The following is a 72,089-nucleotide window of genomic DNA, read 5'->3' on the forward strand; positions in this document are numbered from 1 at the left end:
TAGAAAAAAACAGCAAACAAAACCAGAAAGAGGCAAAAAGGATAGAAAGATAAAAGAAGAAATAATGAAATAGAAAAAATACAGTCAAGAAAATCAATGAAACCAAAGTTGGTTTTTCTTTAATGAGTCAATAAGATTGATAAATCCCTAGCCAAATTTATCCCCCCAAAATAACCAATATTGAGAATGAAAGAGAGGTGGACATCACTACTTATCCTACTGATATTACAGGAAAAATGAGGAAATATTGTGAATAAATTTATGCCAATACATTCAACACTTTAGATGATAAGGTCAAATTCCTTGACTGACACAAAGTACACTAAATAAGAAACAGAAAATTTGAATATAACTGTATCTATTAAAGAAATTGAATTTGTAGTTTAAAAAAGAAACTTCTCATAAAGATAGAATTTGGAAAAAAAATCCTAAACCTCTCCAAACTTTCTGAGTATACACATTAAAAACATCCTTCATGATTCATGTTAAACCATGCAAAAGATATACATTAACACAACAGATAAAAATTTTTGCATTGCAAATTAATAAGAAAAGCAGTGAACATAAAAATAGTTATCTAAGAGGAATAAAATCCAGGCTAGCCTTAGGCTTGTCATCTGCAATACTAAATATTAGGATTATATGAAACAACTTACACAGAATTTAAAAAAGAAAATAGCTCGTGGCTTAAGAATTTCATGTACAGCTCTGGCTCAGGTTCCTCATTACACCCCAATACCCATTGTTTCCTTCCACTACAGTGTATTAGATGGCAAAAATAGCTGAAAGTATTCACCCCCCCTACAGTCTTGCCCTTCACCCTGTAACTTTGTAGGGCCCTCCCACTCTTACTCTGGGGTCACCATGTGACTTGGGATTTTCCAGCATTGTCCAAAGAACTCAGAACTATGTCTACACAGAGTCATGTCCAAAAGGATTGTGGATATAGATTTTGGGTTCATGGGATGAATTCAAGATAAATAGGATACTACAATATTTTTGAAATAGCTATAAGGCAAAAGCATCAGCAATTTGGACTGAAAGGAACTGAGCCTATTACAAATATAAAAACACTCTCGTACTCCCAACTTTCTAAGAGCAGGAAGTAGACTTAGAAATCTACTCACATGCCCAAGGGAGTAATTTCTTCTAAAGTAGCCAAGGAGGGTGATAAAGAAAGGAGGATGATAAAGAAAGGAGGCTATATCAGCCAGTATAACCAAGAGCAATAGAGCACAACAGACTGGGAGGTCAATCTCAGGGAGCAGAACTAGAGGCTAATTGATAATGTTATGGTTAAAACAAAAAAGACAGTCACACATTCATTACATGGTGTGATTATGCATTTTGGCAATAAGTAACAAGACCTTTAAAAATGGTTATACCCTTTTATCCAATAATTTCATTTTTTAATATGTATCCAAAGGTAATAATCAGCTGAACTGAATTACATGCAAGATTTTGAAACAAGATGAGTCCTATAATATGAAAATGTTTAAACTACAAATCATCTATATAATGAAATATTCATTTAAAACATCTTTTAAATGGTAAAATGCTCAAAATCCAATATTAAATGATAAAAGCAAAATAGTATATGAGATATGAGCTTAACTTTCTACAAAGAACATCATAGTAAAGAAGTTCAAAAGACCAGAGAAGAATATTTTTTATGTAGCAGCATTGAGTTGGTGATCTTTACCATGTTTATTTGTATAAGTATCTATCAGAATGATCACAACACTTGTGATGTGCTACATTTATTTGCTTAAAATCCTATGCTTTGATATGCCGGGGACAATGAATTTAAAAAAAATTATATTTTAACCACTTTATGGTGTGAATATCTAGAAAAAAATAATTTCATATGTATCAAATATATAATATGCTAAGAAACAATTTTAGTTCAGCTAGGATTTAACCCATTATTCTTAATCTCCTTGTTAAAAGGTTTTTAATTGTTTTTAAGAGTTATCATTAAAAGGATGGAGAGATCCACTGGAAAAAATGGAGCTGTGGTTTACTCCAGTGTCAGATAATGGGAAGAAAATGAACAAAGTCTCCTGTATATGGAAAAGGAGCTCTATATACTAACTTCTCTGTAATCATATTTCATAATCATTAAAAATTCAAAATTTTTACATTAAAAATTGAAATAGAGATGCAGATTTTTAAAAAACTAATTCAAAGAGGGACTGATTTTGCTTTAAGATTAAGATGAAAAGAGCAACAACAACAAAACAGTGATATATTGAAAGAAAAAGAATTGAGTAAAAATTGAAAGAAGCTTAAAGTTCTAGCAATGGTAAACACAAGATAGATAAAGTTTTTAAAAAGCTGGGAAAAAATAAGATGAGCAGCACAAGGAAATTTTATAAAAGAGAAAGCGTTGAAGGTTTGAGATACATAGCTTAAAACATGAATTGCAAGCTAAAAGTAAAAGGATACTTTTTAACTAAAAAACGAATTGCACTCCCTCTTTCGAGAACACTGGATTCACAACTAACTGCTGAACAATCATCAACAGGAAGACACTAGAGCTCACCAAAAAAGATACCCCACATGCAAAGACAAAGGAGAAGTAGCAATGAGGTGGTAGGAGGGGCTCTATCACAATAAAATCAAATCCCATAACTGCTTCGGAGGTGACTCATAAACTGGAGAACACATACCACAGAAGTCCACCCACTGGATTGAAGGTTCTGAGCCACACGTCAGGCTTCCCAACCTGGGGGTCTGGCAACGGGAGGAGGAATTTCTAGAGAATCCGACTTTGAAGGCTAGAAGGATTTGATTGCAGGATTTCAGCAGGACTGGGGGAAACAGAGACTCCACTCTTGGAGGGCATACACAAAGTAGTGTGCACATTGGAACCCAGGGGAAGGAGCAATGACCCCATAGGACACTGAACCAGACCTACCTGCTAGTGTTGGAGGGTCTCCTGCAGAGGCGGGGATCAGCTGTGGCTCACCAAGGGACAAGGACAATGGCAGCAGAAGTTCTGGGAAGTACTGCTTGGCGTGAGCCCTCCCAGAGTCTGCCATTAGCCCCACCAAAGAGTCCGGGTAGGCTCCAGTGTTGGGTCGCCTGAGGCCAAACAACCAACAGGGAGGGAACACAGCTGCACCCACCAGCAGAAAATCAGACTAAAGTTTTACTGAGGTCTGTCCACCAGATCAGCAGCCAGTTCTATCCATCACAATTCCCTCCCATCAGAAAACTTCCACAAGCCTCTTAGATAGCCTCATCCACCAGAGGGCAGACAGCAGAAACAAGAAGAATACAATCCTGCAGCCTGTGGGAAAAAACCACATTCACAGAGAGATAGACAAGATGAAAAGGCAGAGGGCTATGTACCGGATGAAGGAACAAGATAAAACCCCAGAAAAAAAACTAAATGAAATGGAGATAGGCCATCTTCCAGAAAAAGAATTCAGAATAATGATAGTGAAGAGGATCCAGGACCTCAGAAAAAGAATGGAGGCAAAGATCGAGACGATGCAAGAAATGTTTAACAAAGATCTAGAAGAATTAAAGAACAAACAGAGATGAACAATAAAATAACTGAAATGAAAAATACACTAGAAGGCATCAATAGCAGAATAACTGAGGCAGAAGAACGGATAAGTGACCTGGAAGCAGAATGGCAGAATTCACTGCTGCGGAACAGAATTAAAGAAAAAAGAATGAAAAGAAATGAAGGCAGCATAAGAGACCTCTGGGACAACATTAAACGCAACAACATTCTCATTATAGGGGTCCCAGAAGGAGAAGAGAGAGAGAAAGGACCAGAGAAAATATCTGAAGAGATTAGAGTTGAAAACTTCCCTAACATGGGAAAGGAAATAGCCACCCAAGTCCAGGAAGCATGGAGAGTCCCATACAGGATAAACCCAAGGAGAAACACGCCGAGACACATAGTAATCAAAGTGGCAAAAATTAAAGACAAAGAAAAATTATTGAAAGCAGCAAGGGAAAAATGACAAATTACATACAAGGGAACTCCCATAAGGTTAACAGCTGATTTCTCAGCAGAAACTCTACAAGCTAGAAGGGAGTGTCATGATGTACTTAAAGTGATGAAAAGGAAGAACCTACAGCCAAGATTACTCTACCCAACAAGGATCTCATTCAGATTCTATGGAGAAATCAAAAGCTTTACAGACAAGCAAAAGCTAAGAGAATTCAGCACCAGCAAACCAGCTCTACAACAAATGCTACAGAAACTTCTCTAAGTGGGAAACACAAGATAAGAAAAGGACCTACAAAAACAAACCCAAAACAATTAAGAAAATGGTCATAGGAACATACATATCGATAATTACCTTAAACGTGAATGGATTAAATGCTCCAACCAAAAGACATAGGCTGAAAAGATACAAAAACAAGACCCATATATATGCTGTCTACAAGAGACCCACTTCAGACCTAGGGACACATACAGACTGAAAGTGAGGGGATGGAAAAAGGTATTCCATGTAAATGGATATCAAAAGAAAGCTGGAGTGGCTATACTCATATCAGATAAAATAGAATTTAAAATAAAGAATGTTACAAGAGACAAGGAAGGACACTACATAATGATCAAGGGATCAACCCAAGAAGAAGATATAACAATTATAAATATATATGCACCCAACATAGGAGCACCTGAATACATAAGGCAACTGCTAATAGCTATAAAAGAGAAAATCAACAGTTACACAATAATAGTGGGGGACTTTAACACCTCACTTACACCAATGAACAGATCATCCAAAATGAAAATAAATAAAGAAACAGAAGCTTTAAATGACACAATAGACCAGACAGATTTAATTGATATTTATAGGACATTCCATCCAAAAACAGCAGATTACACGTTCTTCTCAAGTGCGCACAGAACATTCTCCAGGATGGATCACATCTGGGGTCACAAATCAAGCCTCAGTAAATTTAAGAAAATTGAAATCATATCAAGCATCTTTTCTGACCACAACGCTATGAGATTAGAAATGAATTACAGGGAAAAACACGTAAAAAAGACAAACACATGGAGGGTAAACAATACGTTACTAAATAACCAAGAGATCATGGAAGAAATCAAAGAGGAAATCAAAAAATACCTAGAGACAAATGACAATGAAAACACGATGATCCAAAACCTATGGGATGCAGCAAAAGCAGTTCTAAGAGGGAAGTTTATAACTATACAAGCCTACCTCAAGAAACAAGAAAAATCTCAAAGAAATAATCTAACCTTACGCTTAAAGGAACTAGAGAAAGAAAAACAAACAAAACCCAAAGTTAGCAGAAAGAAAGAAATCATAAAGATCAGAGCAGAAATAAATTAAATACAAACAAAGAAAACAATAGCAAAGATCAATAAAACTAAAAGCTCATTCTTGGAGAAGATAAACCAAATTGATAAACCATTAGCCAGACTCATCAAGAAAAAGAGGGAGAGGACTCAAATCAATAAAACTAGAAATGGAAAAGGAGAAGTTACAACAGAACCGCAGAAATACAAAGCATCCTAAGAGACTACTACAAGCAACTCTATGCCTATAAAATGGACAACCTGAAGAAATGGACAAATTCTTAGAAAGGTATAACCTGCCAAGACTGAACCAGGAAGAAACAGAAAATATGAACAGACTATTCACAAGTAATGAAATTGAAACTGTGATTAAAAATCCTGTAGCAAACAAAAGTCCAGGACCAGATGGCTTCACAGGTGAATTCTAGCAAACATTTAGAGAAGAGCTAACACCCATCCTTCTCAAACTCTTCCAAAAAATTGCAGAGGAAGGAACACTCCCAAACTCATTCTATGAGGCCACCATCACCCTGATAGCAAAACCAGACAAAGATACTACAAAAAAAGAAAATTACAGACCAATATCACTGATGAATATAGATGCAAAAATCCTCAACAAAATACTAGCAAACAGAATCTAACCATACATTAAAAGGATAATGGACCATGGTCAAGTGGGATTTATCCCAGAGATTCAAGGATTCTTCAATATACACAAATCAATCAATGTTATACACCATATTAACAAATTGAAGAATACAAACCATATGGTCATCTCAATAGATGCAGGAAAAGCTTTTAACAAAATTCAACACCTATTTATGATAAAAACTCTCCGGAAAGTGGGCATAGAGGGAACCTACTTCAACATAATAAAGGCCATATACGACAAACCCACAGCAAACATCTTTCTCAATCGTGAAAAACTGAAAGCATTTCCTCTAAGATCAGGAACAAGACAAGGATGTCCACTCTCACCACTGTTATTCAACATAGTTTTGGAAGTCCTAGCCACAGCAATCAGAGAAGAAAAAGAAATAAAATGAATACAATTTGGAAAAGAAGAAGTAAAATTGTCACTGTTTGCAGATGACATTATACTATACATAGAGAATCCTAAAGATGCTACCAGAAAACTACTAGAGCTAATCAATGAATTTGGTAAAGTGGCAGGATACAAAATTAATGCACAGAAATCTCTTGCATTCCTATACACTAATGATGAAAAATCTGAAAGAGAAATTAAGGAAACACCCCCATTTACCATTGCAAAAAAAAGAATTAAATACCTAGGAATAAACCTACCTAGGGAGACAAAAGACCTGTTTCCAGAAAACTCTAAGACACTGATGAAAAAAATTAAAGATGATACCAACAGATGGAGAGATATACCATGTTCTTGGATTGGAAGAATCAATATTGTCAAAATGACTATACTACCCAAAGCAATCTACAGATTCAATGCAATCCCTATCAAATGTCCAATGGCATTTTGTACAGAACTAGAACAAAAAATCTTAAAATTTTATGGATACAGAAAAGACCCCGAATAGACAACGCAGTCTTGAGGGAAAGAAACGGAGCTGGAGGAATCAGACTCCCTGACTTCAGACTATACTACAAAGCTGCAGTAATCAAGACAATATGATACTGGCTCAAAAACAGAAATACAGATCAATGAAACAGGATAGAAAGGCCAGAGATAAACCCACACAACTATGGTCAACTAATCTATGACAAAGGAGGCGAGGATATACAATGGAGAAAAGACAGTCTCTTCAATAAGTGGTACTGGGAAACTGGACAGCTCCATGGAAAAGAATGAAATTAGAACACTCCCTAACACCATACACAAAAATAAACTCAAAATGGGTTAGAGACCTAAATATAAGACTGGACACTATAAAACTCTTAGGGGAAAACATAGGAAGAACACTCTTTGACATAAATCACAGCAAGACCTTTTTTGATCCACCTCCTAGAGTAATGGAAATAAAAACAAAAATAAACAAATGGGACCTAAGGAAACTTCAAAGCTTTTGCACAGCAAAGGAAATCATAAACACTATGAAAAGACAACCCTCAGAATGGGAGAAAATATTTGCAAATGAATCATTGGACAAAGGATTAATGTCCAAAATATATAAACAGCTCATGCAGCTCAATATTAAAAAAAAAAAAAGAAACAACCCAATCCAAATATGGGCAGAAGACCTAAATAGACATTTCTCCAAAGAAGACATACAGATGGCCAAGAAGTACATGAAAAGCTGCTCAACGTCACTAATTATTAGAGAAATGCAAATCAAAACTACAATGAGGTATTAACTCACACCAGTTAGAATGGACATCATCTGAAAATGTACAAACAACAAATGCTAGAGAGGGTGTGGAGAAAAGGGAACCCTCTTGCACTGTTGGTGGGAATGTAAATTGTTACAGCCACTATGGAGAACAGTATGGAGTTTCCTTAAAGAAGTAAAAGTAGAATTACCATATGACCCAGCAATCCCACTACTGGTCATATACCCTGAGAAAACCGTAATTCAAAAAGCATATGCACCCCAATGTTCATTGCAGCACTATTTACAATAGCCAGGTCATGGAAGTAACCTAAATGCCCATCAACAGACAGATGGATAACGAAGATGCGGTACATATATGCAATGGAATATTACTCAGCCATAAAAAGGAACGAAATTGGGTCATTTGTAGAGATGTAGATGTATCTAGAGACTGTCATACAGAGTGAAGTAAGTCAGAAAGAGAAAAACAAATAGCGTATATTATTGCATATATGTGGAACCTAGAAAATGGTACAGATGAACCGTTTTGCAGAGCAGAAACTGAGGGACAGAAGTAGAGAAAAATTGTATGGACTCCAAGGGGGGAAAGCGGCAAGGGGTGGGGGTTGTGGTGTGATGAATTGGGAGATTGGGATTGACATGTATACACTGATGTGTATCAAATGGATGACTAATAAGAAAAATAAATAAAGTAAATAAAGTAATTAAAACAAACAAACAAACAGAAAAAGAATTGCAGAAATCATTTTCAAAGAAAAGTAAATGTAACATCTTAACTTGGTTAGATGTTGGGCAAGAGATAGTACTCTAACATGAGAAAATATCAAATTTTTGGTTAAATCCTGCACTTTGCTTGGTCAAAAGTCTCTCCTTCAAGCTAAGCAGCAACTTTTTGAGTAAGGTCTCCAGGAACATTAAACCATCGAGACTTTCCTCACTTCACTTTTGATACCCTGAGCTTTCTCATGGGCATTGAAACATGATTTAGTTTCTCCTATCATCATCCCCAGACCACACGCCAAATTTCAATTAACTGTGCATCTCTTTACTCCTCTTCACCATCAGCCTTCATAACAGAGTTGTCAACAGTTGGAATTTTCACTTCCTTGATCCACCAAAATCTAACTACTTTTGCCTCCATTGATCCACAGAATTTATATTTGTTAAGTTTGCCAAGAAATAAAACATTAATAAATCCAATGGACAGTTTTGGTTTTCCTTCATTTAACTCTTAACAACTTTCAACCTAATTAAAAATCTCAATTTTAAAATATTCTCATCTCTTGGTTCAACCTCCAGGCTTCTTTCTATCTCTCCCTAAGATAATATTTTATCACCTTTGTTCTGCTTTCTCTTACTCCAGTAAATGTTGGAATTGCTCAACTCGTTTCTTTTCTGAATCTATATTCTTTCCCTGAGTGATACCCTCCACTCCTTTCGTTTGAATTATGATGTGTATGTCTATGAATCACAAATACATCATCCCCAGTCTACTCCTCATATCTGTGCTCCTAAACTGTGAGAACAATTATCTTCAGTTGAATGTACCTATAATACCAAAACATAGTATTTCTATAATTAAACTCAAGATCTCCCCTCTCCCAATTTGCCCCTCATCCAGTTTATCCTCTCAGTTTATGGCCTACATGCATGCCAAGGTTTAATAGAAATCATGTTGCCCAAGCTTGTTTGCTCACTTATCTTTCCAATTACTCATGAATTCTTTTCAATTTTTCATTGGAAAATGTTCTTGAATCTATCCACTTATTTGCATCTCTATTCCACAACCTTCATCCCAACCATCTCTCCTAGCCTCTGAATTTATCTCCTAATGACTTACATCTAGTTCGTTCCTCACAGGAAGGTCAAAATTACCTTTACACTTAAAAAAAAAATAATAGATGAATTTCTAGGAAGTCTTCTAGGTGTTCTAGGGTAGAATATAATGACTTCACTTTGGGCAACATTTGAAACTTTTAACATGGTTTAAGATGCCCTTCGTAGCTGCTTATCAGTTAAGGCTGTATTTTACTACTCTCTCCTCATACTCTTGTTCTTGAGACATCACAAGCATTTCCATTTCTTAAAGTCACTGTGGTAGGCACAGTAATTCACTTGTCCACATCTTAACCCCAGAAACCTGTGAATATGTTATCTTACATGGTAAAAATTACTTCACAAATGTGACTAAGTTAAGGGTCTTGAGATGGGGAGGTAAGCCCACATTATCCCAGTGGGCCCAATGTAATCCTTGTAAGTAAAAGAGGGAAGCAGGAGAGTCGGAGGAGAGTTTGGGGTGATGTGATTGCTGACTTGGAGGCACCCACAAGCCAAGAAATACAGGCAAATTCTAGAAGTGTCAAAAGGCAAAGAAACGGATTTTTCTCAGTCTCCAAAAGGAACATAGTCCTGTCAACGCCCTGATTTTAGCCTAGTGAGACTGATTTTGCACTTTTGACCGCCAGAACTGCTACATAATAAATCTGTGTTAAATCAGTAAGTTTGTGGAATCTGTTATAGAAGCAGTAGGTAACTAACACACTCACCATGTTCTTTTTGGCCTCAAATTCTTTACATACACAATATGACCCTTACCTAGAAATTTCTGCTTCTTTTTACCTGGCTAATTTTTGGTTTTTCTTTTTACCTCAGATTAAATATCATTTCCTATGGAAAACGTTCTCTGCTTCTCACCTACAAACATTAGGTGCCTGTATTAGTTTTCTATTTAAGCCACTTAATGGCTTAAAACAAGACACATTTATTATCTTACCTGTTCTGAAGGTCAGAAGTCCAAAATCATTTTCACTGGGCTAAAATCAAGATGTCGGCAGGGCTTGGTTCTGCTAGAGACTCTAGGGAAAAATCTGTTTTCTTGCATTTTCCAGTTTCTAAAAGCCACCTACATACTTGGCTCATGGCTCCTTCCTCCCTTTATTTCAACCGCTTGCTTCCATGGTCACATCTCCTACTAGTAACTCTGGTCTCCTCCTCTTAAAAGGGCCCTTATGATTACATCACACATAGCATAATAATCCAGGATAATCTCCCTGTCTCAAGATTCTGAACTTAATCACATCTACAAAGCCTACTTTGCCATAAAAAGTAATATCCATAGGTTCTGGGGATTAGGATGTGGACATATTTAAGTGGCCATTATCCATGCTATCATAGTCCCCATTGTACACTCCATACATACCCTGTATTTTCATAATCAAAAACTTTTTGTAAGTCTTTGCAGAATCAAAATTATTTATTTGTAATAACTTGTATTTGTAATATTTACTTTTCCTTCTTGGCTGTATTCTTTACAAGTGCATTGAAAAAAATAAAAATGTCCACTGTTATATGCCAGACATATTTTGACAACTATGTCTTCTATATTTTGAAGTCTTGACAATATTCTCAAATGGCAAAAATAAACACTTTTAAGTATATTTTATGAAACCTGTACCTCTAGATGACCCTTGCAGATTTGTGCCTACCTTTTGAAGCTAGTCTCTGAGAGAAAGCAAGTATTTAGGTAGAGTCATGTCATATCTAAACATGATGAAGAGAAGGTGCAAGTTACCATGGATTGTTTTAAGTTAGGGGTGATTTTTAGTTCACTGAGGGAGGCTAAAGTGAGACCTGGATTGCAAAATTAGACATTATCTTTTACTTCATAGAAGTTGATGGGAGTAAAGTTAAAGGCTAGAGCCCAGAATTAGGACAGGACATCAGAGGATGCTCTAGAATAGTGCTTTTCAAGCTATACTTAATGAAGGACTAGTTTTATCCTTTTTAAATTAATAATCTGTCATGGTTAGATAGCTTTATAAAATTTAACAATAAATTACTAGCAAAAATAAAATGAAAAAATACATATACACAAGAAAAGACCAAATTTCACAGACATAGGGAAAAAGAGTTACCAGAACTACACATGTTGTTTACTGAATGTTCAAAAATGCTATGTAAGGAATCACTATTACACTCCCACATTTCTGGAATTTCAAACTATAGATTACTGAAAAGTTATGAGTGAAAGGGCTATTTTCCACGTTAAATCTCTTTACAAACATTTTGATGAATACTATGCATGTCAATTCTTAAAGATTTATTGTGACAAATGAGCTTGCTTCTTGCTTGTTAGTTTATCTAATCTAGGTGAGATTGATGACAATGGTACTTGCTTGGGATAATGCATATCTACATGGTATTTATATTTTGTTTTGATAATATGGGTAGAGAAGCCAGTCTCAGAGAAGTTTGTTGAATTGAATGAAAAATCAAATTTAAAGTGATTTCAGTCAGTCTCAGAATGTTCAGTTTTAACTTTTATCCAAAATGAAGCAAATTGTGCTGCTTTTCAAAATTCAGTTTTAATTACTCATCAATAGCAATTCCAACAACATATTCTATATAATTATGATTAAATTTAAATTATTTTATGATTAAAGTAAGGAATCCCATATTCATAGATTTTTCATATGTGAAACTTATCTTCTTGAAAAACTCAAATCAAAATTTTCTGTAGAATTCTTGTTTTTCAGTGATAACTTTCCTCAGATATGTAACATGAACATGCCCTACCTAACTGATAATTATTCTTAAATTAAGAAACACGTTACAGAATCTGTGGAAATGGTTCTTCTAGATTTCTAACTTTTGTTTCTGTTCTTTGATCTTATCTGCCTTTGAAAGCCATGTTGTATTGGGTCATTTGCATGCAAAAATTTAAAATATTATAAAGGCTGAATATATGCAATATGAAAACTAGTGGCCCAATTTATAGCTTTAAAAAGTTGGGACCAAACTTATCGTTATCTTGTAGAAATACTAAGTGTTCAGTAATTAAAACATTTTGAACAGAACTTTTGATTCCTGTTTATGATCAGGTCCATATTATCACATAATAATAATCACAACTTTAATGTTTCAGCCTATGTAATTAATAAATATTACTATGTCACTAGGCACATTTTTTTTTCACAGCAAGTCTTTCTCCGTGAAGCAAGAAGTGTATCAATTTATACTCTGGCACAATCTCACTCTTTAATCTATATAACTACTTCAGAAGGTTTTCTGATATCACAGCTATTTCTTCAGAACACACTTCTACCAAACTTAGACTCCAAACCACATTTTCAAACTATGTAATCTTTTATATTTTTATAAAGTATAAATTTTGTTGTGTTTCCAGCAATGAAGCTAAACAATTTATTCTTCCTTCCCATCACTACTATGTTCAAATCATAGATACATTTTTTAAATTGTCATGTTAGCTGTATCTGGGCATTTGCCAAGTTGCAATGAAAAATACTTTGAAAGCTTTGTTTTCTGAGATGGTCCTTCTTATCTCTAGCCTGTTCTGGAATACATGACATGGTATCAGAGCAAAGTGGTATTTTCACTACTTTCTCTGCTACAAATTCACCACTATTTTTAAGCCAATATAATATCATGGCAATTGTATCTTTTTAGTCTTGGCTGTTACTTTATTAGAATCCTGCAAAGCATTAATGCTCATAGGTAAACTATGAAACATCTGTTTCTAACAGCCTTTAATTCAATGCTTTTTCCTTCAAATATTTTTTGTTTTGAAATTGTTTCTTCATGATTTCTTCATAAATTTTGCTTGGATTTTGATGGTTTTCTTGCTTCATTAGCCATGTTATGACCCCACAAATAAGATACTATTCTTTATATTCCTCCATTAATTATGGCTACAAAACTGAACTTGGCACACAAGAGATCATGCTTCTAGGTAAAATTAGTAGTACATATTTGGGATTTCTTCAGAGTTGCTTCCATTGCCATCATTTGGTTTACAACCAACAGAGTTCATCTTTCTTTGGGCTCTGTGCTCCTGAAACAGCAACAGTTAAGAAATCTCCCCACCCAATTGTGTTCTGGGAAATGGCTTACTGCAAAGAGCCAACCTTCCGTACCACAGGAATTAGACAAGATTCAAGGATGCCCCTTGTTTACCTGTCTCAAGGCCAGACACAGATCCTCCAAAATTTCCATTCTTTGTCTCATACATGATTAGTTGAACTATTTATAGCCACTAACCAATCTGGACAAAATACCTGCTAACTTAACCTAAATTTGGTTGAACCTCTCTCCTACTTCTAAATGTGGAACAACCCTCCATAGAGGCCCAAGAATTGGCTGACCACAGGGAAAGAAGTTCCCTGATCCAATGTCTGATCACATACCTGCTCAACCTGCTCCCCAAGCCCAATTCTTTCTAACCTTACTTACCTCTCCCTATAAAAGAAAGTTCTTTTCTGCCTGACATTTGAGACACTTTTAGATATTATGCTTGGAGAGTTTTTCCTAATGCAGTGGTCTACCTCTCCTTAGTGCAACAGTCATTTTAAGTAAAATTTCTCCTTACCTAGGGCCCAATCTGTTTTTATTTGAGAGTTTTTGGATGCTGACACTCGAATGGAGTGCTGACCACCCTCAGACCCTCTGTCTTCCTCCGTGTTCATTCCAGCTTCTCTGATCCTCTGTTCTTTCCTGGCTGGGGTTCTTAACCATGATGGTAAGTCTCAACTCTTCACCCATTTTCTGGACATTTGTCTGTTGTAACATGATAAAGGGTTACTTTGATTCTCTCATGCATAGACAATTTTCTTGGCCCTTCTGTGAGGCCTTTTCTGTTTCTTCTTGGCTCCTCAAGCTGAGGATCATTTGAGGGAATTTCTTTAGCTCCTTAACTGGGTATTACATGGAGGAATTTCCTTGGTTCTGTGGGGATTGTGTGAGGGAATGAATCAAGTGGGCCTTTTCCCAGCTCCCTTAAGGTTTTTTCTCTGATTTAACTATCTAGTCCCATGTGTAACTTTCACCTGATTAGGCACTCTGCCTCATCTTTTCCCATTGACTACATGCTTTTCCATAATTGCACTGTCTTAATCTGCTTGAGCTGCCATAACAAAATACTATAGATTGGGGAAATTAGAATTATAAATTTATATTCTCACAGTGCTGGAAGTCTGGGATCATGGTACCAGCATAGTTAGGTTCTGGTAAGAACTTTTTTCCTTGCTTGCAGGTGACTGCTTCCTTGCTGTGTACTCACATGGCTTTTCTCATGTGCGTGCCCATGGAGAGAGAGTGCGAGAGCGGGTAAGCTCTCTTGCTGCCTTTCTTATAAAGGCACCAATCCTCATGTCCTTATCTAACCATCATTCCCTCCTAAAGGTCCCATCCTCAAATATCTTCACATTGGTGGTTAGGGCTTCAACATATGTATTTGGGGGGCACAAATGTTCAGGCACTAATTCTGTTCAGTACCTTGAGAAATGGAAAAATTCACCATGGAACCATTTAAAACTTCAATATTCTGGACTTTTTGGAAAATTTGGGACTGCCCCAAATTTTGGGCCATTTAAAGCCTCCCTTTCCCATCACCCATTCCTTCTCTTTCTTCCTTTGTACTACCTTTGGTCTTCCTTCAGCTCCTGTGAATCTTTTATCTCTCTCTCTTCAACACCTCCAACTCCTCCACCACGATGTCCACCTCTGCCAGACCTTTCCCTTCTCACTTTGGCCCTAAGCTCTTTATAGTAACTCCATACTCCAGTTTTACTTGGGCTCTCAAAGGGCTCAGGACCCTAAAAGCAACTGCCTGAGACTGAAAAAGCTAACTGGAAACAGTCTGGGTATCATATCACACATATGAGCTTTGGAGACCTCAAGATGGCCACTTGTTCTCCTCTTTTTTCCCTTGTCCAATATTTAGTCTATAGGCTAAATAAGATTACACACCAGAGCAAAAAAAATTTAACGCTCTCTTCCACAAATGTTAGTGGGTATCCTTTAAATCCCATATTAAACAGGCAAACTTAAATTTTCCCATCTACCAGAAACATAATCCTGGTAAAAATATAAAGGTAGGGATTAGAGCCAGACCTTCTCTACAAACCAGTGAGTTTTGTATTTCTGTGTTTATGTCTGACTCATAGGTGAAATTTTAGAATTGAACCTATAAGCTCTGCATTTGGGTCTGTCTGGTCTGTCTATGCATGTATGTATATGCATATATATGTGCTATGAACTGAATTATGCCTCCCCCTCAATTTATATATTGAAGTTCTAACCCCCAATATAACAATATTTGGAGATAGGGCCTTTGAGGAGGTAATTATGGTTAAATGAAGTCAAAAGAGTGGAGCTCTATTCTGATAAGGCTGATGCCTTTATAAGAAGAGGAAGAGACACTAGAGCATTCCCTCTCTCTCTCTCTCTCTCTCTCTCTCTCTCTGCACACACAGAAGAAAGGCTCTGTGAGAAGCAGCCATCTGAAAGCCAGCAAGAAAGCTCTCACCAGAACCTGACTATGCCAGCACCTTGAACTTGGACTTCTGGCATCCAGAACTTTAAGAAAATAAATTTCTGTTGTTTAAGCCACTCAGTCTGTGGTCTTTTGTTATGCCAGCCCCAATTGACTAATATGCAAATTCGGGCACTGTGAAGTGGGGTACTGCTGTAACAAATACTTAATAATGTGGGATTGGTTTCAGAACTTAGTGATGGGTAGAGGCCAATAAAGTTTTGAGGTTCATGCTAGAAATAGCCTACATGATCTTTGAAGGGAGTGTTGATAGAAATATGGACATTGAAGGTGATTTTGGTGAGGTTTCAGATGGAAATGAGGAACAGTTTTTGGAAACTAGAGGAAAGACCATTGAAAGAGAGGTTTAGTTTCTCTCTACTACTTATAGTAAAATGCAAAAAAGAGGTAAACTGCAGGAAAAAGGAATCAGAACTTGAAGATTTGCAAAATTCTCAGCCTATCTATACTGTAAAAAGTGAAGGAGCATGTTCTGAAGAGAACACGATGAGTATGGCTGAACAACCATTTGATAAAGAAATCATGGGTGCAACTCATGGATTTAATCAGCCACCTCAGCAGAAGCCAGGAATAGAGGTGGAATTATACCAGCAGAAACACAACTGGAACTAAAGGGGAGAGAAAACACGACAGAATGAAGGAAGGCTGTCAGACTTCTGGGATTCTACAGGACAGGATCATAAATCTATTCAGTTGTGAATATACATTCATTATCCTTCAAGAACAGGGAAGAATAACACCAAAGATAATTCAGAGATCATAGCAGGAGGTGGAGGTTGACACTCCCACCATAGGCTCAGAGGATAAGGCTGATTCCTCCTTGATTTCACAGGATAGAACCACCTCCTCAGTTTCACTGGACCACACTGCCCTTATAAATAGCCACAGGGCAAGGCGCCTACAGAGAGCTATGTGGAAGGGGCCATTAGAAAGAGCCATAAGGAGTATTCTGTTCTGCTAGCTTGAGCAGACTAACATAGTATGTATATATGTATGTATGTATGTATGTATGTAAGTTATGCATGTGTAATATTTTCCTAACTCTGGATGGTATTACCAGGTTAAATTATAAAATTCCTCAAGGGAGCTCTATTCTGATTGGCTTAGAGATCAATAAGAGTTTATATAAGTTGAATGTTCCTAAAATTGCCAGAAATTAAGACTAATACAATCTTTTTTTTTTTTTTCCTATTTGGATATGTTCCTCCTAAACTTATATTCTACTGACTAACTTTACATTATATCTACTAGATGTTTAAGATATGAAAATGTAAACTTATGATTAATCAAATTGAATAATTATTTTGACAAACTTTATTTCAACAGTAATTATGTTTTATAGTTCATCAATATGAAGATATAATCTCCAAGATCTTTTGATAACTTAAAATCTTAGACTCAGGAATCTAACCCCTAACCCTGGTGGTCCAGTGGTTAGGACTCTGCACTTCCACTGCAGGGGGCATGGGTTCGATCCTTGGTTGGGGAACTAAGATCCCACATGCGGTGGCATGATCAAAAAAAAAAAAAAAAAAAATCTCCCAGATTTATGTTACATTAGGTTAACTAATGACTATTCTTTCAATACCTAAATCATTTCTATGTAAGATGAAATACTGAAATATAAACTACTAAGCCTAATTTTAAGACTCTACGTATTTGGGTCTGTTAATGTTATTCATTTTTGATCACATTTACAAGTTATATTACAAGGACATAAATGGTTATAAAAATTGGAGTATGTATATTCTTAAGCTGTAAGACAAACCCCTGGTCTATGACACTGAGTTCAAAATTATCCACTTTACGCTTTTCTCTGTGAAATGGAAGCTAATATAGTTAAAATTTATAACCAATATATGTTAATGAGACTCTACCAGAAGAAACAGTGGCAGAGAAAAACAAATTTCTATACAGGGTATTCAGGAATTATTTTCATTAGGGGAAAAAGGAGTAATTTTGTCCTAGTGTAAAGTGATTAGTTATTCCATGTGAGAAAGAGGAAAGTGTAGAAGAAAACCTGAATGGGTATAGAAAGTTGTAAAGTTCTACAGACAGGCAATTTTATTTTTTATGTTTAAAGCTATCAAAGGTTTATTTATAAGAATTGTTTGAAAAGTGCTTTTGTGTAAAATAGTACATTGATGCAAAACTAACATCTGGTTTTCTCTCTGTTAAAATGACAAATTTTCTTGAATTATTGGTTTGTTATTAACAAGAGGTTGTAAAATGTGTATCTTTACCTTCTGAATAATCTGCTTAGGAGGCAAAAATTCTGTGTCATATTGGAATTGTTTCTTGTGCTTTATTTTGACTTTATCATGACCATAATTAGTTAAGAAAATAAGTTTTCTCATTTTTGTGCTAAGTTCTTATTACGTCTTATGTATACTTTAAAAACCCCTTATTGTCACAGTGATTTTTGATTGATTTTGTTTTGTGTGCCAAAAACAAGCAAATTTCCTTGTCAGTGGCATTTATATTTTAATAAACTTTCATTAGATCTTTTGTTTTTGAAAATTATCGATGATAAATTAATCACAAGTTTAAAGTCTTACATCCTCTACACAAAGTTTTTTGTTTTATTCTCATGCTTCCCTGAAAGCACTTGCAAATTAGCTACAGACCAGAATGCTGTCTTCAAAAAAGGACTGTCTTAGAGACCCTTAGAAAATGACTATGCCAGGTACTCTTGGGCATAGGTTTCTGATGGCATTGCTTAAATAACTTTGAGATCATACTATTGGACTGAGTCAGGATGTTCATAACTCTAATGTAGAAGCAAATGAGATCACAAGACAGACCTGAATCTATCAGAACAAGAATTAATTACATAGGACAGAAAGAACTCATGAAGGATGATTATGGATTTTGCTTAGAATACTGCTGATTTAACATCCTATTTTCTGGATATGAGGAACCCCTTTTTCTTTTCTCTTTTTCTCTCTATAATTCCTAACAATTTAGTAGACTATATTCTTATAAACAGAAATGAAACATTTATCCTGATCCCTTCATATTTTAGAAAGTCTTATAGATTGAATGTTTTTATTTTATGGCAATATAACTTTGGCTTAGGTTCAATGTGTCTTCCTTTGTTAGCAGGACATAATTGAAAACATTGGTAATAAACCAAGGCTTTGACTGGAATGTCATATTTGAGAATGATACTTTAAATCACATATGACTAGACACTATTAAGGAGTTCAAGTTAACTTTATGGAGCCAAAACTCACAAAGCCTTACTAGGAAAACTAGTGAAGTACCTAGCTTTACAGAGTTTCCAGGCTTATGGTTGACAAGGATTAGCATTTCTTTGCAGGCATAGGGAGTTTAGGATATTTTAGGGACCTCTAGAAGAGAGAAATTCACCCAAATTTATAGGTACTGAAGGTGAAGTATAATGATGAGTTCTTGGTTTGGCTTCCTAGCCTTAAGAGGCTTTTGAAACGCTATCTGAGGTTCCTCATGAAAATTTTCAGCAAAGTAAATTTTAGAAGGCCTATAAGGGCAAATCACCATTCTTACTCTATCTATGAAATAATGAGGCCAGATCTAATGAAAGAAACCTTAATTTATGATCTAGAATACTTTTCTTTGACATTTTCTTTGATCAAAGGAAGGGTGACTATAGAAAGAAATTTTGTGTATCAGTGGACAACCATAGCACTCCATGCAGGTTATCATATTCTGGCCCTCAATTGTTTTTGAGCTATTTAGCATCACTTGCCAAATTGTAACAAATGGATATGAAAAACCAGTTTTGTTACCTATATTTCAATTGGACTGGATCCTTTCATCTGTCATGGATTGTCAACCTTTATAATATTTTCAATTCTTCTGGTTTTCTTCAATATTTGGCTATACCCCCAACTAATGTTTCCAATTTTTCTCCCTCCTTCCTTACTTGGTATTACCAAGAGCTAAAACCTGACTAACCAGACTCTTATATGGACTCTAGGTAGCCATGTAGCAGACCCTTTCCTCCAACATGTGAAGAAAAATATGTGAGCTAAATTCTGAAAACTTGATAACCTTGAAGGACTTATCACCACAGTAGACTATGCATGGGACAAATTTCTTCCTGCACTATCTGCTGACTGGGTCATTAAGAAGTCTGATAAAGTTCTCAGGTCTTGCAAGCTCTTAGAGGAGAGATAACTGGAACACTGGCATCTTATTAGCTTCAAGAAACTCAACAAGCACTGCTACATAACTGAAAGATTTTCATCCATCAAACTCTTAGAATTCACTGAATACCTTCTGGGGTTCAACTTCTGGCTTTTTACTTTAATACAATTTTTTCCATTAATAATTCTTATTTTCATTTTAAGCAACTTTCTTTTAAGATGCCTGAACCTAATGCAACTGACCTTTGCTACTATCTCTCAACAGATAGTTTAACTGATTTTACAGGAACAGTGCCAACAAGAGTCCTCAGGTGTCTACTTAGAAGCTACTTTGCCCCACTCTGATTTACAATCCCCTCTGAGTTACTCAGCAATGAATGATATTCATTTGGCTTAAGCAAATGGGGGAGCTGACAGTGTTAAACTCTACCAGATTCCTGAGCTCCCGGCAAACAGTGACAGGTAAGAAATTCCCCCTTAATCATTTTGTATTCTATAAAACAACTTACTGCAAAGAACCACTCTTCCTCTATGACTTAGATAAGAGTCAATGATGCCTCCTACCTTACTCACCTAGGACAAGGCTAGACAAAGACCAAATTCTCATTCTTTGTCTCATCCATGATTAGCTAAACAATTTGTACTCACTGACCAATCTGGACAACATATCTTCTAACTTTAGTTGAGTAAACTTTAGTTTCATTTCTTTTCTTCCTCAGAACACACAAAACTGAATTTGATGCATGCCCAGCCTTAGCCAGTATTGGAATGTGAACCAAGTTTCATAACAACCCCGCCGGAGAATCAAGAATCAGTTGATCTTAAGGAAAGACATTTTCTGATCAACTATTTGATCACACCACCCAATCATTCCCCTCTTACTCACTAAGTTCTTTTTAGCCTTGTTAGTCATCCTATACAAGGAAATACCTTTTTGCCTGATATTGAAGAATCTTGCAGATCTTATCATGGTCAAAATGTTCTCCCTATTGCAAAAGTCTCCCTCATCCTATGGCAATAGTGCCCTTCCTTCTATTGCAATTGTCCTTTTTAATAAAGCTTCTCTTTACCTAAGATCAGAATTTTTTACACTACCATTCTGCAACAGTTAGAAAAGTTTTATCTTTTCTTAAAAAAATAGTTCAGTGAAAACGTTTCATAATCTGTAAATTAGGAGTGACAACAAATAATATATATGTCACTTCCTTATTTTTCCAAGTCTTGTTAAACTATAAATTAAAAACCAGGCTTAATTAAAACACAAAATGATGTAGAAATAACAAGACTTAAGAAACCATTGACACGTTTTCCTGATATATCCTTTTGAGTTATACTTAACAAGCTAACTTTAAAATGCCACATGTTGTGTTGTGATCTTACTACACATAAGCATCTCACCCTATGCCAGCTTACTCCCCAAGATGAACTTTACCAAAACTAGTCTAAACCTTCTCAGTGGTGTGAGTCCACTGATCACATGCTTGTATGCAGTAGGTTGTCAAATTACTGTAAAAAAATTCCAAATTCTTCTTCTCAGTTTCTATATTTATCTTTTCATGTACCAGTACCAAATATTTTGCAGTCCAGCCCTGCAGGCCATGGATTTCATAACACTCACTATGAATTCATAGGCCTTGGGGGTTGGCTCTAAAGCAGTTCCTGGTGCTAGAGATAATTTTGTCACCTATTGCAACAATGGCTGGATTTTGGACTAAGAGTTCCCTGTTGTTCAATTGCTCTTCCACTCTGCTGTTCCTCTCTGTGAAGTGTGTTGCCTTCAGCAAGACAGGAAGTCAGTGGATAAGAAATCAGCATTAAGATTGAATATTAAAAGTACTCCTACTTTCAATATGGCTATAAAATTAACTAAGGACCATCCAATTTAAAAATATTAATTTTCTAAGTTAATTTTAAAGATGAGAGAAATGCACATGTACCTGAATCTTTGAAGATCGATGGATAAATTTCTAATCCACTCTACGTTAGATTCATTTCTAGAATTCTTTTTTGCATGTTCTCTTACCATGTTTTAATGTGATTTTTAAGTTCATGTGATATTATCTCTTGATGTATTTCTTCAACAAGTGAAAAATATAATCAACCAATAGGAAATTAATCAAAATATCAAAGGCAAAGAATTCGCTGCACAATTAATTTAAGAAACCTTAATGTCTAACCTTCAACATTGAATATTTTGTCATTTCAGCTCTGAAGGATAGGCTCAAGTAATTTAACATACTCAATATATATGGTTGATACGCTAGTGAGGAAATTACTTGAAATGTGTGAATATTATTTAGGGACAATATTGGTGTGTAGGCAGAGCATATTAACCTGAACAAGATTTTCAAAAAGTCATGTAGGTACCTTACCCAGCACAGAGAGAGTACATTAACATGGAAAAGCAGATTCTTGAACTCGCTGCCCACTTTTTCACTAAGCAGAAGATTTTGTGGCCACAATGGGAGTGAATTAACATTTTTACTGTTTCTTGATACACGAAATCAAAGTCAGGAAGCATATCAACGTACACAAAATATTTACTATGAATGAAGTTGTGCGTAGATTAGTATCAAAGGACACTCAGACTGGTCCACAAAGTAACCCCTTTCCCTCCTCCCAACTCTTCTTACAAGCCCACAGCTACAAAGGCCAAGATAACAAAATAAGTGTTAACCAAATAAAATATCTCTTATCCTTGTAGCATGACTTCTTCATTGATAAACAGGATAAAAGTTCATCAGCTCTGATTCTCTCATATCTGTACAGTGCATGGGCCAAGAATTTATTCATAATCTGCAAAGTTGGTTTCAATCAACTGGTTATTAAAATATCTACAGGCACCTACCACATAGTAATTATTTTTCTTCCTTTGATACATAGTTAATATTATGCATCATCTTGAAATATCATTCAATAAAAGATTTTTGACAATAACCTCCTCTACTTTCTCTTTGTTTGTAATATTTGTCATTAATATTGCAATTGGCTATATAGTTTTTTTAAGTAGTTTTTGCTATAAAGTGTGAAATCTTAAATGCTTCTGTACGTTTAACAAAAAAATTAATCACTTTTATTGCATAGAAATTATTTATGCATGTTATTTTTTTATTTTTTGCCTGTTATTTTTTTAAAAATCTCCCTTGGTTTACTGGATCAAAAATAAAAGAATCAATGACAATTTCCAACTTATTATTTCCAGTTCTTCTACTCCCCCCACTCCTGCAATGAGTGAGTATCACCATCACCACCACCACTACCAGCCCACCAGACAACTCATGTCTAAGTTCCCCTCTGCTGAGGAGGTACAGAATGTATCCCAAACTATAGGATGGTGGGTTAGTCACAGATAACTCGACATTTGGGAGTGGACAAAATGAAGGTAGAGTCTTCAGGTTATAGGACAGTTACATTGTAACTGGGTGTTCATATACAAAAAAAGCTGCAGTTTCTCTATTTGGGGACCTCTCCATGGGAAACAAAAACAATCGCTCCACAGTTAGCCAGGATCCATGCAGGCTTCTGGTACCTAACAGTGAAGGTATTTTCTACCTACTCCTCAGACAAGATAAGACCTTCCTTTCCTGCCTCCTTTCTCTTTCCTTCCCTTCTGTGCCTACTCCTTCCTTTCTTTCATCTCCCGGTTCCATGTCTTCCCTTACTCCTCTCTTTTCTTCCCTACCTTTATGATGTTAGACTTTCTGTGGATGATTCTGTAGTGGGTGATTTCCCTTACTCATGTGTCTGAGGAGAGTGGAATATTTCTCAGGCTATAAGCTGAATATTTCACAAGGAAGCAGGGGGAACACATCAATTAATCCTTCAAGAAATGGTCTTGCCAGACATTTATGTCCTTGTTTGACAAGGCTTTATAATGGAAAATAAACTAGGGAATAGTGGTAAATTAATCTCTAGTCAAATATAATTCAATTTTTTAAAGATATTCATAAATGTACTTCCTATTTGTACTTTTCTCTTCCTGCTGCATATGTGAAATCATGACACTTGCAGACTTATGTGTCCCAGCATATACAGATTTGCATTCCATATTCAGCACTGGAGACCGGTTCACTCTTTGTTTATGATGTTATCTGTGGTTGTACTATTTATGTAACTCTTTCTATCGCTTTTCAGGCTTCAGTGAATCACATTTCAGTCATGGGTCCATTTTTGAGAACTGGGGATATCATGCAGCACAAGCATAAAAACAAAATTACAAATTTAATAATGTTAACAGTAGCATGAAAATATATTAGGTGAGACAAACGTTATCCTACCAGCTAGATATTTTCAGACAAACAAACCGATGCAGTCCTGAAAAGGACATACATAATTTTAGAGGACATGTATAACTTTAGAGGACCTAATTATCATTAACTGTATGAGTAATGGAATTTCCATACAAATAAAAATTAATCTTACATTTCAGATTTGTTTAAGTCTGTGAACAAATCATTTCAGGGATTTGGGATTTTTCCTCTTCAGACTGACAAACTTCTTCCAACATGGCCACAAACCCATACTTTAACAAAGACTACTCTGTCTATCAAATAAATACCACTATGACCCCCTTCACATTTCTTGTCTCTAAATTCATTATATATTACTTTTTTTAATTTTTTTGCCTTTTCCTTTTGAGACATCATATGTGAACACACACACACGCACACACATAATAATTAGGAAATAGAATAGTAGGACCTCTGTGTTTTGACCTCTTATCATAATTTAAAGCAATTAATAAAGAGCACAGGAGCATAAAAACTTATCTTGACCTTAGAGTGCTTATCTCTAAAAAGCCAGATAAAACACAGCAGCAACTTTCACTTGTCCGCAGCTTACGTCTTCTCCACAGAATGTGCAATGACTGCATCCTTACTCAAGAGGAACGCTGTGTAATCTCAGGAGCACAAAGAATCTGAAGGAAGGAGGCTGATACCAGAGGGAAAATAAACAAATAAATAAAGCATTGCTGATTATAGCAATAATGATATTGCACATCCACTTAGAAAAGAGCCTTCTGGAAAGATCTAAATTTTACTTCTCTGACACACACTCAATGCTATGTTGAATAAGTATGCAGTATGTGTGTTTATATACAAACAAAATACTTTGATGAATTTTCTAATAAATCTTTGGAAAATTAATTTTGTTGCAAAAATAACTATTCACTGTGTTAGTACCAATAAACTCGTTCAAATTAACTTCAAACTTCTTCTCCTTACTTGTAAAATAGAAATAATACCTAGCTTTCCTTTCTGCAGATACACTAAAGATCAAACGGGAAAATGTTTTTGAAATTAATTTGCAACCTGAAAGCAGCCACATAAATATAACGTTTTGATGTAAATAGAGCTCTGTTCAAATAAATGAATAAAAGATCATAGTTGAAAATAAAAGTGATTATCCTAACTAACCCATGATTTATTATTTTTAAAAATAAGTTTAAATATATGTTTAAGGGAATACTTTCAGTAGCACTGACATGGAATCATATATATTAATACGTTTGTGATTATGTAAAGATCTAAAGTGATATAACTTTACATAGATTGATTCAGTCAGCATGTACTGAACTCATACCTTGAGTAAGACCCATTCTAGAGGAACAATGCTTAGTCTCGACTCTTGCCCTCACCGTGTGTGGGGCATTGGAGCACGTGTTACTGAAATAGTCATTTCACTAAACGTTATAGAAAGCAGAGGAAAAGACAGTATTAACTGAGTCGTCAGCATGTTGGTTTACATTTTATCATTAATTGCAAAAGTCATATTGAGTGAGATACTTTATCTTGTAGAGTTTATGGAAGGATCAATTATACACTGTGAAAGTAAATGGGAGAAAGGAATAAAAATGCTGCAAGAGTTGCCTTTACAGTAGGAATGGTATAGTGAATCTTGAGTTGCTACATATACAAAGCAATGCTGATAGCCTCTGACCTTGGTGACAGACTATTCTTAAGCAAAACTTGCTTTCTACACATGGCCAGGTATATTTTTACAAGACATTATCATAAAGAAAGAGAGATTACCAAAAAAGACATTGATCCTAAGATCAGTTATAAGCTCGTTAGCGTGTTTAGTTTTATCCATTTCAGGCCTGGTATAAACAATGAACGTTTTAGCCCTTCTTTTATATTGACAGAACTAAGAGTTCTCAGTTCTATTATGATGTTAAAATGATGTCATCTTGTCAAAAGTCAGTCATTACGACAACTATATTTCATATATCTGAGAAGAAAGCCATATTTAAAACTTCTTGGCTATTATTTTGAATAATAGAGGATTCCTAAGTCAGTCAGGCCAAAGAGTACATGATCTGAAAAGGTGGATAATTTTTGGAAATTCAGAAAAAAATAGCATAGAAGGAAAAAATTGTGGTACTTTTTAGGGACAACTGAAAAATATAGACTCCCTAACAAATCTGGACTGATAAGAAGGATGAATTATATATATATTAATAATCATTATATTTCTTTGCATAATATACTTGAAGTAACTTTAAGGAGTTCTCTCAAGGCTATTAGATATAAGCAGTTATGATCACTTTTGTCACCTAATATTTGGCAGATATTTTGAAAATGATTATGATATTTTATAATATCTAAGATATTATTATTTTATAATTATGATATTTTATAATATCTAAGATATCATTCACTTGCATTCTTCACAATAGACACCAATATAAGAAGGAGACGAAGACATTGAGTCACATGTTACCAAATACCTCACTGGAGTTCAGCTGAAGGCTAAAACCCAGTGATCTCTTCTTGAAATAAAGTCTGACCTAAAGACAAGTAGATTCAAAAATAATAGGAGATTTAGAGACAAAGAAAAATTGTTGAAATATGTCAATATGTTTAAAAGAAAGTAATAAGCCAAATAAAGGTTTTTTAAAAAAGTCTAATGATCACATATGAGACAAAGTTTTGAGGAGACAAGTTTTGGCTTTGCCTTGTATAAGTTGATTTCCTTAGATGAAATTTCTTCTAAAAAGAGAAAGTTGACATAAATTACCCTTAAGGTGCCTCCAAGCATGGATCCAGCATTATTAGAGAGAGTATAGATTTTAAGGTTATTGTTTCCTGGATTTTAATCTGAAATTCACCACATATTGTCTGGGTGAGCACTGGCAAGTTAATTAACTTTCATGAGTCTAAATTTACTCTTAAAATAAGTATCTGCCTTTTAAGACTGTGTAGGGGAGGGGCTTATATAAAATAATGGAAATTAAGTGCTTGGCACAGAACCTCACATTGTAGTCAACTATTCCCCTTTATTAATCTAAAATTCTATGAATTATAAGAGCCAGATTACTCAGGTTATGACCTAAAGATTATTGTCTCTAGGTCTTACTAGCTAAATGAACTTGGGCCAGTAACTATGTTTCTTCCTGTGTAAAATTAGGGTGTAAATACAAGCTTTGTTTCCTTTCTGCTCGTTATTATAATGAAGAAAAATAACATGAAAACATAGTCACAGAAATAGCTATACTCATGGACAGGGAAGGAATTAGCACTTCCGGGTGCTTACAGTGTTCTAGATGATTTGCTTGCAGTATCATTCAATCTTCATTACAATCCTGTGAAGTATTTCTTTATTTCACAAGTAAGAAACAGCAGAAAGGGTAAGTAAGTTGGCCAAGGTTGGCCCAGTTCACCCAACTGTTAAGTCACAGAGCAGCAAAGTCAGTCCATGTATGTTCACTTACCCACTCCACACATGGCTTCTGAATAACTAAGGTTGTTAGTAAGAGGAAAGGATTTAATTTTAAATCATAAAGCAAGAATGATGAAGGGAAGGGTGAAGCATAGGCTAATAGATGCTATGAGCAACAATTTCAGTGTTCACTCATTTAGTAGAACAAAATAAAACTCACTAAGCTGATGAGGAGTCATAGATAATAAGTGAACAAATCACAAAGGAAATGGAGAATTATTAAATACAACAAGATCGTTTAATGTATATGTCTAAGAGTGTATTTTTCCTATTTTTATAAAACTGACAGTGAGAAAAGGAAGAAAAATCCATGTTAATGCATCATATATTCTAATACACTTCAGCTGCAGATTAAAGGAACCACACCAGTTGCTGCAACTCCAGACAGAGTGGAGAAATCCTCTATGAGCCCCGTGGGTTTATAGAAGTCTATCAATCACCCTGTCAGTCTTCTGGATCATTATTCAAGTTGCTATACCCAGTTTTGCTGGATATATCAGATCAACTCCAGCTCCATAGGTAACTTTTCTCCCTAATGGGTTTGGAATTTGTTCTTTTTTTAAAATTGTCTTTGGGCTAACGTGCTGCTCAAAATCTTTGAAAATGGTGGTAAGAATGCCAATCATTAGCTGTGTGTGTGTGTGTGTGTGTGTGCACGTGCGCCTGTGCATTTATTCACAAACTATTACCTTACTATTAATACACAGGGAATTTAAAGGTATAGACAGAACAGTTATTTAGTGTCAGTAATATTAACTGAATATCATGCTTTATAATGTTTCTATTAATATAATTATTTTCTATATTCCTTTGTTTATTTCAAGGGATCTTAAAGGACAGGGAGAAACATGTTTACATGGTTCCAGGTTGATGCAGAAATTTGGCAGATATCTAGACATTTGATCAATAAAAACAATATTGGGAAAATTTAACTAAATATTTACCAAAATTCAATCAGCAAACATATACATAAAAACATATATATAATTTTTTAATAATTTTATAATAATTATTATAGATAATATTTATTATTAATATTCACAATTAATTTTAATTAATTATAAGTAATATCATATTTATATATTTTTAAATATAAAATTAAACAAGGATAGTTCTTGCACGCATTCACAAAGGAAGTTTATTCTTTTATTCAAGAAACTTGTACAGGTAATATACATACAAAGAAGACGAAGACCCTACCTTTAGACAAAAAAAAAAAAAAAAGCCAACAACAGTAAAGAGATATGGGGAGGAGGGAGAAGATGGCGGAAGAGTAAGACGCGGAGATCACCTTCCTTCCCACAGATACAGTAGAAATACATCTACACGTGGAACTGCTCCTACAGAACACCCACTGAACGCTGGCAGAAAACGTCCGACCTCCAAAAAGGCAAGAAACTCCCCCCGTACTTGGGTAGGGCAAAAGAAAAAAGAAATAACAGAGACAAAAGAATAGGGACGGCACCTGCACCAGTGGGAGGGAGCTGTGAAGGAGGAAAGGTTTCCACGCACTAGGAGCCCCTTCGCGGGCGGAGACTGCGGGTGGCGGAGGGGGGAAGCTTTGGAGCCAGGGAGGAGAGCGCAGCCACAGGGGTGTGGAGGGCAAAGCGGAGAGGTTCCCGCACAGAGGCTCGGCGCCGAGCAGCACTCACCAGCCCGAGAGGCTTGTCTGCTCCCCCGCCGGGGCGGGCGGGGCGGGGAGCTGAGGCTCGGGCTTCGGTTGGATCGCAGGGAGAGGACTGGGGCTGGCGGCGTGAACACAGCCTGAAGGGGTTAGCGCACCACAGCTAGCCGGGAGGGAGTCCGGGGAAAAAGTCTGCAGCTGCCGAAGAGGCAAGAGACTTTTTCTTGCCTCTTTGTTTCGCTGCACGCAAGGAGAGGGGATTCAGAGCGCCGCCTAAACGAACTCCAGAGAAGGGCGCGAGCCGCGGCTATCAGCGCGGATCCCACAGCAACAGGGGCGCAGAGGGAAAAACGGAGAGACTCCCGCACAGAGGCTCGGCACGGAGCAGTGCTCACCAGCCCGAGAGGCTTGTCTGCTCACCCGCCGGGGCGGGCGGGGCTGGGAGCTGAGGCTTGGCTTTGGTCGGATCGCAGGGAGAGGACTGGGGCTGGCAGCGTGAACACAGCCTGAAGGGGTTGGCGCACCACAGCTAGCCGGGAGGGAGACCGGGAAAAGGTCTGCAGCTGCCGAAGAGGCAAGAGACTTTTTCTTGCCTCTTTGTTTCGCTGCGCGCAAGGAGAGGGGATTCAGAGCGCCGCCTAAACGAACTCCAGAGAAGGGCGCGAGCCGCGGTGATCAGCGCGGACCCCAGAGACGGGCGTGAGACGCTGGGGCTGCTGCTGCCGCCTCCAAAAAGCCTGTGTGAGCACAGGTCACTCTCCACACCTCCCCTCCCGGTAGCCTGTGCAGCCTGCCACTGCCAGGGTCCCGGGATCCGGGGACAACATCCCCGGGAGAACGCACTGCGCGCCTCAGGCTGGTGCAACGTCACGCCGGCCTCTGACGCCGCAGGCGCGCCCCGCCTCCTCTGTACCCCTCCCTCCCCGCGGCCTGGGTGAGCCAGAGCCCCCGAAGCAGCTGCTCCTTTAACCCCGTCCTGTCTGGGCGGGGAACAGACGCCCTCAGGCGACCTACACGCAGAGGAGGGTCCAAATCCAAAGCTGAACCCCGGGAGCTGTGCGAACAGGGAAGAGAAGGGGAAATCTCTCCCAGCAGCCTCAGAAGCAGCGGATTAAAGCTCCACAAACAACCTGATGTGCCTGCATCTGCTGAACACCTGAATAGACAACGAATCAGCCCAAATTCAGGAGGTGGACTCTGGGAGCAGGAGATATTAATTTTTCCCCTTTTCCTTTTTTTTGTGAGTGTATATGTATATGCTTCTGGGTGAGATTTTGTCTGTATAGCTTTGCTTTACAATAGCTTTATTTTACTTCACTATATTATAGCCTCTTTCTTTCTTTCTTTCTACTTTTTCTCCCTTTTACTCTGAGCCGTGTGGACGAAAGGCTCTTGGTGCTCCAGCCAGGCATCAGGGCCGTGCCTCTGAGGTGGGAGAGCCAACTTCAGAACACTGGTCCACAAGAGACCTCCCAGCTCCACGTAATACCAAACGGCAAAAATCTCCCAGAGATCTCCATCTCAACATCAAGACCCAGCTTCACCCAACGACCAGCAAGCTACAGTGCTGGACACCCTATGCCAAACAACTAGCTAGACAGGAACACAACCCCATCCATTAGCAGAGAGGCTGCCTAAAATCATAATAAGGCCACAGACACCCCAAAATACACCACCAGACGTGGACGTGCCCACCAGAAAGACAAGATCTAGCCTCATCCACCAGAACTCAGGCACTAGTTCCCTCCACCAGGAAGCCTACACAACCCACTGAACCAACCTTAGCCACTGGGGACAGATACCAAAAACAACGGGAACTACGAACCTGCAGCCTGTGAAAAGGAGACCCCAAACACAGTAAGATAGGCAAAATGAGACAACAGAAAAACACACAGCAGATGAAGGAGCAGGCTCAAAACACACTGGACTTAACAAATGAAGAGGAAATAGGTAGTCTACCTGAAAAAGAATTCAGAATAATGATAGTAAGGATGATCCAAAATCTTGGAAATAGAATAGACAAAATGCAAGAAACATTTAACAAGGATGTAGAAGAACTAAAGAGGAACCAAGCAATGATGAAAAACACAATAAATGAAATTAAAAATACTCTAGATGGGATCAATAGTAGAATAACTGAGGCAGAAGAAAGGATAAGTGACCTGGAAGATAAAATGGTGGAAATAACTACTACAGAGCAGGATAAAGAAAAAAGAATGAAAAGAACTGAGGACAGTCTCAGGGACCTCTGGGACAACATTAAACGCTCCAACATTCGAATTATAGGGGTACCAGAAGAAGAAGAGAAAAAGAAAGGGACTGAGAAAATTTTTGAAGAGATTATAGTTGAAAACTTCCCTAATATGGGAAAGGAAATAGTTAATCAAGTCCTGGAAGCACAGAGAGTCCCATACAGGATAAACCCAAGGAGGAACACGCCAAGACACATATTAATCAAACTGTCAAAAATTAAATATAAGTAAAACATATTAAAGGCAGCAAGGGAAAAAAAACAAATAACACACAAGGGAATCCCCATAAGGTTAACATCTGATCTATCAGCAGAAACTCTGCAAGCCAGAAGGGAGTGGCAGGATATACTTAAAGTCATGAAGGAGAAAAACCTACAACCAAGATTACTCTACCCAGCAAGGATCTCATTCAGATTCGATGGAGAAATTAAAACCTTTACAGACAAGCAAAAGCTGAGAGAGTTCAGCACCACCAAACCAGCTTTACAACAAATGCTAAAGGAACTTCTCTAGGCAAGAAACACAAGAGAAGGAAAACACCTACAATAACAAACCCAATACATTTAAGAAAATGGGAATAGGAACATACATATCGATAATTACCTTGAATGTAAATGGATTAAATGCTCCCACCAAAAGACACAGGCTGGCTGAATGGATACAAAAACAAGACCCATATATATGCTGTCTACAAGAGACCCACTTCAGACCTAGAGACACATACAGATTGAAAGTGAGGGGATGGAAAAAGATATTCCATGCAAATGGAAATCTAAAGAAAGCTGGAGTAGCAATTCTCATATCAGACAAAATAGACTTTAAAATAAAGACTATTACAAGAGACAAAGAAGGACACTATATAATGATCAAGGGATCGATCCAAGAGGAAGGTATAACAATTGTAAATATTTATGCACCCAACATAGGAGCACCTCAATACATAAGGCAAATACTAACAGCCATGAAAGGGGAAATTGACAGCAACACAATCATAGTAGGGGACTTTAACACCCCACTTTCACCAATGGACAGATCATCCAAAATGAAAATAAATAAGGAAACACAAGCTTTAAATGATACATTAAACAATATGGACTTAATTGATATTTATAGGACATTCCACCCAAAAACAACAGAATACACATTTTTCTCAAGTGCTCATGGAACATTCTCCAGGATAGATCATATCTTGGGTCACAAATCAAGCCTTGGTAAATTTAAGAAAATTGAAATCGTATCAAGTATCTTTTCCGACCACAATGCTATGAGACTAGATATCAATTACAGGAAAAGATCTGTAAAAAATACAAACACATGGAGGCTACACAATACATTACTTAATAACGAAGTGATTACTGAAGAAATCAAAGGGGAAATCAAAAAATACCTAGAAACAAATGACAACGGAGACACGACGACCCAAAACCTATGGGACGCAGCAAAAGCAGTGCTAAGAGGGAAGTTTATAGCAATACAAGCCTACCTCAAGAAACAGGAAACATCTTGAATAAACAACCTAACCTTGCACCTAAAGCAATTAGAGAAAGAAGAACAAAAAAACCCCAAAGCCAGCAGAAGGAAAGAAATTATAAAGATCAGGTCAGAAATAAATGAAAAAGAAATGAAGGAAACAACAGCAAAAATCAATGAAACTAAAAGCTGGTTCTTTGAGAAGATAAACAAAATTGATAAACCATTAGCCAGACTCATCAAGAAAAAAAAGGAGAAGACCCAGATCAATAGAATTAGAAATGAAAAAGGAGAAGTAACCACTGACACTGCAGAAATACAAAAGATCATGAGAGATTACTACAAGCAACTCTATGCCAATAAAATGGACAACCTGGAAGAAATGGACAGATTCTTAGAAATGCACAAACTGCCGAGACTGAACCAGGAAGAAATAGAAAATATGAACAGACCAATCACAAGCACTGAAATTGAAACTGTGATTAAAAACCTTCCAACAAACAAAAGCCCAGGACCAGATGGCTTCACAGGGGAATTCTATCAAACATTTAGAGAAGAGCTAACACCTATCCTTCTCAAACTCTTCCAAAATATTGCAGAGGGAGGAACACTCCCAAACTCATTCTACGAGGCCACCATCACCCTGATACCAAAACCAGACAAAGATGTCACAAAGAAAGAAAACTACAGGCCAATATCACTGATGAACATAGATGCAAAAATCCTCAACAAAATACTAGCAAACAGAATCCAACAGCACATTAAAAGGATCATACACCATGATCAAGTGGGGTTTATCCCAGGAATGCAAGGATTCTTCAATATACGCAAATCAATCAATGTGATACACCATATTAACAAATTGAAGGAGAAAAACCATATGATCATCTCAATAGATGCAGAGAAAGCTTTCGACAAAATTCAACACCCATTTATGATAAAAGCCCTGCAGAAAGTAGGCATAGAGGGAACTTTCCTCAACATAATAAAGGCCATATATGACAAACCCACAGCCAACATTGTCCTCAATGGTGAAAAACTGAAACCATTTCCACTAAGATCAGGAACAAGACAAGGTTGCCCACTCTCACCACTATTATTCAACATAGTTTTGGAAGTGTTAGCCACAGCAATCAGAGAAGACAAAGAAATAAAAGGAATCCAAATCGGAAAAGAAGAAGTAAAGCTGTCACTATTTGCAGATGACATGATACTATACATAGAGAATCCTAAAGATGCTACCAGAAAACTCCTAGAGCTAATCAATGAATTTGGTAAAGTAGCAGGATACAAAATTAATGCACAGAAATCTCTTGCATTTCTATACACTAATGACGAAAAATCTGAAAGTGAAATTAAGAAAACACTCCCATTTACCATTGCAACAAAAAGAATAAAATATCTAGGAATAAACCTACCTAAGGAGACAAAAGACCTGTATGCAGAAAATTATAAGACACTGATGAAAGAAATTAAAGATGATACAAATAGATGGAGAGATATACCATGTTCCTGGATTGGAAGAATCAACATTGTGAAAATGACTCTACTTCCCAAAGCAATCTACAGATTCAATGCAATCCCTATCAAACTACCACTGGCATTTTTCACAGAACTAGAACAAAAAATTTCACAATTTGTATGGAAACACAAAAGACCCCGAATAGCCAAAGCAATCTTGAGAACGAAAAATGGAGCTGGGGGAATCAGGCTCCCTGACTTCAGACTATATCACAAAGCTTCAGTAATCAAGACAGTTTGGTACTGGCACAAAAACAGAAACATAGATCAATGGAACAGGATAGAAAGCCCAGAGATAAACCCACACAGATATGGTCAACTTATCTTTGATAAAGGAGGCAAGCATATACAGTGGAGAAAAGACAGCCTCTTCAATAAGTGGTGCTGGGAAAATTGGACAGGAACATGTAAAAGTATGAAATTAGAACACTCCCTGACACCATGCTCAAAAATAAACTCAAAATGGATTAAAGACCTAAGTGTAAGGGCAGACACTATCAAACTCTTAGAGGAAAACATAGGCAGAACACTGTATGACATACATCACAGCAAGATTCTTTTTGACCCAGCTCCCAGAGAAATGGAAATAAGAACACAAATAAACAAATGGGACCTAATGAAACTTAAAAGCTTTTGCACAGCAAAGGAAACCATAAACAAGACCAAAAGACAACCCTCAGAATGGGAGAAAATATTTGCAAATGAATCAACTGACAAAGGATTAATCTCCAAGATTTACAAGCAGCTCATGCAGCTCAATAACAAAAAAACGAACAACCCAATCCAAAAATGGGCAGATCTAAATAGACATTTCTCCAAAGGAGATATACAGATGGCCTACAGACACATGAAAGAATGCTCAACATCATTAATCATTAGAGAAATGCAAATCAAAACTACAATGAGATATCATCTCACACCGGTCAGAATGGCCATCATCAAAAAATCTAGAAACAATAAATGCTGGAGAGGGTGTGGAGGAAAGGGAACCCTCTTGCACTGTTGGTGGGAATGTAAATTGATACAGCCACTATGGAGAACAGTATGGAGGTTCCTTAAAAAACTACAAATAGAACTACCATACGACCCAGCAATCCCACTACTGGGCATATACCCTGAGAAAACCATAGGTCAAAAAGAGTCACGTACCAAAATGTTCATTGCAGCTCTATTTACAATAGCCAGGACATGGAAGCAACCTAAATGTCCATCGACAGATGAATGGATGAAGAAGATGTGGCACATATATACAATGGAATATTACTCAGCCATAAAAAGAAATGAAATGGAGGTATTTGTAATGAGGTGGATGGAGTTAGAGTCTGTCATACAGAGTGAAGTAAGTCAGAAAGAGAAAAACAAATACAGTATGCTAACACATATATACGGAATCTAAGGGAAAAAAAAAAAAAAGGCCATGAAGAACCTAGTGGCAAGACGGGAATAAAGACACAGACCTACTAGAGAATGGACTTGAGGATATGGGGAGGGGGTGGGGTGAGATGTGACAGGGTAAGAGAGTGTCATGGACATATATACACTACCAAATGTAAAATAGATAACTAGTGGGAAGCAGCCGCACAGCACAGGGAGATCAGCTCGGTGCTTTGTGACCACCTAGAGGGGTGGGATGGGGAGGGTGGGAGGGAGGGAGATGCAAGAGGGAAGAGAAATGGGAACATATTGTATATGTATAACTGATTCACTTTGTTATAAAGCAGAAGCTAACACACTATTGTAAGGCAATTATACTTCAATAAAGATGTTTAAAAAAAAAAAAGATATGTTAAGTGTTAATATCAGAGGCACAAAAAATTGGAAATATCATCCACATGACAAGATTCAGGAAGGTTTCCTAAAAGACATGAGCGCTAAGCAGACTACTAAAGATTACCTAGGTGAAGAGGAAGGAAAGAGCACTGCAGAAATCCATAAACATTTTACTATTTCCAACTACAGTTTAATCTTCATGGGAGCAGGACTTTTCATCTTTTATGTTCAGAGATGCATCCAGTATCTAGAATAGTTCCTGATACATAGTAACTGTTGGTTGAATGAATGATTAAATTATGATCTGCAAGTCAAGGAACAGAGAAACGTGAATTTGGAATAGAACCAAATCACAAAGTATACTTAAGGGTTCCTTAGTGACACTTCCTGTACTACTTTTTCTCACTTAGGCCCTTCCAGCCCACAGATATCTGATAACAATGTAGATATCTCAGTAATCGACACTCCTATTCACACTTGCTCTCTGGACCTTGTCCTTGTAACGTGGCATTTTCTTGGTGTAACTTCCCATCATAATCTCCCTTTGTCCATTTACCTTGGAATATATCTTTGCTGATAGAAGCTAATGTAATTTGCCTTAAATTGTTCATGGGAGAAAACCTTTCCAGATATCATTTTCAGTCATCCACGGCATTTTGAAAAGACCACTACTCATTGGACTTAAAAGGACTGAGTTCATATCTCTGGTCTGACATGGACCAGGTCTACAACTTCCTTTCCCATCTATATTAAAAGTGGCATCGGGCTTCCCTGGTTAGGAATCCACCTGCCGATGCAGGGGGACATGGGTTCGAGCCTTGGTCCAGGAAGATCCCACATGCAGAGAAGCAACTAAGCCTGTGCACCACAACTACTGAGCCTGTGCTCTAGAGCCCGCGAGCCACAACTACTGAGCCCACGTGCCGCAACTATTGAAGGCTGAGCCCCTAGAGCCTGTGCTCTGCAACAAGAGAAGCCACCACAATGAGAAGCCTGTGCACCACAATGAAGAGTAGCCCCCACTCGCTGCAACTAGAGAAAGCCTGTGTGTGGCAATGAAGACCCAACGCAGCCAAAAATAGATAAATTAAATAAATAAATTTTTTTAAAAGTGGAATTAAATTATACCACAGGCATATTGGAGATTATGATTTATTCTCAAGTAACTCAATCTCTTTGTTCCTTAATCTCAATTTTGAGAAGAATAGCATCCTCTGATCACTATATAAATACTTTTCCAATTCATCCTCATAAAAACTAATGCTACAAGGTAGCAATTGCCATCACCATCCACACTTTATATAGAAGCAGTTATAAAACTTGTGCAAAGTTAAATATACTATGCCTGGCTCCATAACTGTTGGGCTTTCTAGTATATATTTATACATTTCTCTGAGCTTGGTTAGTCAATGAATCTGAGACAAAGTTATTGAAAGATGTTACTCTTTATTATAATAAAAACAAGCATATAATAACTGCTTATTTTTTTCTTTTTGCCTTCACTGAAATAAGACAATATTTGTCTTACAGGCAAATGGATAATTGTTTATGTGAATTATGCTTAGTTCATTACTCTCATACAATTAATTTGTATGTTTGTTATTCTGTGTATATATATACATATGTAATATAACCTATATGTTTATGTATAGACATATATACATGTATACACACATATATACATACACACACACACACACACAAAACAAACATTCATTCCCATCCTTCACTACCCCCATAGACACTTGCATTTTTTTCTCTTTGTGAAATATAGTGCCAAATCAATCTCTTACATATCCTAAACTTACTTGTTCCTGTCCTTATGTATGTTATTAAAATGAGAAGTAGTTTTTCAAATCAGACACATAACACATTAGATGCAACAAACATGCTAACCTTAATTAACATAATATTTGGTGGAAGTGTCCTGAAGAGAACAACAGCTGTATTGGTCTGGCCTAATTAGTGAGGCAGAATAGTATCAGTATAAAAAAGATACTTGTCATCTACAGATAACCTGAGGTTTGGGAGACTGTCAGAAAAGAAAGCCATTACCAGGACTTCCCTGGTGGCGCAGTGGTTAAGAATCCACCTGTCAATGCAGGAAGCACAGGTTCAAGCCCTGGTCCAGGAAGATCCCACATGCTGCAGAGCAACTAAGCCCGTGTGCCACAACTACTGAGCCCACGTGCCACAACTACTGAGCCTGCACGCCTAAAGCCCACGCTCCGCAACAAGAGAAGCCACCTCAATGAGAAGCTCACGCACTGCAACGAAGAGTAGCCCCCACTCACCACAACTAGAGAAAGTCCGTGCACTGCAACAAAGACCCAACGCAACCAAAAATAAATAAATAAAATAAATAAGTTAAAAAAAAAGAAGGCCATTACCTAAGTTGCCATGGTTTCTTACAGAAATACAGTCATATAACCTCAAAATCATCATGTTGAATGGTAAATACATCTGAGATGCCATGAATTTTCCCATGAGGTTTCAGACTAATATTATACTATAAAATACATCTTTTACTATTTTTGAACATGGTAGCACCCAGTAAAAATGACTGCATTTGTTATTTCAAATTATATTTGATACTACCTTCATTATTTTTTCTTTCCAGATGGGTAGAGTGTTTTCCTTCTATTTTAAAAGATAGCAAAGTGGAAAACTGGTGAATATTATAAGGACACATTGAAAAGTTCATTGTTACTATGGCAATAAAAAAGAGAACAAATGCCCCAATTCTTTTTGGTAAAATTCCATTTCTCTATGTGAAATGTTATAGTTCCCTGCATTAAGTGTAAGCAAATAGTCTTCATGTAACATTTTTAATTGAACTAAATATATCCATATGATTTAAATGTATTTAACACCTACTATGTTCCTGGGAATTCAGGAACATGACTGAAGCACCTTTTCTGTTCTCTTTGCAATCTATATGGGAAAACTGGTAAACAAACCAACAAGTGGTACAGAGGAGGTCTGCACAGGTAATGAAGCATCTAACACTCTCCTCCCCTTCAACTTAAAATTCCACCTTCAATAAATTTTTCTTCAAGGCAAATGTGAAAAAGTTGCTTTCTTAAAATAAAAAAAAAAAACAGACTGCCAGCAATAAATCATTGCAAAAATCTTTTTAACCAGTAGAAATATACAGAAGGTAGTATGAAAAATTACTGTGAGATAGACTAAAAGGAATTATCAGGTATTTTTAAAAGAGAAATGTAACTATGGTGATTCCTTTTCAAACCTAGATACAGTCATGGTAATTCACTGCTTAAAACGACAATTACCAGTGAGGACCTGTAACATGACTAAAAAAGCCCTTTCAGATCTAGCCCTTGCCTACCTCTGAAGTCCCATTCCATGACATTCTCTGTTTTCTCCATACTTAGTCATTCAGATCTTCTTTCAGTTCCTTAAACATTTTTTCCCTTCCCAACCCCTCTATATATACTATTTTCTCTGTTTGAAACATCTCCTGAACTTGAAGTATCAATTTAATATCCTTGTAAAAGTCTAAGCTGTCCCTAACCTCCACCATTGTCATCACTACCACCACTCCTGCCCCCACCAGACCAGCTCAGTTCCACTATTAAATACATATAATCTTATCTCCATTAAATCTATCCCATATTATAATTAAATATTTTTGTGATCTGTAAGCTCCATTAAAATAAAAAAGGTGTTGAGGTGGAGTTCTCAAGATGGCAGAGTAGAAAGACCTTGAGATCACCTCCTCACACAGACACACCAAAATCACAAATATCAGCCCCAGCTTCACCCACTAGTGGATGGGCACCAGTTCCAGGATCTCTTGGACCCTGACTCTGCCCAACAGTGAGTCAGCACTAGCCCCAAGACCTCCTGGGCTTCCACAGCCAGACACCTCATGACCCAGCCCCACCAACTAACAACGAGCAAGCTCTGCACAAAGCATATCCTGGCAACCAACCACAGTGGGGACCAGCCACACCTACCAGACTGCCCAGAATTGTCAGCCTACTGCAACAAAAAGACCCACACAGCCCACGTAGGGAACACCTTTAGAGCTTATAGTCCTGGTGACCAGAGGGGAGTGCACTGCTAGGATAGGACATCTTCTACAAAAAGCCATTTCTCCGAGGTCAGGAAACAGAACCAACTTATCAGAGACATAGAAATAAAAACAGAAAGTTAGATGAAATGAGGTGATAGAGGAACATGTTCCAAAAGAAGGAACAAGATAAAACCCCAGAAGAAGAACTAAGTGAAGTGGAGCTAGGCAATTTACCCAAGAAAGAGTTCAAGGTAAATATTATAAAGATGATCAAAGAACTCAGGAGAAGAATGGATGAACAGTGAGAATTTAGAAGTTTTTAAAAAAAGAGTTAGAAAAAATAAAGAACAACCGAACACAGATGATGAATATAATAACTGAAATGACAAATATACTAGAAGGAATAAACAGTAGAATAAATGATACAGAAGAACAGATCAGTAAGCTGGAAGGCAGAGTAGTGGAAATCACTAAAGCTGAACAGGAAAAAGAAAAAAATGTAAAAATAAAGGAGGTCTGTATAAGAGACCTCTAGGACAACATCAAGTGCACTAACATTCATATTATAGGGGTCCCAGAAGGAGAAGAGAAAGAAAAAGGGACAGAGAACAACTCTACCAAACATATAGAGAAGAGTTAATGCCCATCCTTCTCAAACTATTCCAAAACTTTGCAGAGGAAGGAATGCTTCCTAACTCATTCTACAAGGCCAGTATCACCCTGATACCAAAATCAGACAAAGATATCACATAAAAAAGACAATTAAGGCCAATATCAAAGATGAACATAGATGCAAAAATCCTCAACAAAATATTAGCAAACCAAATCCAACAATAAATTAAAGGGATCATACACCATGATCAAGTAGAATTTATCCCAAGGATGCAAGGATGAGCAAATCAATCAGTGTGATGCACCACATTGACAAACTGAAGAATAAAAACAATATGATTATCTCAGTAGATGCATGAAAAGCTTTAACAAAACTCAACATCCATTTATGGTTAAAACTTCCCAGAAAGTGGATACAGAGGGAACATACCTCAACAAAGTAAAGGCCATATATGATTAGCTCACAACTAACATCATATTCAATGATGAAAAGTTGATAGCTTTTCCTCTAAGATGAGGAACATGACAAGGATGCCCTCTCTCACCACTTTTATTCAAGATAGTATTAGGAGTCCTAGACACAGCAATCAGACAAGAAAAAGAAATACAAGGAATCCAAATTGGAAAGCCAGAAGTAAAACTGGCACTGTTTGCAGATGACATGATACCACACAAATAAAATCCTAAAGACTCCACCAAAAAACTACTAGAGCTCATCAGTGAATTCAGTAAAGTTGAAGGATACAAAATTAATATACATAATCTGTTGAATTTCTATTCAATAACAATGAACTATTATAAAGAGAAATTAAGAAAACAGTCTAATTTACAAGTACATCAAAAAGAATAAAATACCTAGGAATATACCTACCTAAGGAAGTAAAAGACCTGTACTCCAAGAACTATTAGACACTGATGAAAGAAATTGAAAACAACACAAATAGATGGAAAGATGTAATATGTTCAAGGATTGGAAGATTTGATATTGTTAAAATGACCATACCACCTAAGGCAACCTACAGATTTGATTAAATTCCTATCAAAATACCAATGGCATTTTTCACAGAACTAAAACAAATAATTTTAAAATTTGTGTGGAAACATTAAAGACCCCAAATAGCCAAAACAATCCTAAGAAAAAAGAGAAGAGATGGAGTTATCAATCTTCCTGTCTTCGGACTATATTACAAAGCTACAGTAATTAAAACAGTATGGTACTGTCACAAAAACAGACACATTGATCAATGGAACAGAACAGAGAGGCTAGAAATAAATCCACATACTTATGGTCAATTAATCCATGACAAAGGAGGCAAGAACACACAATGAAGAAAAATGGAGAAAAGACAGTTTCTTCAGTAACTGGTGCTAGGAAAACTGGACCACTACATGGAAAAGAATGAAATTAGAACATTTTCTCACACCATGTACAAAAATAAGCTCAAAATGAATTAAAGACCTAAATGTAAGGCCAGAAATCATAAAATTCCTTAAAGAGAACAGAGGCAGAACACCTTTTGACATAAATCATAGCAATATTTTTTTGGATCTGTCTCTTAAGGCAAAGGAAACAAAAGACAAAATAAATAAATGGGACCTAGTTAAACTTAAAAGCTTTTGTAAAGCAAAGTAAACCATCAACAAATAAAAAGACAACTTACTTAATGGGAGAAAATATTTGCACATGATATGACCAATAACAAGTTAATACCCAAAATATATAAACAGCTTATACAATTCAATAGCAACAAAAACAATCTGATTAAAAAATGGGCAGAAGGCCTGAATAGACAGTTTTCCAAAGAAGACATACAGATGGCCAACAGGGACATGAAAAGATGCACAACATCACTAATCATCAGAGAAATGCAAATCAAAACCACAATGAGACATCACCTCACACCTGTCAGAGTGGCTACCATCCAAAAACACACAGATAATAAATGTTGGTAATGAAGAGGAGAAAATGGAACCCTGTACACTGTTGGTGGGAATGTAAATTTGTGCAGCCACTGTGGAAAGCTGTATGGAGGTTCCTCAAAAAAAATAAAAGATAGAAGTACCATATGATCCAGCAATTCTATTCTAGGTATATATCCAAAGAAAACAAAACCATTAATTCAAAAAGATACATGCACCCCAGTGTTCATCACAACATTATTTACAATAGCCAAGATATGCGAGCAACCTAAGTGCCATCAACAGATGAATGGATAAAGATGTTGTGTGTGTGTGTGTGTGTGTGTGTGTGTGTGTGTGTGTGTGTATATATATATATATATATATATATATATATATATATATACAAAATGCAATGCTATTCAGCAATTTAAAAAAATTACCATTTGTATCAACATGGATGAACCTGGAGGGTATTATGCTTAGTGAAATGAGTCAGACAAAGACAATTACTGTATGATGTCACTTATATGTGGAATCTATAAAATAAAACAAACTAGTGAATACAATGAAAAAAGCAGACTCACAGATGTAGAGAATAAACTATTGGTTACCAGTGAGGAGACGGAAGGTGGACGAGCAAGAAGCAGTAGGCAGTTAAGAGGTACAAACTTCAATGTACACAATAAACAAGCTATAAGGATATACTGTATAGCACAGAGAATATAGGCCACATTTTCTAATAACTATAAATTGATTATAATCTATAAATAATTTGAATCAATATGTTGTACACCTGAAACTAACATAATATTGTAAATCAACTATAACTCAATAAAAAATTAAATTAAAAAAAGAAGAAATTTTTAGATTTGCAGTTCTAGTCAATGGTAGATATGTTTTTAATTGTTTTCCCCAAATATTTTCCCATTCTGAACTTGGACTCATAATTCAATCATTGTCTATGTAAACAATACATATTATCCACAAAAAAATAAATAAGAAAGATGTCTCTTTTGCTTACTATATTATTCTTAGTGCTTATCACAGGACTTGACATATAATAAGGGTACAATAAATATTTGTTGAATGAATAGTATTTTCAAGATCATATTTTTATGAAAAAGAGGAAAGATGATTAAAAGGAAGTAATACAAAGGACAACAAGAAATAAAGTTTTAAGTGAGTCCAAAAAATTTAAATAAGTCAAGAAAAATGTAAAAACTGTATACAGGAAGGAGAAAACAAATCTTATTAAATGGTTCAGAGATATTTCACCATGAAAGTGATATTTCAGTTGAATTAAAAGGAATATGGAAGATTTAAGTAGAAAAGATGGAAGCAAGGAAGCTTACTGTGGTTGAAAAAATGAAGGCTTTCCAAAGATGCTTAGGTCCTAATCCCCAGAAGCTGTAAATATGTGGCAAAAGGAACTATTACTGTGTGATTAAGTTAAGGATCTTGATATGAGATTAACCTGAATTATCTGGGTGTGTCCAATATACTCACAGGGGAGTTTATTATAAGGGAGGCAAGAAGGTCAAATTTAGAAAAACTAGGTACAACAATGGAAGTAGAATTTTGATTGATGCACTTTAAATATGGAAGGCCAAGAAATGTAGAAAGCTTTAGAAGCTGGAAAAAGCAAGAAAATATATTCTCCCCCTGGAAGCTCCATAATAAATAGAGGGGAAATTCTTCAACTTGATAAAGAACATATACCAAAAAACCTATGACTAACATTATACTTGATGGTTAGAAACTAGATGTTCTCCCCCTAAGATGAGGAACATGGTAAGGATATCCATTCTCAGATATCTGATTGAACATCATTCTGGAAGTCCTAGCTAATGCAGTTAGACAAGAAAGGAAATAAAAGCCTTATATACTGGAAAGGAAGAAATAAAACTGTCTTTGTTTGCATATGACATAATTGTCTATGTAGAAGAAATGAAGTTCTACAAGATAAGAGAGTAGAAAATCAAGGTGACTTTAGGTTTGGCAATGAGTTTTTAGATATAACTCTAACCACATAATCCATGAAGGAAAACACTTATAAGTTGTACTTCATTAAAATTTAAAACTTCTGCTCTGCAAAGACACTGTTAAGAAAATGAAAAGACAAGTCACACACTAGAAGAAAATATTTGCAAAATAGGTATTTGATAAAGGACTTATATCCCCTAAATATGCAAGAACTCTGGAAACTCAATAATAAGAAAACAAGCAACCCAGTTAAAAAGTAGACAGGCGATCTGAACAGTCACCTCATGAAAGAAAGTATACAGATGGTAAATAAGCATATGAAATGATGCTTAATACCATATGTCATTAGGGAATTACAAATTAAAATAACGAGATATCACTACACACATACAGAATGGCTAAAATCCAGAACACTGACAACATCAAATGCTGGGGAGGATGTGGACCAACAGGAACTCTCATTTTTTGCTGGTTGGATTGCAAAATGATACAGCCACTTTGGAAGATAGTTTGGCAAGGTTTTTGTTAACAAAACTAAACATAGTTTTACCATATGATCGAGCAATCAGATGCATAAGTATTTACCCAAATAAGTTGAAAACTTACATCCACACAAAATCCTGCACACAAATGTTTATAGCAGTTTTACTCATAATTGCCAAAAATTGAATGCCACCAAGATGACTTTCAATAGATGTATGGATAAACTGTGATAAATCCATACAATGCAATGCTATTCTGTAATAAAAGTAAGTGACGTATTAAACAAGGAAAGGACATTGAGGAGCCTTAAATGCATACTGCAGAGTGAAAGAAACCAGCCTGAAAAGCTTACATACTATATGGTTCTAACTGTATCACATACTGAAAAAGGTAAAACTATAGAGACAGTAAAAAGATCAGTAGCTGCCAGGATTTGGGGAGGAAAGGATATATTGGTGGAGCGCCAGGCATTTGTAGGACAGTGGACCTATTCCGTATAATATTGACATTACCATTTGTCAAAACCCATTGAACTGTACAATAGGAAGAGTGAACCCTAATGTAAACTACTGACTTTAGTTCATTACAATGTATTAATATTAGCTCAACAACTGTAAAATATGTGCCACATTAATGCAAGAAGTTAATCATAGAGAAACTATTGAGGGAGGGGGTATGCAGGAAGGAGAAGGAAATATACAAGAACTCTCTGTAGAGCTCATTTTTTTTTGTAAGCCCAAAACTTCTCTAATAAATAAATTCTATAAATTAAAAAAAAAGCATTTGGGAGAAGTATGTTTAAAAGATACAAACTTGCTGCCTAGTGTTGCATTGTCACTAGGCAAAAGTAGAAAAATCAAAAATGGCTAATGTTCTACTTTTTGTTTTGTTTATATTTCTATTCTAGTTTATTTCTCCAATTCAAAAATGTTCTCCAGAAAGACGTATTTTGGAACAGTTGTCAATTTATTAATAGAGGTAGCACTTCTGACATCAAGGGAGAATCAGTTCTATATTTCAACAACAGAACACAAAAGGCTTGCATTCCTTAAGGATTCCACAAACTGCTTATTAAACTTTCACAGGCTACTTCAAAAAGTAGAAACTGGAGTCAGGTAAAAAAGCCTCAAAGGAAAAATCCACATAGAAGGCCAACTCCTGTCTTATTCTACACACAAAGACAGCTTCTACTGAAAATGTTTTTTTCTTTTATTCAATGGCAGACCCCAAGCATTATACAGAGAAACAAATCTATTCCCAAAGTGTACATAGCAAGTATCGCCAAACAGAAGGGTATATCTAAAGGTGAAATTGACCTCTTTATCATGAAGAAAACCGTGGAGAAACAAAAAGTTCTTTCATCTGGACACTTAGGAACAACAGCGTGGGACTTGTTACTTAGGAACAACAGTGTGGGACTTGTTAGGGTTATAACTATAGATGACACTCAAAGCCTGGATTTAAACACAGTCTTCCTGAGTACAATGTTAGCTTGGCCCAAAGGGCCCGTATTATTATTTTTTATTTTTTGAAGAGGGTCTTCTATTAAGATACTGACAGAAATCGAAAACTTAGAATTTTTCTATGTGGTTATGAGAATATATAATCTTTTTGCTCCCCCAGAAGAAGATGTTCCCAGTAATAAAATTTCCCCAAGAGCTCAATTTACATGACAGAATTTATTCCCTATAATTATAATATGTAGCGTAAAAAACAAAGTTGTATGAGAATTTACACTACTAAATCAAAAGTATAGAAAGGGGCATAATATGTAATAGATTTAAATGTCAATGTACACTTTTTCATCTATATGAAATACTGCTGGTAATTTCATACAGGTACCAAAATAGAGGTGATATTTTTCATCATTACGATTTTGCTTATAACAGGAGGCTATTTCATAGCTGCAATTTTTTATAAAAAATTATATGCTTTAAATGAGTGGAAGCTCCAAATATAGCCTAGGAGAAAGGGCTACCGTACTAAGGTTAAATTTATCTATGAAAGCTTTGCTCAGAAAGTCTGCAGGAAATTACTCCATGGTAATAAATGATAACTTTTCAAAATTAAATTTATCATAAAGGTTGATAAAATGTATATAAGGAAGGTACTTTTAACGGCTGGTAGGATTTTGCCTTAGCTGGTAGATAACAGAAAGATATTTGGGAACTACTGATTTCTAACTGTACTTTCTCCTTCTCTCCTGCTAAAAGCAGCTGAAAACTCATCTCATTCAAAAGTCTTGGCTAAGTAACCCTCTCAAAATTCAAATTTATCCTGCATTTTTACTCATTATTTGTAGAGCCCTAATATGAATCACATTCAGTGTATCTTCACAAATAATATTAAATCTTTATTCCACATACAGTTTTCTAGAAACCAGAGTTTTTAAATTTTATTATTTTTAGACCCCATAACACTTTACAAATGCAAAATATGCAGTGAACACTTAGTTTTAAGCCACTGGGAGGTGTCATCCTTTTCTGCATATTAATGACCTAGATTATGAGAAAATATTTTAAATAATTGTTGTATAAACACATCAGCAAAATTTATTAAAATTTAAAAGTTCCTAAACTTTGATGGGGCATTTATAATTCTTGGAATCTAAACAGACAAAACAAAACAGGATAAACTGAATGTCCAACCATAAAAGAATGACAGAATAATGTAGTTAGCCCAGTATTATAGAAAATTATATGATGATTAAAAAGAATGCATTTGATCTAGATAATTTTCTTAATTATATCACTCCCTTGCTGAGTCATTTAGCATCCAATGGCCTAGTTTCCTTATTTGTGGAGTAGAAACATTATTCATCCTAAGACAAGCAAAGTAGGAATAAGTGAATATACTAGTACACATTAAACAAATGAATGTATAGTTATATAATTTTATGTATTTTATGCAATGTATATACCATTTTTAAATGAATGTACAGTTATAACCGAGGTATTATTATAGCTCTTTTCCATGTGAGGAAAATGTGGTTTATATAGATTAGGAAACTTAGCAAAATTTACCTAGTAATTTACCTAGAGGTGATGTGACTGATACTTGATTTCAAGTCTGTTGAATTCCAAAGCTAAATCTTAACAACTATGTTAAATTGTTGTACTTTGTTCCTGAACACCGAAGTGTCTCATGAATATGCATTACCAGTACTAGGAAATAAGTTCAAATTGAACGTCCCACTAAGAATGAGTTAATGGATACTTCCTTTAGAAAAAAAAAAAGTATATGTACATTTTCCTTGACAAGAAAAAAAAAATGGCTGGGAACAGAGTTCATATAAGAAGATTCATTAAATGGTTTTATACAACCATTACCTACTGTAACTAAGAACAGAAAAATGGTAACTCATCAGCAGTGAAACTCTGCTTTGCCATCCACCAGTTGTGCTTTCTTAGCCCAAACTGTTCAACTCTCTGAGCTTCATTACTCTTCATCATTAAAACCAGACTAAGAAATTTACACCCCAAAGTTCATAGCAGCATTAATTACAACTGCCAAGATACAGAAACAATCTAAGTGCCCATCAACAGATGACTGGATAAAGAAGATGTGGTATATATCTATACAATGGAACACTATTCAGCCATAAAAAAGAATAAAACTTTGTCATTTGCAACAACATGCATCAACTTGGAGGGTTTTATGCTTAGTGAAAAAAGTCAGAGAGAAAAAGACAAATACTGTATGATGTCACCTATCTGTGGAATCTAAAAATAAAACGAATGAACATAACAAAACAGAAACAGATTTACAGGTATAGAAAACAAACTAGTGGTTACTAGTAAGAAGAGGGAAGAGGGAAGGGGCAAGATAGGTGAAGGGAATGAAAAGATACAACTACTAGGTGTACAATAAATAAGTAATGAGTACAGCACAGGGAATATAGTCAATGTTTTATAATAATTTGTATGGAATATACTCTACAAAAATATCAAATTACTATGTTGTACACCTGAAACTAATATAATATTGTAAGTCAACTGTACTTCAATTTAAAAAAAAAAAGAAATTTGCTGTAAGGGGCTAATGGAATCTTGATACAAAACTGCATAGAATGTAACAGTTAATAAATAAGTTGTTAGTTATAAAGTATGTTGGTTATATAGGAAGACTGTTTTTCTTGCAACAATGTTTATTTAAAAAATTAACTAATGGTCTAAAGGTATTGCAAAACGATGTCTTTATTTCTCTAAGACATATAGATCTGGTTTTCTTGTCTGAGTGGGTAGATTCTATGAAAGCAGGAATCAACAGTCTCTTGAGATCTTTTTACTTCCAGTACCTTAAAAGTAGTATTAGTTTACTGGATACAAATTAAGGCCCAGAGCCAACCTCAGACACAGAGGATGTCAGGTATGTTTACCCTTGTCTCCCACCAAATGAGTTTGCCTGATCCAAATACTGTCTACCTAATACTTTCAAGAACCCTTGTCACTAACCTCACCATTTCCAGAAGCCCAGTTCTCTTTCCAATCATTTACCACTGTTTATTAGAAAGTACAATAACATGCAGAAAATAAGAGTTTTATGTCAAAGATGTTATCTTAGTTAAGCACGATCAGGAAACTGGTAAAGACTGAGAATTTTCTATTACTAATAAATCTGTGCCACATATATATGTATACATATATGTTATGCACATATATAGTAAAAAAATTTCTGGCTTTGTGGTTATTCTTTCCAACCTATTTTAAATTCAAGAAAAATATCATTTTCTAAATGACAGTAATAGGCAACAAATACTATTCTACTATTAAAGGCAAGCAACTCACTACTTTATTACTGGCAGGTTTCCTCCTGTTCACTAGCATTTACTAAGTATTTACTATGTGCTACATATGCATCTTATTTAATATTCATTAAAAGTGCAAGAAGTGGTTACTAAGTATATACGGAAACTGAGGCTTAGAAACCATAAGTTACTGAAAGTCTAAAAATTAGTTAAGAGGTGGAAATGGAATTCAGAGACAGCCCTTTCTAATACTGAAGTGTACTATTATTCATTAGGGAATTATACTTGCATTTCAAATTGTGGTCATTTGGGATAGTGTGTTCTTCACTTGCAAATAACTATTATTATAGTCAATATGTGAAGGATTAGAAAATATAAAAAGGCCTATTATGCTCACAGAGGGACAAAGTGCCAATGTATTTATGACTTACATTTACTTCATTAGATATGCAAAACAAAATATGGTTTTAGGATGAGATTCTTATGACAAATTCTTTTGTACGTTGACAAATCTCTGGTATAAAAACGTCATTATATGAAGTGAGACTGGTTAAAAGCAAGGAAAAAAAGTTATAGCTAATAAAGAACTGTCTGTTTTGCTTCTAGAAGGCACAAATACTTTCACATTTGGCTTTCTATCGATCTGTTGAATTGCTATAGGAACTCAGTTGTAATTGAGTGCGACTAACCCTTTATACACCTAAGCTCTTCCTTTACACAATTATCCCTCATTTCATGCATCCAATGTATGTCTGCCCCTCACCCCCATTTACCTTAAGCTTTGAAACAAAAATGAATCTAACACCAACCAGTACTTGCGGTTATTATCTCTGTTAAAATCAAGTTATATAAAAGTGCTATCTTTCCTGGGAATATTTGCATTTTAAACCTGTTAACTCTCATTTACAACAAAAGACTTTTAACTTTTCGGCTGGTAAAGGAATTTTTTAAAAAGGAAATGTCACATATATCATAGAGGAGAATAAGCCATGTAACTCATGCAGTTAGCCATTTTACAATAAGACTAGTAGGTATGGCCATACAGAAGATCAGACCTGAGGAATGACCCAGGTACATTATCTAGACTCCTAATCTTAGGAGCTATTAAGAGTGGTGGAACCCTTTCACTCCTACATCCAGAGTCTAAATTGCACAGCCCTGGCACCTCTCCCTTCCCTCTCAGTTTTCCTCTCTCTTTCTCTTAACCCAGCCATGCATCTTTAGGTACCAAGAAGCCCAGATCTATAGATTAAATTCTTTCGATCTATAGATGATACTTAAAAATTTTTTTTATTAGAGTATAATTGCTTTACAGAAAACGGACATGTAGATAATATTTTTTCAATGTTGTGACAATTTATAATACGTTATGATTGATTTCTGTGTTTTCTACTTACAATTGGTTATGAGGGTTATAGTGAATAAATATAATAGTAGCATATACTGGTACACAGTCCTTATTAATAGTGTCATTATTGCTGTCTAATCTACTATGCAATGCTGCTTCTAAGAATAATCATTTCAAAATTCAAGTTATTTGCTGGATGTATATTTTAATATATGGCAAAAGTAAGTTTTCTATTTCATGCTCAAGTGTCATCTGGTACTTCATACTTAGAGATAAAAACAGATCAAGTTATTACTCTTCATAAATCATAACTGAACAGTTATAACCTCAAGGAGATCAGCCTGACATACATAAAATACAGAACTGCAGGCTAAGTGTGAAAATCACATTGAACTCTATGAGGTCAGAGTGTAATTCTCCAAAGTAATTATTTTCTAGTCCTATTCCGAGACAGGATTATTGATTCAATATATCCAGTCAATACTTATTTGTTTCTGTTGCTTCTGATTGTGGATTTTTTCAGAGAATTCAGATTGCTATTTAGCTCAACAGTAAAATCTTTGCATATCAAATGAAAAGGAAAATACTTAGAGAAATTGAACTGTACAAAACTTTAATTTTACCACTTAAAAACTTAGAAATAATCCCCAATTATATTCTCAAAAATACCTCTGTGTACTTACTTTTTAAAAGATGAATCATCTTTTGCTTCTTCACTTGATTACAATTTCTCCCTTTTCAATCCATGCCACCTCCTTAGGGCCTTGATCAAACAAGCACCACTTCTTGATTCATTATCTTTCTCCCCACCACTCTGCTACCTCCCAACACTTGCCAAACAGAATGCTAGAGTCTCTTCAGACATTAAGAAAATAGACAATCTTAGTGTTGCCTTAATGCCCTCCCTTTATTCATTATCAAGAATAAATATTAGTCCCAAGTTCATCACCTTCACTTCCTTGCCTTACATTTCCGTCTCAATTTTCAGAAATCTACATAGATACATTATCCTGAAATTGTTCCCCCTAAGATCACCAATTATTTCCTAGTGGTCAAGTTCACAGAACCTTTTCCTTGGTTGACTTCTCTTTGACTTCAATACCATGCATGATCTTCTCCATAAATAACACCTCTTCTCTTCACTTCCACGAAAAACGTTTTTTCCCTTCTACTACTTCTCTACCATTTTCTGGTTCTCTACCAGTAACTTTTCCTCTAACTATTCCATGGGTTCACATCAAGTGTATATAGGTGGCTCTCTTTCTCCTGAGTCCCAGACTTTTGTATCCACGTTTATATTTACCTATCTATTTGAATAAAACATAGACCACTCAGTCTCCGCATAAATAAATGTATCACATATACCACACCAGCTCCTCCTCTTCAAATATTCTTTGTGAAATAAAAAAGATGAGAAGAGCAACAGTCAGCTCTACCCACCACCAGTCCCTCCCATCAGGAAACTTACACAAGCCTCTTAGATAGCCTCATCCACCAGAGGGCAGACAGCAGAAGCAAGAAGAACTACAATCCTGCAGCCTGTGGAACAAAAATCACACTCACAGAAAGATAGACAGGATGAGAAGGCAGAGAGCTATGGACCAGATGAAGGAACAAGAAAAAACCCCAGAAAAACAACTAAATGAAGTGGAGATAGGCAACCTTCCACAAAAAGAATTCAGAATAATGATAGTGAAGATGATCCAGGACCTCGGAAAAAGAATGGACGCAAAGATCGAGAAGATGCAAGAAATGTTTAACAAAGACCTAGAAGAATTAAAGAACAAACAAACAGATGAACAATACAATAACTGAAATGAAAACTGCACATTAAGGAATCAAAAGCAGAATAACTGAGGAAGAAGAACGGATAAGTGACCTGGAAGACAGAATGGTGGAATTCACTGCTGAGGAACAGAATAAAGAAAAAAGAATAAAAAGAAAAGAAGACAGCCTAAGAGACCTCAGGGACAACATTAAACACAACAGCATTTGCATTGTAGGAGTCCCAGAAGGAGAAGAGAGAGAGAAAGGACCATAGAAAATATTCGAACAGATTATAGTCAAACACTTCCCTAACATGGGAAAGGAAATAGCCACCCAAGTCCAGGAAGTGCAGCGAGTCCCATACAGGATAAACCCAAGGAGAAACACGCCAAGACACATAGTAATCAAATTGGCAAACATCAAAGAAAAATTACTGAAAGCAGCAAGGGAAAAATGACAAATAACATACAAGGGAACTCGCACAAGTTTAACAGCTGATTTCTCAGCAGAAACTCACAAGCCAGAAGGGAGTGGCATGATATACTTAAAATGATGAAAGGGAAGAACCTACAACCAAGATTACTCTACCCGGCAAGGATCTCATTCAGATTTGATGGAGAAATCAAAAGCTTTACAGACAAGCAAAAGCCAAAAGAATTCAGCACCACCAAACCAGCTCTACAAAAAATGCTAAAGAAACTTCTCTAAGTGGGAAACACAAGAGAAGAAAAGGACCTACAAAAACAAACCCAAAACAATTAAGAAAATGGTCATAGGAACATACATATCGATAATTACCTTAAACGTGAATGGATTAAATGCTCCAACCAAAAGACATAGGCTTGCTGAATGGATACAAAAACAAGATCCATATATATGCTGTGTACAAGAGACCCACTTCAGACCTAGGGACACATACAGACTGAAAGTGAGGGGGTGGAAAAAGATACTTCATGCAAATGGAAATCAAAGGAAAGCTGGAGTAGCAATACTCATATCAGATAAAATAGACTTTAAAATAAAGAATGTTACAAGAGACAAGGAAGGACACTACATAATGATCAAGGGATCAATCCAAGAAGAAGATAGAACAATTATAAATATATATGCACCCAACATAGGAGCACCTCAATACATAAGGCAACTGCTAAGAGCTACAAAAGAGGAAAACGACAGTAACACAGTAAAAGTGGGGGACTTTAACACCTCACTTACACCAATGGACAGATCATCCAAAAGGAAAGTAAATAAGGAAACAGAAGCTTCAAATGACAAAATAGACCAGATAGATTTAGTTGATATTTATAGGATATTCCATCCAAAAATAACAGATTACACTTTCTTCTCAAGTGCACATGGAACATTCTCCAGGATAGATCACATCTTGGGTCACAAATCAAGCCTCAGTAAATTTAAAAAAATTGAAATCATATCAAGCATCGTTTCTGACCACAAAGCTATGAGATTAGAAATGAATTACAGGAAAAATAACGTAAAAAACACGAACACATGAAGGCTAAACAATACGTTACTAAATAACCAAGAGATCTGATGAAGGAAGTCAAAGAGGAAATCAAAAAATACCTAGAGACAAATGACAATGAAAACACGATGATCCAAAACCTATGGTATGCAGCAAAAGCAGTTCTAAAAGGGAAGTTTATAGCTATACAAACCTACCTCAAGAAACAAGAAACATCTCAAATAAACAATGTAACCTTACACCTAAAGGAACTAGAGAAAGAAGAACAAACAAAACCCAAAGTTAGCAGAAAGAAAGAAATCATAAAGATCAGAGTAGAAATAAATGAAATAGAAACAAAGAAAACAATAGCAACGATCAATAAAACTAAAAGCTGGTTCCTGGAGAAGATAAACAAAGTTGATAAACCATTAGCCAGACTCATCAAGAAAAAGAGGGAGGGCTTCCCTGGTGGCGCAGTGGTTGAGAATCTGCCTCCCAATGCAGGGGACACGGGTTCGAGCCCTGGTCTGGGAAGATCCCACATGCCACGGAGCAACTAGGCCTGTGAGCCACAATCGCTGAGCCTGCGCGTCTGGAGCCTGTGCTCCGCAACAAGAGAGGCCGCAATGGTGAGAGGCCCGCGCACCGCGATGAAGAGTGGCCCCCACTTGCCGCAACTGGAGAAAGCCCTCGCACAGAAACGAAGACCCAACACAGCCATATATAAATAAATAAATTAAAAAAAAAACAAAACAAAAAAAACAGAAAACCAAAACTCCTTCTTAAAAAAAAAAAAAAAAAAAAAAAAAAGAAAAATAGGGAAAGGACTCAAATCAGTAAAACTAGAAATGGAAAAGGAGAAGTTACAAAAGAAACCGCAGAAATACAAAGCATCCTAGAGACTACTACAAGCAACTCTATGCCAATAAAATGGACAACCTGGAAGACATGGACAAATTCTTAGAAAGGAATAACCTTCCAAGACTGAACCAGGAAGATATAGAAAATATGAACAGGCAAATCACAAGTAATGAAATTGAAACTGTGATTAAAAATCTTCCAAAAAACAAAAATCCAGGACCAGGTGGCTTCACAGGTGAATTCTATCAAACATTTAGAGAAGAGCTAACACCCATCCTTCTCAAACTCTTCCAAAAATTGCAGAGGAAGGAACACTCCCAAACTCATTCTATGAGGCCACCATCACCCTGATACCAAAACCAGACAAAGATACTACAAAAAAGGAAAATTACAGACCAATACCACTGATGAATACAGATGCAAAAATCCTCAACAAAATACTAGCAAACAGAATCCAACAACACATTAAAAAGATCATACATCATGATCAAGTGGGATTTATCCCAGGGATGCAAGGATTCTTCAATATACGCAAATCAATCAATGTGATACACCGTATTAACAAATTGAAGAATAAAAACCATATGATCATCTCAATAGACGCAGGAAAAGCTTTTGACAAATTTCAACACCCATTTATGATAAAAACTATCCAAAAAGTGGGTATAGAGGGAACCTACCTCAACTTAATAAAGGCCATATATGACAAACCCACAGCAAACATCATTCTCAACAGTGAAAAACTGAAAGCATTTCCTCTAAGATTAGGAATGAGACAAGGATGTCCACTGTCACCACTATTATTCAACATAGTTGAATAAAAGTCCTAGCCACAGCAATCAGAGTAGAAAAATAAATAAAAGGAATACAAATTGGAAGAGAAGAAGTAAAACTGTCACTGTTTGCAGATGACATGATACTATACATAGAGAATCCTAAAGATGCCACCAGAAAACTACTAGAGCTAATCAATGAATTTGGTAAAGTTGCAGGATACAAAATTAATGCACAGAAATCTCTTGCATTCCTATACACTAATGATGAAAAATCTGGAAGAGAAATTTAGGAAACACTCCCATTTACCATTGCAACAAAAAGAATAAAATACCTAGGAATAAACCTACCTAGGGAGACAAAAGACCTGTATGCAGAAAACTATAAGACACTGATGAAAGAAATTAAAGATGATACCAACAGATGGAGAGATATACCATGTTCTTGGATTGGAAGAATCAATATTGTGAAAATGACTATACTACCCAAAGCAATATACAGATTCAATGCAATCCCTATCAAATTACCAATGACATTTTTTATGGAACTAGAACAAAAAATCTTAAAATTTGTATGGAGACACAAAAGACCTCGAATAGACAAATAGTCTTGAGGGAAAAAAACGGAGCTGGAGGAATCAGACTCCCTGACTTCAGGCTATACTTCAAAGCTACAGTAATCAAGACAATATGGTACTGGCACAAAAACAGAAACATAGATCAATGGAACAAGATAGAAAGCCCAGAGGTAAACCCATGCACCTATGGTCAACTAATCTATGACAAAGGAGGCAAGGCTATACAATGGGGAAAAGACCATCTCTTCAATAAGTGGTGCTAGGGAAACTGGACAGCTCCATGTAAAAGAATGAAATTAGAACACTCCCTAACACCATACACAAAAATAAACTCAAAATGGATTAAAGACCTAAATGTAAGACCGGACACTATAAAACTCTTAGAGGAAAACATAGGAAGAACACTCTTTGACATAAAGTACAGCAAGATCTTTTTTGATCCACCTCCTAGAGTAATGGAAATAAAAACAAAAATAAAAAAGTGGGACCTAATGAAACTTCAAAGCTTTTGCACAGCAAAGGAAACCATAAACAAGATGAAAAGACAACCCTCAGAATGGGAGAAAATATTTGCAAATGAATCAACGGACAAAGCATTAATCTCCAAAATATATAAACAGCTCATGCAGCTCAATATTAAAGAAACAAACAACCCAATCCAAAAATGGGCAGAAGACCTAAGCAGACATTTCTCCAAAGAAGACATACAGATGGCCAAGAAGCACATGCAAAGCTGCTCAACATCACTAATTATTAGAGAAATGCAAATCAAAACTACAATGAGGTACCACCTCACAGCAGTTAGAATGGGCATCATCAGAAAATCTACAAACAACAAATGCTGGAGAGGGTGTGGAGAAAAGGGAACCCTCTTGCACTGTTGGTGGGAATGTAAATTGATACAGCCACTATGGAGAACAGTATGGAGGTTCCTTAAAAAACTAAAAATCTAACTACCATATAATCCAGCAATCTCACTACTGGGCATATACCCAGAGAAAACCATAATATAAAAAGGCACCCCAATGTTCATTGCAGCACTATTTATAATAGCCAGATCATGGAAGCAACCTAAATGCCCATTGACAGACGAATGGATAAAGAAGTTGTGGTACATATATAGAATGGAATATTACTCAGCCATAAAAAGGAACGAAATTGAGTCATTTGTTGAGACGTGGATGGATTTAGAGACTGTCATACAGAGTGAAGTAAGTCAGAAAGAGAAAAACAAATATCGTATATTAACGCATGCATGTGGAACCTAAAAAAATCGTGCAGATGAACTGGTTTGCAGGGCAGAGCTTGAGACACAGGTGTAGAGAACAAATGTATGGACACCAAGAGGGGAAAGCCACGGTGGGTTGGGGATGGTGGTGGGTTGAATTGGGTGATTGGGATTGACATGTATACACTGATGTGTATAAAATTGATGACTAATAAGAACCTGCTGTATAAAAAATAAATAAAATAAAATTCAAAAAAAAAAACTAATACAAAAAAAGAAAAAAAGCTGAGAATTTTTCTCCAGTCCCACCCCCCCACACCCTCAGTCAAAAAGTTCTCTCACCTCTACATTCTCATTCTCTTTCCACATTGCTCTACTGACACCACTCTAATTCAGTTCATCAAAATGTCTAGATTTCCACCTTTTCCTTCAGTTTCCAATATCACCTCTCTCTCCTTTCCTTCACTACCTGCAAATTCTTTATTCATCCTAAAGCTTGATACTTGTTTTAACACATCATTATCTCCCCTATTATCCTCAAGGTAAAATACAAATAGCTTAACATACCTCTATCAACTCACCTCTCCACCTATCACTTCCCTGTAGATGGGCTATATTTCAGCCATGAAAGGTCATTTGATTTTTCCCAAATGAATGTTAAAATCTCAGGTCCCTGTGCTTTTTATACATTTTCTGTTGGAAACTCCTTCGTCCTCTGGCTAATTACTCTTTATTATTTGAGTTCAGAAAAAAATTACCATATGTACAAACCTATGTCTGGTACCCCTCACTGCCCCCAGAGCACAACACAACTAATATTACAACATTTACTAGGTAATATTATAACTTTTCATATTCTTATCAACCTCCTTCATGAAAAAATTTTTGGACATGAAATATATCTTATTCTTTGTATCCACTATGCCTAGTAGCTTTAGTTAATCTTAAACATTTATGGAGAAAAAAAGATTTTAGTCTATAATAAAATGAGATAGAAATATCAATTAATCACAGATTAATGCATGAATGATACAACCAGAATGTTATTTATCACCCAGTATGGTAACACTAAGTTATTACTGACAGATATTTACACTTTGAAGAGGAATTTTGAGACCCCCAAACATTTATGGGCAAGATATTGCTCAGCCTTTAAAGGGGGCGTATTCTTCAGTAAACTCCTTAGATGAGGCCAAGGGGCATAATAGAAAAGGAAAGAATTCCCAGAAGGAGAATCCAAGAGCCATGAAAAACAATGAACTGGAAAGCTAGAGCAGATGCCAAACTGTGTCCTAAACAGGGAGTATTTCCTATCACCACGGCAGAGGTGCAACACATTTATCCAGCAGGATTTGGGAATTACTACTGTAGGTCTCTCATTCTTTCACTTTCTGAATGGTGGTGTCTTTTTCAAAGTATACTAGACATTGTAATATATAGTGACTAAAGATTTTACAATATATTTTTAATTTATGTTATAGATATAATTATAAATATGTATTATATAAATATTGTATTTATATATTTAATCAACAAATATGCCAGAAAAAACAAGCCAAAATTCTGACTCTTCTTTCATGTTTTCTGGCAAAATGAAGGAAAAAAATATATATAAAATTTACACCCCCACCCGCCACTGCATTTACACTTACAGTGGCCCTCTAACTGGAATGTCCTTCAGATAAATATTGACTTATTTACTCCCTTATTGCCTTCTAGTTTGTGCTGAAATGCCATATAATCAGAAAATTCTTGACCCAACCACTTGTATAATTTAACAAGATACACCACTTTCTATCTTATTCTCCTGCTTTATGTCTGAAATGAAGCACTTATCACCATCTGATATTTGTATTTACTTATTTTTGTATTCCTGCCCTCACTTTGTTATATTCAGTGCTATTTCCTCAGCGCCTAGAAGACTGCTTGGCCCATAGTAGGAACCTGATGTTGAATAAATGATTGAATAAATCATAGAACATTAATCTCTTAATAGATTTCCCATGCAATTCTTCATTTAGCAGTTAGACTGATCCTTGAAAATATACTAAACATATCATATCACTTAATACTACACTTAGAATACATCTAAACTACCTAATATGCACCACATGATCTGATCAGACATACATGATCTAACATCTGTCTACAGCTCCTCCAAACAGACACCAGGGTAGCTTGTGAATGTCAAACTGGGAGCTTTAAGATCCCTGTAATTTCTATCTGCCCTCTCAAAGTTGTCACAAAGAAATTTGTAGTCAAAGTAAAAACAATGTGCTTGTAAGGCTCATGATAATCTCCCAACCTCTACTTCCAAACAGATTTATTCCTCAGGCTCCTTCCATGTAGAAAATTCTAAGCCCCACTCTTCACTGTCTTTTAACCATATTGGCCTTAATTCTATTTACTCAGACGATCCAAACTTTTAGAGACCTCAGGTACTTTATGTTTTCTGAAACACTCTGATGCCAGATTTTCACATAGTGTTCTTGTTATCATTTGAGTCTCAAATATTACCTTTCCAGGGACATCTCAGTTTACAGGTCACATCCTCTGGGTGGGTCTTCCCTAAAGTATTCCACATACACCTTTGTGTGAGCACACACACACACACACACATTCACATCCCTTAATCTTCAGGCACTTTTCATCATTGCACTTATCAAAATATGAAATGTATCTTCATTTGTTTGTTCTCTGGCTTGTGAATTGTTTTCCCTTCCACTAAAGAATAAGCTCCATAAGAGCAGGGACCTCACCTATTTTATTTATCACCTGGCTTCCATTCCCTGGAACAACATCTAACATAATGGAAGGCATTTAATGAGTACTAAAAAACAAATGAGCCTAGACTTCAACCTGGATTTTAATACATTCAGACATTTATCTCAACCTTCTAGGTGGACACCATTTATATGAATAAGACCCGTATTCTAGTCCTAGTTCTTTGCAAATCCTCTGGGACTCAATCTTGATTTTGAACTAATTTACAGTGACCCTTGAATTCTAACTTTCCATAATTCTGTGGCAAATGAAATATCAAATGCCATTCTCATTATATATATTTGAAGTCTTAGCTATGCTGTAGTGTTTATGCAGTTCAATTTTCCACAGATTTACTCTTTAAAGGAGAATACAGAAATATCAATGTATCTTGGCTGGAATAATTTGTTGTTGCTGAGCAAAGTATTTAAGCTCTACCGTTGTCAGCAATATCCTAAGACAAGAAAAACTGAGTCAATTGAATATTCTTGTAACAACAGTAGCACAGAACAGATTAAGCAATATTAAGCTATTTCTATGTTAAACTTTCCAAATGCAGGTAACACAGATCTAGGATTAGAAGTCTGCATGTATCAGTAAGCTAGTTGAGCCTACCCCAATGAAAGATGATGCCTGCATTTCTAGAAATCAGAAAAGCAGGAGTCAGACAAACCTGTAGTCAGTTCATGTTTTGGTCACTTTGGACAAATTACATAACCTCCTCAACTCTCACTTTTATCATATCAAAAATGAGATAATATTTGTGTTGTAAGGATTAGCAATGATATGGTTATTATGTGTAACATAACATTTGCAATGTACTGGGTTGGCTGAAAAGTTCATTTGGGTTTTTCCATAATGTCTTATGGAACCCAAATGAACTTTTTGGCCAACCCAATAATAGGTGCTAAATAAAATCCATCTGCTGTTAAGACAATGATTAATTGTGATAATGGGCAAATTTCATATTTATCTTTCTTCAATAATTAGAATTGTCCTTCTTTAAAATATAAATAATGACAAGGATGGAAATATTTTTTGATGGAAATAAAGTTATGTAGAATTTTCCTTAAAATATATTAAAATCTGATGATGGCCATTCTGACCAGTGTGAGGTCATACCTCATTGTAATTTTGATTTGCATTTCTCTAATAATTAGTGATGTTGAGCATCTTTTCATGTGTGTTGGCCATCTGTATGTTTTCTTTGGAGAAATGTCTATTTAAGTCTTTTGCCAATTTTTTGATTGGGTTGTTTTTTTGATATTGAGCTGCATGAGCTGTTTGTATATTTTGGAGATTAACCCCTTGTCAGTTGCTTTCTTTGCAACAATTTTCTCCCATTCTGAGGGTCGTCTTTTTGTCTTGTTTATGGTTTCCTTTGCTGTGCAAAAGGTTTTAAGTTTAATTAGGTCCCATTTGTTTAATTTTGTTTTTATTTTCATTACTCTAGGAAGTGGCTCAAAAAAGATCTTGCTGCAATTTATGTCAGAGTGTTCTTCTTATGCTTTCCTCTAAGAGTTTTATAGTGTCTGGCTTTACAATTAGGTCTTTACTCCATTGTGAGTTTATTTTTCTGTATGGTGTTGGGAATATACTAACTTCATTCTTTTACATGTAGCTGTCCAGTTTTCTCAGCAACACTTATTGAAGAGACTGTCTTTTCTTCATTGTATATTCTTGCCTCCTTTGTCATAGATTAGGTGACCATAGGTCTATGGGTTTACCTCTGGGCTTTCTATCCTGTTCCATTGATCTATATTTCTGTTTTTGTGCCAGTACCATACTGTCTTGATGACTGTAGCTTTGTAGTATAGTCTGAAATCAAGGAGTCTGATTCCTCCCACTCCATTTTTCTTTCTCAAGATTGCTTTGGCTATTCATGGTCTTTTGTGTTTCCATACAAATTGTAAATTATTTTGTTCTAATTCTGTGAAAAATGCCATTGGTAATTTGATAGGGATTGCATTGAATCTGTAGATTGCATTTAGTAGTATAGTCATTTTCATAAACAATAAATGCTGGAGAGGGTGTGGAGAAAAGGGAACCCTCTTACACTGTTGGTGGGAATGTAAATTGATACAGCCACTATGGAGAACATTATGGAGGTTCATTAAGAAACTAAAAATAGAACTACCATATGACCCAACAATCCCACTCCTGGGCATATACCTAGAGAAAACCATAATTCAAAAAGATACATGCACCCCAATGTTCACTGCAGCATTATTTACAATAGCCAGGACATGGAAGCAACCTAAATGTCCATCAACAGAAGAATGGATAAAGAAAATGTGGTACATATTTATACAATGGAATATTACTCACCCATGAAAAGGAACAAAACTGTGCAATTTGCAGAGACATGGATGGACCTAGAGACTGTCACACAAAGTGAAATGAGTCATAAAGAGAAAAAGAAATATATAATATCACATATGTGGAATCTAGAAAAATGATACAGATGAACTTATTTGCAAAACAGAAATAGAGACATAGACATAGAGAAAGGACATATGGATACCAGTGATGGAAGGAGGGGTGGGATGAATTTGGAGAATGGGATTGACATATATACACTACCATGTATAAAATAGACAACTAATGAGAACCTACTATATAGCACAGGGAACTCTACTCAATGCACTGTGGTAACCTAAATGGGATGGAAATCCAAAAAAGAGGGGATATATGTTTACATATAGCTGATTCACTTTGCTGTACAGCAGAAACTAATACAACATTGTAAAGCAACTATAATCCTATGAAAGTCAATTTAAAAAATATATTAAAACCTGGGTCATACTAGTTGCTATTGATATATGCACATATTTGACCTGAACATGAGATTGAGTCCCAAAGCTCATAATTAATGATCGTCAATAAAGAAAATATTTTTGCAAAACAGAAAGAGATTTTTTTAGATAATAAATACTTTAAATGTATATATTAATGCAACAATGACAACATAATTCTACCATTTACTGAGTCCCTGCAATTCCACCAAGAACTCTACAAGAGAGGATTTGTCAGCTTGATTTAACAGATGAAGAACCTAAGGGTCTCATTTTGTGACATAACATATGCTTTCTAAACATAATCATAAAGCTAGTATAAAAGATAATCAAACTAGAACAGCTTGCACAGATTTTTTCCTGTTAAATATAAAAAGCAGTAGATGCATACTTATGACTATGTAAGGGATTTCATAGTTCATTATAATCTGTGCACAGATTCAATATGGTACCTGAAATGGTGTTATTTAGTAAATTTTAGATGATTTGTTTATGATGTAATGCTTGTATTGAAAAGTAATTGGAAACATATAATATGTATGTTTTGCTGTTCTCTCTACTGCTTTGGGTTAATTTCAGTACGGCAATCTGTGGGATTCGTTGGCTTCCTCCTTGATCCTAAATGATTCTATTCTAAATCTGATTATAGCCCAGAAGTTCTAACTACTCAAGGATAAGAAGAAGATTAGATGCCAGCTTGATTTAGAAACACAAGGACATCAAGGAGCTAACCTAAACTCTAAGCACCTAGAGTAAGGAGATTTGAAGTTTATCACATCCATGAAAAATATATCAAGAAAATATATGTGTCAGGATTTAGGCAAAGAGAAAAACAGACATTCTCATTCCTTCTGAGATTAAAGGGTCTTCTGAATAGAATATATTACACTTGTAAGAGATAAACATCACTAAAATAAACAAATCAAATAAAAACTTGCAAATGAAATGTTAGTGTGAAAAATGTACACATATGCTTGAGGAAATATTTTAAGCCCTAGAATACAAAATCACGCACAACTTATTTATAAGCTTATGGATATCCACTGTAACTAAAGTTATTTTAGCAAAACATACTTTTACCAAACATATCTTAATGCTTCTAAAATCACAGATTTCTAAAAGTAAAATTGTATGAACTATAAAGTAAATCCCTTTATATTTCTACTTAAAATATATAGCAAATGAGTTCTTTGCCAGGGCATTAATTGATATCATTTTATTTAAATTCCATAAATAATGAAGCAGATGCAGTATTCTTCAAGGCAGAAACAATATTCACAGGTTGTATTCCAAACAGTATTCATAGGTTGTATCATTTATATGACATCACATGTGGTCTGAACTGTGTATAGAGGTGAACCAAATGTTTCCCATTTAAAGCTGGCCACAGCAAAGATTTCATCTCCATCCATGTCATATAAACATGCTATGGGCAAGAGCTCAACAAAAGCTTATGAAAGAGGCACCTGTGGTTTTTAAATTAAGTCCATTTGCTGTAATTAACCAGCTTTGTTTTTCATAAGTCAACTTTTTTCATTGTTTTTTAAACCATCCCTGTGGTGGTAATAAACACCATGCAGTTTTTTTTTTTTTTTTTTTCACCATGCAGTTTTAACGGGGGAGGATTTTGTTTCTTACAACTCCAGGAGACTTGAAATCAAATCAGTCAGGCCACTTCTAAAAGGGAAAAAAGAAATTGAGGGCTCTGGTTAACTCAGCTCTAGTTGTAGGCAATTCAATCCAAATAAAATAAACGGGCATTAGTGCAGTTCCGTCTTGTGCAGTCTCAGTAGATTTACCTTTCCCTTGGAGTTTAATCCCCAGCATGGTTATTCTTGAGGCACAACTTACTTTTCTGCATGGTTAACCTTTTAAAATTAACTGTGCAACCAAAACAAAATACATTTTGAAATAAAATCTCAGGGAATTTCATAGAAAATATGCGGCTACTAAAAAAATTAAATATGTTTGAGAATAGCCAATACCATTTTAAATAAACATAGAACAATTGCAGATTTGATATATATTTGAGGACCTTTTTAGAATTATTTGAGCTTTCATTTTTTTCCAGGTACACTTCAATATTGGTAGCCCTAAAAATTCACCTACAAATGCTGTGACTATAAAAACGTATTTTACATCTATTGCTTTGCTTAGCTCTAGTCAGAACAGAAGTGCATGACTCTTTAGTACATCAGAACAGGACGCTCAAAAGTTTTGACATGAGCCTTTTTTCTTAAACAAAAGACACTCCCAGAAATCATGTATATTTTTTTTTAAAAGTGTTTTCAGGAACATAATTTCAGTATCCTAATGAAAAGAATTTGAGTAGGAAAAGCATTTCTACTATTCTAGGAAACACCCCTGTTTATAAGAAATAGGTGATATACATAAGAAAAGATATAAATAATATATTCGATTCTGCTACATTTATTTCTTCCTCAATGTTATTGTAAAACTGACTTTCAGTAACAGCACTATGCTTTACAAGGTGGCAAAGGAATAAAGATATATGCAAACTGTCCCAAATAAGAGTGTAATTAAGCACAAAAATTATATCAAGAACCACAAAAATTATCAACTGCTGACCAAAATAATTTCATCTGTTGATCAAAATAATTTCAAATGTAAGAATTGATTATAGGGAAAGAAATAGAAACTTTGACATAGTATGTAAAGTTCACAAAGAAATTCATTGTAGAATATGTAATCATAAAGAAAGGAAAACAACCTACATGCCAAGCTAAAGAAATGGAGACACACACCAGAGAATCTATTCAAGTAAAAACTTTCTGAGGACTACTAAGCATGATTTGGTTTGTCTAATCCATTTGGGAAATGGTTTGGCATCCCTAATAAAGTGGAAAATATGCATACTCTGTGATATAGCAATCCCACCCATATTACATAGTCTAGAGAAATTCACACTGTTAAGCATAATATGTATATATACAAGAATGATCAGAGCAGTGTGGTTTGTGACATCAAAGTACTAAAAATAACCTACGTTACCCATAATAGAATAAATAAAACATTTCTGATATAGTCATACAATATCATTGGGTACATATAAGAATACTAGCTATAGCTTCATGCAATAAAATGGATTACATATTTAAGACAATGTTGGGTTAAAAATCAGGATACAAAAATAATTCGTACAGTGTAATCTCATTATATAAAGCTCAAAAAAAGCAAAACTGTACTATATTTTTAAGGGAAATTATATAGGTGATAAAGTGTACATAGCAGTAAGAGAATAATTTTTATAAAAGTATGTTAGTAAATACCTGGAGTAGGGAGAGGATTATGACTAAGAAGGAATATATAGTAGGCTTCTGAAGTGTGAATTTATTCCATAAATGTATGTTTTATAATTAGTTATGTTATATTTCACAATACAAACATAATGCTTTTAAATGCATAGTTTCAAACAATTCTTGAAAAGAGAAGATAAATATGTTATAATATTAAATAGAGTAGCAGGATTTCCTTTGTGTGTGTATGTCTGTGTGTGCATTCACATATATATATATTTATACTTACATAATTATTTCAATAGATGTATAAATATTTAATCACATATTTTAAACTTTGTTGTGTAATGGAGCTTAAAATTTACTTATACCAATGTGATCTTCTTCCCAAGTCCCTACCCCTAAAGTAGCAGCTAAAACTATATTTACTTAATTCTAACTTAATCTTTAGTCAAACCAAATATTTTTAAAATGTAAAATGTAACGAATTTTAGATAATGATTCAGTTTCTCTTATTTCCGTTCCTCCCCAAGTTCCTGCTTCTATTCAAGATAATGTTTAGATAAATGTAGGCAACAAGGTGACTTTATTGGCTACAAGAAGCAGGTCATCGCATCAGTAGGGAGGTCAGTGGCAGCTCTGAGCTCTACAGCAATACCCCTTGTCTTCTTGGCTCTTCCTGTTGGCATGTAAGGTTGATGTCAGCAGATGACACAGCTCAAGACCCTTTTACTCCTTTAGTCTTATTGCAGTAGCTCTTCCTATTGGCATGACCTCCACATAACTCTCACTGGCTACAGTCATTTTTGAAACTTTACCATATTTTCCTTCTACCTGATGATCCATCAGTAGCCGCTGTTTTAAGTCTAGTTCATTCATACAATTGCCTGGCTCCCTTGGCATAGTGACACTCAATTCAGCACAGTACTGTATAGAAACAAAATGAATCTTATAAATCAACTAACTACACTCCCTCTCTTTCTCTCTGCCTAAGTTCACAGCTCTGTCCCCTTTAAATGACAGCCTCATCTCATTTCAATTCCTTTCTGCCCTCAGTGCTTTCCTCAACTTTGTATTACAGTTGATCCTTGAACAATATGGGTTTGAACCTTGTGGGTCCACTTATATGTGGATTTATTTTTAATAAATATATTGGGGAAATATTTGGAGATTTGTGACAATCTGAAAAAATTCACAGACGAGCCATATAGCCTAGAAATACTTAAAAATTAAGAAAAAGCTAGGTACGTCATGAATGCATAAAATAGATGTAGATACTAGTCTGTCCTTATATAGGCATAAGGTGAGTGATATTTAATTTAAAATTAATAATGTGTTAGTTTTCTTACTGTTTTCAACTTTGCTTTCAAAGAAGTGTATTACCATACAGTACGCCTCTCTCTTGTAATTGGAGAAATTGAGTATCAGCCTATCATCACATGTGTTTTTAATGTAACAGTGTTTCCAGTACTGTACTATGAATATGACTATAATAACATAGGCCATAAAGATTTTATAATGATCCATTCATTAGTCTCTAGGCCAGGCTATCATAAGGCAATTATATTGTTGCTTCTCTGTTATCAATGCATGAATTATACCTGTAAATAAAAGTGAACATTTTTCATATTATCTTTTCATTTTTGATGTCTAGAGTTAGTAATATGTATAACATCTACAGTATTTTGTATCATATGAGAAAATATTGATATAGGTACTGACAGAGGATTAGTCTTATAAACAGACAACACAAACTTACAGTATCAATAAGTACAGTACACTACTATAAAAGTATTTTCTCCTTACAATTTTCTTAAGAACATTTTCTTTTCTCTAGCTTACTTATTGTAAGAATACAGTTTATAATACATATAACACAAAAAATATGTTAATTGACTGTTTATGTTATCAATAAGGTTTCAAGTCAAGAGTAGGCTATTAAGTTTTGGGGAGTCAAAAATTGTATGTGGATTTTTGAATCTGTGGAGGTTGGCCCCTAACCCCCCATGTTGTACAAGAGTCAACGGTATTTTTAAACCAATGCCTTCCCCCTCCTCCCACTGTCTGCCCCCATGCATTTTGAGCTTAGCCTTTGGCTTGGATCAGGGACAAGGATAAGGGAACACAATTATCCCTAGATTCTGACCACCTCAATCTCTCTTTTTGTTTTCTTCCATGTCCCTCTCAGGTTTCCACATTTCCTTGGTCACATTCCCAACTTCTTCCCAATTCAAACATCTTAAGTCTTAACTGAAGACAAAGTATCTTCTCTAAATTATTAAAAACTCTACAATCTGCCCCTTGATAGGTTAAATGTGAGTTAAAATAAATTTAGAATAATTGTTTGCTTTTATGAAGACTGGCTTTGAAGATGTTCTGAAAAATCTTATTTTGAAGTCAAAAGTTTGTCACTCTTTCTTTTTCTATATATATTCTGTAACAATCCATACAGTTCCCCCAGGTAAAAGAATGCGTTGGGCTAAGAGAAAGATCTTGTGATAAGAAAGGCATTAAAAAAAAATGGTACAAATAAACTTATTTGCAATACAGAAACAGAGTCACAAATGTAAAAAACAAACGTATGGTTACCAGGAAGGAAAGGGAGGGCAGATAAATTGGGAGATTGGGATTGACATATACACACTATTATATATAAAATAGGTAACTAATAAGGACCTACTGTATAGCACAGGGAACTCTACTCAATACTCTGTAATGACCTATATGGGAAAAAAATCTAAAAAAGAGTGGATATGTGTCTGTATAACTGATTCATTCTGCTGTACAGCAGAAACTAACACAACATTGTCAATCAACTATATTCCAATAAAAAATTTTTAAAAGTCATATCAATTTTCTTTCAAAATATTATCTCATTACATATGCATAATAAAAAGTCTTAAAATAAACATCACCCAAAATATTAATATTTTGATGGTGTACTCATAGGTGATATTTCTTGCCTTCTTCATAAAATTTTCCCCAAACTTTTTAGAATGATGATGTATTATACTTATAACTAGGTTAAGAAAATATGAGACACTTTACAAAATCTATAAAACATAAATTATACCTATTTAGTATCTGTGTGGGGCAAAGTGCTTGGTTTCTATTAACCTGAATCATGGAGTTACAGCAGGAAAGCACTAGCTCCAATTAAGATGGGGAGATTCTAAACAATTTGTCCTGAATTAAACAGAGCAATAAATTATTTATTTATGTGTGATTTTTTTTCTTTAAACACTGAGATAATCAATGGTGTAAGTTCTGGAATCAACATGATATAAAACATACATATTAAAACATGAGAGTTATTCTCAAAACAAATTAGACAGACATAACCTAAGTCACTAGAATTCAGTTCAGCTTAACAATCCCTATAACTCTGTTTTTACTTAAGGTTAAGCCTGTAGCACTTTAGATTCTATGTTCGTTTCTCTTAGTGTCATGTTAGAAATACAATTGGCAAAAAAAAGACATTTCTATTCAACATAGCTTTAGTTATCTCACTGTAAAAACAACAACAAAAAGCAGCTAATCAACAACAAAAAAATCTAATTTAAATTCAACCAAGGAAAGAAAATACATCCTCCACCCTAAGCTCAGCAATTTTGCTTATTATTTTCCTAAATTTCAGATAAAACTTCGTTTAGGACAGAATACTTCTTTTAGATACATTTTACACTTTTGATGTTGAAAAAACTTATTCAAAATTTAAGTGTTGTCATGTCTGTAAATACAAAACTAAACAGATTAATGGTAAAAAGAGAAAAGATGGAGTATTAACATGAGTATTGTCTTTAATTAAGCAGTTGTTTTTAATCCTCACAAATAGATCCACATGAGGGCAGTAGACCACGATAAAGCCTGGAATATGAAAAGTGACAGAAAGATACATCAAAAGGAAATGCATATTCAATGCTGGAATCCTTTCCCTTGGCAAGAGGCATAGCCTCTTATTTTAGAAACCACAACTAACCTGAGTTACCAATATCTTTCTCTTGACTAATAAATCTTTTCTTTTTATATACCAGCAGGAAAAAACTGTTTTCTCTCTTTCCTCCCTATAAAAATCCATAAAGGATAATAATCCTTTAGATTATTATCTCATAGAACTCTCATGATCTCATAGAACTCTCAAAGTAAGCAAAATTCTTGTTCCACTGTTTTCCTATAAGTATTGACTAAGATAAAAATATCCCAGTTAAATGAAAACTCTTGCTGTGGAGAGAGGGAAAATGAATAGAGTATCAATTTAATTTACCATTTTTAAAGCACTTTAAGGAATGATAACTCTTTTACTTAAAAATCAAGACGGAAAAAAGTAGAAATGTACCATTTTTAATATCCGGCTCCTGAGTAATCTGAGAAAAAGATTTTTGGAGTATTTATATGCATCCCCATTACTGTCAGGATTTGAAGTGAGGAGTAAGGAAAAGTGATAGAAATGTTACCACTACTTGCCTTTGCCTCTTCCATAGTTCAAATACAATATTCGGCATATCATTTGTATTAGTTTTCTATTACTGCTATAACAGATTACCACAAACTTGGTGGTTTACAACAAAACACAGTCATTTTTTCACAGTTTCTGTAGGTCAGAAACCTGAGATGGGTCTCACTGGATGAAAACCAAGGTGTCAACAGGGCTGTGTTCCTTATTGCAGGCTCTGGGTAAGAATCCAGTCTAAGCTCATTTGCATTGTTGGCAGATTTCAGTTCTATAAATTTGTAGGATTAATTCCCTGTCTTTACTTGCTGTCAGCCAGAGACACCTTAACTCCTAGAAGCCTCTTTCTAGTCCTCACTGATGGGACACTTACATCTCAGAACCAGCAACAGCATAGTGAGTCCCTCTCAGGCTTGGGACCTCTCTGATTTCCCCTTGTGTTGTATTCCGTCTGGCTTTTGCTGCTGTTGCATCTCTCTGATTCCAACCAGGGAAATATTTCTGCTCCCAAGGGCTCATGTGATAAGATTGGGCCCACCCAGATAATACAAGGTAAACTGCCTATTCTGAAATGCATAATCTAAATTATATTTG

Source organism: Balaenoptera acutorostrata, chromosome 5 (assembly GCF_949987535.1).
Source record: "Balaenoptera acutorostrata chromosome 5, mBalAcu1.1, whole genome shotgun sequence".
Lineage (NCBI taxonomy): Eukaryota > Metazoa > Chordata > Mammalia > Artiodactyla > Balaenopteridae > Balaenoptera > Balaenoptera acutorostrata.